The sequence below is a fragment of the Gossypium raimondii genome, chromosome 11, assembly GCF_025698545.1.
Source record: "Gossypium raimondii isolate GPD5lz chromosome 11, ASM2569854v1, whole genome shotgun sequence".
NCBI classification, from domain to species: domain Eukaryota; kingdom Viridiplantae; phylum Streptophyta; class Magnoliopsida; order Malvales; family Malvaceae; genus Gossypium; species Gossypium raimondii.
In genome coordinates, this window is record NC_068575.1 from 9,160,502 (window position 1) to 9,231,172 (window position 70,671).

The following is a 70,671-nucleotide window of genomic DNA, read 5'->3' on the forward strand; positions in this document are numbered from 1 at the left end:
TCAACGTAGAAAAGTACAGAAATTTGAAACATATTATTATTATTATTTTGAAAGTACTCTTGCTGAGGTTCGTACCTAAAACACAATAATATTCAACATATTTATTTTACCATTTTAGCTACAACTTCATTTATTTTATATCAATTTTAATAAATATATTTATTACTTATTTTTCGATCTAAGATAATAAAAATGAATTTATGCTTATGCAAAGCTTTTGGTTCCTATACTAAAAAAATCAAGAAATATTTTATAATGTTACCTTAAAATAAATTTTAAGAATCAAATTCGAAATTAAAAGTTAAATATAAATCTTTTATTATTGCATTTGTGATTAAGTAAAAATATAAATGTGAAGATAAACATTTCAACATCAAAATGAGAACCAATTAAAGATGGTACATGGAAGAAAAATTAAGGTTGAGTAACTAAAAGCCAAAAATAAAGATTTTAAAGCATATTCTACAGCTTAAAATGTTCCCTATTGAACACTCTAAACCAATTAATTATCTATGAACCATATTTACTTGAACAGACAACAAGGTAGCTTTCAACAACTGTGGCATGATAAGATTCTTGAAAAGATTGACAGCATAATATATGAAGGGATAAGGGGAAAAGGAAAAGGGCAAGAAACTTGAAAAACAGGAGTAGGTAAGATAGAAATGGATATGCTTCAGTAATAACAATTATCTTTGATTTGTTAAATTTAAAATGTTAATGTTTTCTTATTGAAGGGATTAAATAACATCATCACCCTTTTTTATTATTTTTTGGTTTTAGAAGCGACAAAATATGAGCCAAAAGAAAACAAAATATCTCTCATGCAAAGCTGTAACATGGTTTTCACATCACTTTCTTCCAAATATGGCCTGAAAAGTGTGGGTTTTTTTTTTTTTGAGTTCTTGTAAAATGGTTAATAGGGTTTTTTTTATTTGGTTCCAATAATTGTATATTTTTTTCTGAACACAGTTTCCACTAATGAATCCCAACGAGAAATTGTGAAAGAAAATGTTTTGTTTCTACTGCTGGTGCCATAATTAAAACCTTGGACTCTAATGCTGGTGACAGTGGAATAAATTATCTAGAACTGAAATTGGGGGGGTGTTGGCAGTAATGGTAATACCATATCCTTTAGGCTGGTTGGCACTTTGCATAAGAAAAACAAAATAATAATAAACAAATTGAAAGAAAATGATGGGAGGGAGAGAGAAAGAAAAGAGCAATAATTACTGAAAGAAAAAGGTGGTGAGGGTGAATTCATGGCATCAAGTTTTGGATCTTGTGATGCCTTTTTATTATATATCAGAGTTTTTTCAACTTGCATACATGATGGGGTTAAAATATAGACTAGGGAAAGAAGTCGTAAACACAAACCCAGAGGAGAACGGGATTAAAAAAACCAATAGGAAAAAGGGAGAGAGAGAGAAGGTGGTGACTTTACATATACCTTTGTTATTTATAGTCCACTTTCAAGGGCAAGATTCTTGGGCTCCTAACACTATAATATCATCCATTTATTTCAGGCTCAGCTTTCCATTCATTTTTTAAAGGGAAGAAGAATATGATCTAGTTCCTATAAGATCTGCAAGTGGGAAAATATAACTTAAAAGCAAGCTCCAATGGATTTGGTTCAGTTGCAAAGGCAGTTTGTTGACTACAAAACCTCACTCTATCATGAGGTTAGCTTTTATTTTATTTTACTTTATTTTATTTTGCTTTCAGCTTTTTTGGTTTTTGATGTTAGATTTTTGAGTGATTAGTTTTATTGTTTAATGAGTAGGGTTTTCTGGATGAACAATTCACCCAACTTCAAGAACTTCAAGATGAAAACAACCCAGATTTTGTGGTTGAAGTGGTGTCTCTTTTCTTTGAAGATTCTGAAAGACTTCTCAATGAACTGGCTAGAGCTCTGTGAGGGTTTAACCATTTTTAAACAATTCCTTTTGTTGTAAACTGAACTATCCATGTCTCTCCATACATTTTCTTAATGTGGTTTGGTTTTTGCTTTGTGATCTTAATATAGAGAGCAGCAGAACATAGATTACAAAAGGATTGATGCTCATGTTCACCAGTTGAAAGGTAGTAGCTCCAGGTATTTTTCTCTAAATTTTTAACCTCAGTGACTTTTTTTAGCTTCACATGAGATCATGGGAAAACTTATGCATCGCTTGTTCAGTAAACATGTTTTTTTTTCAATGGTTAACTTTGTACCAACATATGGCAAAGTTTGTCACTGAAAAAAATCAGTTCCAAACTGCAAATTCACTTTCACAGAGTTTATACTGATACTCAACTGTAACATTTGTAATGTTGCAATAAAAATCTGTACTTTTGAAATTTGTATTTTATGGTCATCAATTTTTCATGTCCCACATGAAGGAAGTCCATTAATTGTATAGCTTTCTCCTATCTCTTGTTGTTGTTCATATTTATGTTTAATTTTTCATGGTAAAATGTTGTCAAATTAACAGCATTGGCGCTCAGAGAGTTCAGAAAGTCTGCATAGCCTTCCGCAACTACTGCGAGGAGCAGAACGTCGAAGGGTGAGTCCATTTTATGCCTTAAATCATTACATTTTATTGCATTTGCAGCTAAAAGTTATGAGAAGTTTGAAATTTTTATGTGTTACATAGGTGTCTTAAATGTCTGCAACAAGTGAGGCATGAGTATTCGCTTGTGAAAACCAAGCTTGAATCTTTGTTCCAGGTAAGGTTGCCTTGTAGAAGAGAGATTTTCTTTCTTTCCAAATAGGTTTTACCCTGAATTCTTTGTTAACTTCAAGGATTGATTTTTCCATTTCATGGACTGCAGCTTGAACAGCAGATCTTGACTGCTGGAGGCTCATTTCCGATGTAATAGTTTGGCTTCAAAAAGAGACCTAAAAATCATTTGCAGAGAAAAAACAAGGGACCAAAAATGATATTTTGGCAATGTAGAAAAAGTTATTTTCTTTTATCTTCGTTGGTTTTCAATTATTGCAGTTTTAGTAGGGTAACTAAGCTACTGAAGGGGGTCTATCTACTTTCGAGCTTAAGCTTGTATCATATCTTCAGTGTATGAGCAATGACAAAGAATGTGAATAAAACCCTTCCAGCTCTTTCCTTTACACTGCTTTTTCTTTCCTGATTTTGGATCATTCAATTTCATACTCCATTAATTATGTATCTGTTTAAAAACAACATATGGAGAAATGAAACAAAATCTTATCAGGAATCTTCCATCCTCTGGAGCAAAGGACTACAGATGTTTAATGAGATCTGGAAAGGGCAATTTACCAAACTAGATTGCAGTCATTTTCCATTAAAAGGAACTACATTTACAACAGAAACCGTGCCTCAGAAAATCTGGACTTCTTTTGTTTCATTTTGGCATGTCTCTGAAGTGACCTCTTTAATGTCTGTACTAATATATCAGAAACTACTCAGCTTTATCCTCCCTAAACCTTAAAAACATGGTTCAGACATGTCTAGGACAGTCAGTTTAGCAAAAGAAGTGAACTTTCATCTTTATCATCTGCATTTTAGACAAAAACGAGGCCATACCAGCAATTTGGTAAAAGAACTAAAAGGGTTGGCTTGTTAATTAATGAATCAATTAGATTAATCCAACAACTACTCTTAGTTGTGAATAACAATTTGCAACCAAACTCAAGGAGTTGAGATTCCTCATGATTTTGTTGAAACAACTATTCTTATCAACAATACGTGTTAAACTGTTGAATAACTGGCTAAAATGAATGCACATGCAACAATTTTTGGTTGAATGAGTTCAACCACTATATGCATGTAGATGGAGATATTCAAAAGACAAAAACAAATGCTTTGGCAAAATAAACATTATCACCGACCATTCACAGGTACAGACAGGATCCCATATTTGACGTTCTTTAATTAATGATTTATAAAGTAGTTGTTACTGTTGCATTTTAGGCATTGAAAATGAAGTAGAAACCCCACGTTTTGTTGGGGTGATTTTCTCTCTTATAAAGTCTCAAAATGTTTTTATAATCACCATTTCAGTACTGGCCTGTCTTCTATCACATTCATCGAACATGATTATTTTATGTGGTCAAAACTATTTTTTTTCACATGAGTGGATGTCCCCCCTTAATTAGTTTGGTGGTAATCTTGCAAGTAAAGCCAAAACATATGCTGTAATGACAGAGCATCAAATAAATTCCTTTCATCTTTTCATAGTATTTTATAAGAATCGATATCATTATCACCCACCCAAGTCACCGACCATCTTCTTCAACGTTTTTCATGGTTTCAGATCCATATGTAATATATCACTGTACCAGTAAGAGGCTCTAGAATGTTACCTGCACTATGAGCATGTATGCTCGAATTTTTCATGTATCTAAAGGATCATGCCCATACATAAAAGATAGTTTAGGTTAAACAAATAATCCAGATAACATAAAAAGAAATTATAGAAAAAAAGTGAGGAATGGCCAATTTCTCATTAATGCAAAAGTAATAATTTCACAACCCCCACCCTGACCCTGTAAAGAAAAGAAGAAAACCTTCCAGCTGGGGGATTCCACTTTATGTTGCATAAGGCTAATATTTTAAGTAATAGAAAGGACAGAGGAATCCAAGTGCAGGGCTTATGTATGCATTGTTCATGCACTGCCATGGTGTCATATACAACCACGCAGACATTGGAACTTCAAAGACATGACTCTGTATAATTTATGTTGAAGAACCAGGGAGCATAAAATGTTTCTTATGCAACCTAAAGGTTAGAACGTGTCTAAATCATCACACCAGATCATGATGTTAAGTGCAAAGAGCTGAAATGTGGACCAATTGTCTGACCTAATAATATTAAATGTTGATACAAGGAGTTTTTTTATCTGTGTCCAGTGTGATGTGTTGTTCACTTCGAAGGTAAAGACCATCATCACGGTTCTGTCCTTCGAGACAAGTGCCTTGATAGGGGAAGGGTACCACTATATGCTGCAATGTTATTTTGTTTGCTTAATAATAATACTAACAGGAGCTATGCTTGGTCAGATATTCATTGCTCTAATTATTCTATGATCACTAAATAATCTGTCTTTGAAGGATAATGCAAAGGTTTATGGAGGCAGCATTGGCAAAAGCACTTCCCAAAAATCCAACTTCCACAACATTCTCTTGATTGTCCCAAATATATAGAGACAATAACTTCTATAGATTCTGAATGATTAGCAAATGATTAATTGCAATCTGATGATCTCACTACTAAAAAGGGGTATGCTATTTACATACTCATAATGGAGCATGCATCTTTGTTTAATGTACATATAATATTTGTAGGTAAGAACATGACAATGAAATATATTTACATTGAACTGCAGGGTGGATCTGATGATGAATTGATGGAGCTAGTAGCTCAAGCACAGGGAAAAAAGTAATAAATAGCAGCAATGAAAGAGAAAATTCTTGTAACTTTTCCTATACTTCGTCTGCTGCTAAGCTCATACGCACTATGTAGAAGAAACTGCTTCAGAAAGATGTCAAAACTGTTGAAAGCAATGGCTAAATTTACAACAAACATTTACAACTTCTGATTATGGCCGATATTTATACTTTCTGGTCGTGACGTCCACAGTCTTTCCTGCTCATGAAAGCTTGCAAGCACAGCAGATTGTCTGTGATCACCTAAGACCCTAGTGAAATGGTCATAGTATGCCTGTGAATTAATATTTTCCAAAACCTTCACTTGTTTCCCTTGTTCTTCATCAATGGTTATCTCTCCTATCACTGCAATGTCTCCATCTGCCAAGACCTTAAGAGGCTTGGACGTAAATGTCTGGTTCAGATGTGGATTTCCAGTCAAGGTTACTGCACCAAGGATCTCTCCTAAAAATATATCCTGCAAAGACACAAAGTAGTTTCAATCTGATCTAAGTTCTTCGGCATCCATAAGTTGCATTGAAAGTATTCAAGGATTTTAGCCTCTCTTCAAAAATATATATATCATATCTGAAACTCATAAAACCTCATCATAAATATGCTTGAAGGTTTTCTTAAATTACCATGTGATGATATCTATAATGTTGCTGTTGTAATTGCCAAAGTCTCGAAAGTAAACGTCGGGCAAATACAAGTTCAGGAGTCTGAGTTGTGGCATTCATCCTGCTAAGAATGGTGCTGAAGGAACTAACTCTTCTTTGCATCTGCAGTGGAACAAGTGTGATGCCCAGAGATGAAGTGAAAACTTCCTTTGCAGCTAATGGATCAAGAAACATGTTAAGTTCTGCATATTTATTCAAGGGAACAGTGAAAAGATTTCCTTTGCTATTGTCATAGACATTGCCTATGTGTCCTCCAACAATGTATACTCCCTGCATCAGAAAATATATGTTATCAATGTCACCATTTTGTCCAGGTTTCAAGGCATTTTTATTTGCAGGGAGACTGAAATCTCTGATATCATATCATTACCTGAATCACCGAGCTTGCATTCTCCGACCCAAGGATCTGAGCTAAATTTGTCAAAGGTCCATTAGTCAATATTGTGATCTTGGATCCTGGATCCAAATTTTCCACTACAGATTTCCAAACATCTTGAGCTGATGGCTGCCTGAGTTCGGGATTCTCAATATCTCTAGGAGCTCCATACTTGACAAAGTTTGCTGCCGTATATCTGAAAAGTCATTAGAGGGCCAGTAAGCCACATATTTTAACTTGTTCTGCTCATGGTTTTTTAATTGTTATTATCATAGTATTATTTGGAATTTTATCAGTTTTTATCCAGGGATAATCCTTACACAACTGGAAATGAAGGGGTCAAAGGATTTAAAATGAGAATTTTCAAGTTTGAACATTCAACAGATTGCACATATAAGAATGCAAATCTGAAGGCTGGGATTTACCTTCTTGGACTTCGAGGTAAATCACGAGCTAGTCCATATAGCGTGTCGGAGTCCAAGTAACCACCACTACCATGAGGGATCGCTTTGGAAAACTTGCAGTCTCCAATAGCAGTGAAAGATGGATTGGCTTGACCAACTGCGAATGCATCACCAAGACCTACCGGAATGTCATCACGGCCCATCATATGTAATATATCATACACAACATCAATCGTTGCAGGAGTTGCCCAGCCTGTTGAGCTGATAAGTATTCCCTAGTTGAACATAGAAATATCAAGCATGAGGAACTTCAGCGAATCCATAAAATTGGGATAGTTATGTGTCCTGTTCCATGTAAAAGGCCTGAATATTGGTAATACTTAAATGAAACTTATAGAACATTGCCATATTTGTTCACTTTAAAGTTGCAGATGCTTAACTCATGAGATCAGCAGTCTGTATTGAAGTTAGACTTAGTAAACCCAGTCCAGCTTAAAGTACCTTGAGATTAATTAATTCCACAGGTAACTTGAGGAGATATAAAAGAGCTAGAAAGTCCCCGGCGCTCATATCCATGTCGAAAACAATTGGATTTCCCCTCATCTTCTTTCCGAAATCTGGTTTATAAAGAGCCTCCTTGTGGTTTGGATATTGGCTTCTGATATCAAACCTTCCACTTCTCTCAGGGCTATTTATGACCTACAATGAACAGAAGGGATGAAACTACAGTTTGGTTCCAAAAAATTACCACAGCATTTCCTGGTTACTTGTCTGTGAATTAATTAATTAAACAACAAAAATTGGTGTTATTGAGAAACTATTAATAAGAGCTTACATTGAGAAAACTTCTATAAAATTCTCTTCCAAGTGAGCTTCCCTTATCATGACTGGCTTTAGCTTTCACTGCAACAAGAACACGCACGGCATCCTCTCCAGTATCTTCTTTCGTGTAACCATCCTGTTAGCATTGTATAGTTCTGTCAGACAATCAATATCATGGTTGAAAGAAGCTATGTTTTCTAAAAGATATACGATGAGTTCCTTACAGTGAGAGAACCTATAGATAAAAACTTACATGTATAATTAACGGTACATATAAGCCCTAAACTTTTTCAAATCAGCTATACTGTGTACTGATAATACCTGACATTTCCCTTTTCCTTTCTGAAGGCAAAAGGGATCTTGCATTCCCATTTGAACATGGCCACTATGAACCCCATTCTTGTGTACATTAAACTTTGGGATTGAATATCCTGTAATCAGTGGATTTGAGCCATCTAATGCTCCATAAGGTTTATTTGAGGTAACGACCGTTATGTTCATATATTGCATCTCTGCAAACTTATTTTCTCCATTATGATTGTGAGAGTTACGCATTGTAGATAATGCTACACCAACCAGAAAAGAGTCCCACATACAATATTGCTGCCAACATTTCATCAGTCACTTAGTTGGATGTCTGCAAAAGGGAAGAATGAATCACAAGGATTCAAGGGACATTACCTCATAAAATATACCACCCAACCAGGTATAGCGAATAATCTTCAAAGCTTGGAAGCAATATTTTGCCTCGTACGTATCCTGTCTCCTTTCAAACTCCATGAAGAAACTCTTACTTACAGGAATGCTATTTGTTGCATCTAGAGGAATAAGTGTAAATGGGATACCAGAATGCAAAACCTGCTCAAAAGAAAAAGATTCAAATACCGAATAGAGTAATGAATTCATGAATATCAAATGAAAACAACCAAAAGAATACCTTGTAAGCAGCAAAAGGATCTGAAAATATATTGAACTCAGCATATGGATTGCTATCTTGTGGATACAGATTACCAATATCAGCACATTCGATTGAATTACCAGAACCATCTTTCTTCAAACAGTTCGATCTAACCGAACCTCCCATTGCATAAATGTGCTTAACATTTTTCTTCAAGTGAGGATTGGTCATAAGAAAGATGGCAAAGTTTGTATGTGCTCCCATGAGAAACACGGTTGTAGGACCTGAAGATATTGTATCTATCATCACTTGTTGTGCTGTGGGTTGCTTAAGTGGAGTATACCTCCTGCCACCCTATGTCATGTAGGGAGAAAAAAAGCTGTCACTAGGACTTGAAACACATTGAGAAACAAGTTTAATGAACTCAACACATTTGACAACATTTGAACTTGTCTCTGCAGAAACTAAAACTTTGTTTCATGTCCAACAATTTTTGAAAAATGGGGTAAAACATTTTTAAACTTGTTCGAGTGTCTTTTAGAAATAAGCCTTTAGACAAGAACTAGAAATGGGACCTGTGGAAGGAAAGCTTTCCTAATGCCATAGTTAGAATTGACATCAAGACGCCCTCTATGTGCCACAGGGATTGCTTGCCTATATCTACATTCCCCAGCTGTTGACATTCCCTGCCACACAAAAAAATGTTAAAAGTATCTTCCTTTTTCTTCATTTAATCATCACTCATAATTATACCTATGATAATGGGGTTCCATTATATTTATATATACATCCTATATAGCTTGTTGATGAGACATGGAATGGTTTTATTGGTTAATCAAAAAGGTTGAAAGATGATCCTGGACCTGGTCAATAATGGGTTGATATCCACCAACATTAGGAAGGATAGTGCCATTGGGCAAAATACCACCTTCACCTCCAACTCCCACAGGAATATCATCACGTCCCATCATGAATAGAATATCGTATATATGATTAATGGCATGCCCTGCTTCACTCCATCCATTTGCATTCACTGTAATTGCCTGCCAAATGATAACCCCCATTGGAAATGGTTATATTTTACAATAAAGTAATTGTTTGTTTAAGGAAATGGCAACTTCACCAAATGTTGACTTGGTTTTTAGCCACTCAGTTATATTTATATATTAGCATTTCCATCAAATCTTAAAAGTATATAATGGACTATTAGTGTTAGATAAGCATGCAGCCACTTTTAGACTTTTTATCTTTAATGATAAACAAGGATTAATCATATAGTCAATTGCTTTAAAGATGACTGATGTTGCTATTCAAAGAGAGAGGGAACTGTTGTGAATAAACAATAGCAACCATGTACTGCAGTTTGATGTTGATCATTCTAAAGAGAGTTTGCAGGATATGAAGGTATTATCCTCTTTGGGTACCGATCGGCTCTAAAGGGTATTACCTGCAAGTCGAATCGCGTCGTGTCCTGCTTCAAAAGATAAAAGAGAGCAAAAACGTCGTCGGTATCAACATCTGTATCGACCAGAATCCGATGAGGCTGACGAACACCAGCAGGATCCACCAAGATAATCAAAGCTCCCAGACTTCCAATCATGGCTACTGCCAATATCACTCTGATAAAGATACATCTTGTATTAATATCCCCATGCAAACTTTGAAAGAGAAACAAAAACTATATCATAGACTATATATCTTTCCTAGTAAAAAAACAATCAGAAAGCAAACACGCTCATTCCCATGACTATATGCTCAAAATGAACAAAATATAAGTGAGAAGAAGAAGAAGAAGAATAAGAACCTTTGACTTTTAGAGAGAAACCTATGAACTCCATTGTTCCATACAAACTCTAACATAGTTTACACACTATATGACTCCAAACATAACCTTTTGGATGTATGTACATATATATATATATATATATATAGTGGAAAAGGCATAAAAATGAAAAAGAAAAATGAAGACTGGTTTTGTTTATGCTAATATTTGAGTGGGGAAATGATGGATTCCTGATGAACCAAAATGAAAGAGAATGGCGTAAGCCATAAAAGTATAAATATATATATGGAAACTTTAATAGGTTTCTATATTTGCATGCATACATTCCATTTGAGTTGTTTTGAAATTGAATTTTGCATTGTATTTGCATATCTAGCTACCATATAGAACAACTAGTTCCCATATTTGTACCTCCATAAAAATTAATTTTGATCCTGTGATCAATTTAATAAGTAAAATTGGAAGGTAAATTATGGTGAACATCTTTAAATTAACTAAACTTTGAGTAAAAAACCTATAACTAATTTGATATTTACTATATATATTTTCATCTTTATAAGTGAAAAGAACGATAAAATTTTTATATCAGAATTTTTTAATTATCTGTTTTTTTCATACAATGTCTAGAATTATTCATAATTTTTCTTTAACCCATAAATAGGAGAATAATAAATTTCAGTACACTCAAACCTACACATTCGTACATTAACAACAATATATATTTAGTTCAATTATAAATTTTGTGAAACATAATTCACAATATATATTTTAAAAATTAAAAATTGTCTATCGATTAAGGCAAAATAGTAGTTGTACAAGCCCAAATATGCCCGGGCCCAAGAAAATAAATAGACCCAAACATGCCCAGCCCACTAAACCTAGCCCAAAATTCTCAAAGAGCAGAAAACCCTAAGCAGTGGCAGCAAACTGGCGCCGCAACTGCTGCCCTTTTGCGCACCTCCGAAAACGTCGCTCCGCACGCCTTTAGCCATGCCTGCAGCAACAAACGGAAACAAGCAACAACGAAATAATAGGAATAACAGAAAATATTTTATTATTTTGTATTTTATTTTTTATTTTCGGTTATATAAACCAATTGTAAAGAAAAGAAAAGGGGGGGGGATGGATGTTGGATTGAAAAGAATACTGAAAAACAAAGAATCAAAAAGAGAAAACAATTTTTGAAGGTGAAAATTTGCTCCGTTTTTTTCCTTTTTTTTTACTTTTTTTTACTCTTTTATTTTCCTACTTGTTTCTTAAAATAAACAATAAACGAAAAGAAAAGAGAGAGAGTATACTTACCTGCGAGGAAGGAACCCTGCTTGTTACCCGAATCGGAGTCGGAGAGGGGCCTCAGATCCGCTGTGGAGGTTGTGGTGGCTTTGCAGGGGGGTTGGGTTAAAGAAAAAACCCTAGCAGATGTTCCCCCCTGCTGTAATGTTTTAGAAAATATGAAATGAAACATTTTTTTTTCTTCAGAAATTTTTTTAAAAAGAAAGACAAAACGGCGCCGTTTAGGGGGCTATGATCCGCGCGGTGACCCGACCCGAAGGGGAGGATCCGCGAGTTCTGGCCAAATGGGATATTTTCGCTATTAGTCCCTCTTTTTTGCAACGCGTTTTAATTAAGCCCATTTTATTTTGGCCCGAATATTGCTATTTTTGTTCATTTCAGCCCTCATTACTGCTCACCGTTTTGGGGAAGCGGATAATTTCCATTTTGGCCCCAAAGTAATGCGCGTGTGGCAGACTGGTCCTCCGTCGTGTTTTTATTTCATTTATTGATTATTTTTTTTCTTTTTTTTTGTAATTCGTTTTTTAAATTTTCTTTATTTTATCATATTATTATATTATTTATTTTCATTTATTGTGTCTATATTTATACACATATAGTATTTTTTTCAAAAAAACTTTTATAAATACATGCATATATTTTTTGTACGTACAAACATTTTTTATATAGATATACTTTTATATTTTAGTTTTTTCTTTTCTTTTCTACTTTTGTAAATATATCTTCACGTACGTTTCCACATATTTTATATTATTCTTCATGTTTTCTTACAAATATATTTATATATATATATATATATATAAACATACACGTACATATTTTACATTTTCTTTTCATACCTTTTTGTATACATGTGTATATATATATATGCATTGGCATTTTATAGCATACATACATCTTTTATATTTCACAGTCCACACACATATGCCTGCATTTTTCTATAGTACATATATATATATATATATATAGATATATATATATATATATATATATATATATGTTCTTAGAATTATTATAGGTTTTGTTGTTGTTCTATCGGCGTATTTCACGTTTTCATATATGTATACTTGTATATGCCTGTTTTAATATATGCATATATATGTTTTCAAATTTTATTTATGTTTCATACTTATATTTTGATAATACATATATATATGCATATTTTAAATTGAAGTGCATATTGTACATTTTTAAATATACTTTTGGAAAATATATTTTGGTTTATCAAAATCATCATATTTTATAAATTTTTGAGATATTTGGCATTCATGATTCTTGAGAAAGATCGTGTCCTAACTTACTGGATCGCGATTATTTTTCGAAGAATTTAGAAAGCCAAGCATTTGTTTTGCAATAAATTCACAAATTTCAAATGAAGCTTATTCTCGGGGATTCAAAATGTTAGGTCCTAACTTACTGGTCCTGATATTTTTTGACTTCTCGAAATAAGAATTTTCAAGAACAAAAGGCAATATTCGGGTATTTTGAAGATTTAAAAACATTATGCCCTAACTCACTGGGTGTGGTGTTTTATTTGTTTGAAATAAGAATTGTCTTATTATTTTAATCCATTCATGAAATAAAAAGTTTTCTTTTAAAATCCTTTCAAATTTTCGACCTCAAGACATTAAATAATCAATTTGGTACCGATTTTGGGCGTTTCGAGGGTGCTAACCCTTCCTCGTGCGTAATTGACTCCCGAACCTGTTTTCTCAAATTTCGTAGACCAAAATTGTTTTTAAGGTGAGCCGATCACACCCCAATCAAGGATCGGTGGCGACTCCAATTTTTATTTTTTAAAAAGTCGACAACTAAATTTTTGTTTTCAAAAAACAGTTTCGACAGTAGTTCTTCCTAAAAGTTAAATACTCAACACGTTCGATAAAATTATTACTTTTGGTGGTAATTTTGCATTAACAATTTAGTAATTAAAAAGTTGGTAAATAAAAAGTAGATTATGGCATATGGGACCAAATGTGATTTTGGTTGAGATAGTTAAGTTGAGAAGATAAATTTTAGAGTTTAAATGTTATATTATGTGTATATATTTTTTGTGAAAAATTATTATACACAGGCTTGTGAAGTTTGTTAAATTTCACAAGCGAATTAAATGTGTGAAAAGTATATTTTAAGATATAATAAAATATAAAAATTAAATATATAAATAAATGTGACATATTTATCCGATTGTAAGATCTTAAAAATTGTATCGACGATGTATCAAATAATTACTTTTTTAAAATTGTATATAAAAATACTCCCATTTGTTATTTTATAAAAATATCAGGCTTTTGATAATTTTACAATTAAATTAAGATTTAATTGAAAGTGACATCAATTCAATCAAAACTTTAAATAATAGTATAATATTTAAAAATTCCTTTAAAATATATTTAAAATGAAAATAAAAGTGAAAATTAAAGACACCGAAGGTTAATAATAAATAGGGTAATCTAAAAAATAGTCACTTTTGTTTGGCTCAGTTACATTTTAGTCACTTATGTTTGAAAAGTTACGTTTTAATCACTTATGTTTTTATTTTGTTACGATGGGATAAAATAGATTTTAATTAATTAAAATTTTAATCCTAAACCTTAAGTGAAAAATCTGTTCATCTCCTCTTTTTAATTTTTCTTCCGTCTCTTTTTTTTTAGTTTTTTTTTCATATGACTGGAAAAAGTATTATTAAGATCAAAATAGTTGAAATCAAATTGACTGCTTCATAAAGATGGATTCAATGGAGGATTCAGGTATGTCTTTTTTGCATTCCTCTGTCTTTTTTATTCAATACTGAAAAACAAAAGGTTGGATTTGTTATTGTTTAATGAAAACCCTAAATTAAAATTCTTGATATTTTCTTCGACTTTTTGAAATTGTTTGTGAACATGTATTTTATTTTGTGTTTTTTCTAATCTGAATCAACTTGTATGTTCACAATCTCTTTGTGGGTATTCCATATTATTCTTTCTTACTGCTGATTTTGAGTTGAATTACCTTGCAATCTTTTCTTCTTCTTTTTTTTTGTTAGTAGCTTTTGTTTTCTCTAAATTATATTTCTATGTTATTAGTTTTATCTGCTTAGTACTTGAATTATCTTCTTTCATTCGTCTTGAAGTTGGTGATATATGAAAATACTTGGGTTGAATGTTGTTTTGGTGTTTAACTTATCTTTTTCATTTATTTACCCGCATGTTTTTGCTTAATTAGTTGAATTGCAGTCTGTGGCATTGATGGTCTTGTAACTGGAATCACTTTTTCTGCTGATTCTGTGAAGAAAAAGATCATTCTAAAACTAAAAGACCGAAATGCTCCTCATGTAAGATGTTTGTCTTTTGTTTGTCTCATTTCCCCTCACTCATCCATTGTTAACTATATTCAAGGTTTATTCAACTTCATTGTTATGTGTTTTATATGTGCTAGTGCTGCTAGTTTTTGAATTGCACCCCTTTTTCAAATTATTGAATGCAAATTATGATTCTTGTTTTAAATTTCCTAAGTCTCAAAGGGTGAATCGGAACAGCAAGGTGCATCATCTTCTGTAGCAAATTCACCTAGTTCAACTGCTGCGAGACAATGTCAACAACAGGAGGCTGGTGGAAAGTTAATAAGAAGCATACTTTCGAGTAATGAAACGGGCCAAAATCAGTCTTCAACAGCTGTCCAGGCTCAGCAGAAAACTGAAACTATGAGTCTAAACAATGTCAAGAGACCTTTGCGACCTACGAATTCACGATTGGGTTTGAATGGTCATGTCTCTAATGATATTGCTGCTTTCGAATGTGATTTTGATACAAAAAGTGTTTCAAATGAAAAGTTCATAAAAAAGGCACTGCATGGTTCAGGTTCTGGAAGTGAGAAGCATGAAAAACGTACAAGAAATAAGGATAGACCTGATCATGGAGTATGGTCCCCTCTTCATTGTTCTGATGTTCCAAAAGCTAGTGAGGAGCTCTTGACTCCCTCTGTGTTACAATCTGCACAGGCCTCTCGTAATCCCAACGAAGGTATTAATGCTTCTGCACATAAATATCTGGTACTTGGAAGTATCTATAGGTTTGGGATATAGTTGTTATGACTGAATTTGCAAGAAATAAGGAAGTTAATGTATATCACTTCTGTATATGATCTTTTGGTTAACCCGAGGAGAAATGAAAAGTAGTATACCTAGTGGAAGCAGTGGACATAATATTCCATTAGAAAATGGTTAGTGTATTTGTAATGGATTAATTCAGTCAATGCATTGCCTGGAGAAAATGTAAATTACAAGGATGCAAGTGTATAACAACTTTTCTCTTTATTGCAAGAAAAGATATAATTACAGAAAGGTAGTTGTACATACAAAAATGACATATGACAATTTAAGAGCCGCACAATGAACAAATAGTTGTTTTCTATGAGACAAATAGAAATAAAAGTTACAGAATATGGTCCTTTTCTTTTCTCTTATTTATTGAAATTAAGCTAAGGTATCTGAACAATTTCTATTAAAATTTTGTGAAGTGACTGAAGCTATCAGAAACGGAAAGACAATTTTATAAATTATGAATCAAAACTATCTACAAATGGCCTTGATCCCACCAAATTCAATATGTTTTTTTGGTGAACTTGAATCAAGATCTGCATTCTTAAGCAGTGTCAGGCTTGGGAGAGACCTTCTGGCCCTTTGATGGCAGTACTTCTGATTCTTGTTGAACAGGAACACAAGGTCTCCAAATTGTTTCCATGCCTACATCCATGAGTGCAATGCCCTTTGCTTACAAATGAGCTCTCATCTGATCACTTTTCAAGAAGTCTTTGTTTCTCCTCACTTCAAATCTTTCGTTAATTAGACGAATCACATCATCTTCCACCAACCCGGCTCTTGTTAATGCTTTGTCCTTTAATTGCAGCAAAACCTGTTTAAGTAAGAAATTCATCATCTTTAGTGTTCAAAATTTTACAAAAGGCATGAATCTTAACATCGTGTAATAAGTAAATCCCGACACCTCATTATAAGAGCAAGGTGGCTGCAATCCAAGTACATCCAAAACTTTCGTAACTTCTTTCTCAATCTCTTTAAGGGATTGAATTACCAATAATCTTTGCTGCTTTTGCTGCTTCTTCTGTCAAATTACAAGAGAAAATATATTGTTATTGGCCTTGGCATAGACATATGTGTGTGTGTGTGTATATATATAAGAGTTACTAGCATTCTGAAAGATAAACAAATACCTTTAGCATGGTCAACAAATTGTTTACCAACTTCAACGCTTCTAGAAAGGCTCCAACAAGATAAGTGAAGTGCTCAAATCATCGACATTTTCACGGAACTCATTATGAGCTTGCTAATGCATTCCTTGGTGTCCGGAGTAGTCCGAAATGGTTTGCCATCATTGGGAATTTCTTCTTGTAGTTGCAATAGAGCATTTTGGCAATCTTTCAAAGTCTCAGTACAACAAAATGTAAGGATACTTTTCCAAATGACTTGAATCTAAACTAACTCTGTACAGTTGCCTATGTAAATTAAAAAAACTCAAAGATCTCGGTTCAACTCGTAAAATAATTCGGTCACACTTTTGAGTAATTTTAACTTTGAAGGAGAAGCAAATCTAATCAATTATAGAAGAAATATTAAGTGGTAAAAAGGAAGCCAATATTAAATAAAGCTAAACTCCAAGAAATGGAATGAGGCATGCTCTCATCCATGACACCTTACAAGTATACAAGCCCTACACAATTCGGACAAACAAATTTTAAGCCTAAAAGGCCGATCAACGTCTGTAATCAATTCTAACCAAAGATATGCCTAGTGCAAAGTAAAAGCGGTGAAATAAGCTTTAAACCCGATATATGTAAAAATAGCATCCGATGCACCTTCCAACTGAACAACGGAGTAATTGAGAGGAGAACGATAGTGTGCATTTATCAAGAAGGACCGCAAAGCCAGTGGATGATATCTCTGAGTAATCTAGAAAAAAACACATAAACACAAAAAAATAAAGCTCATATGAGAAAATTTCTGCAACTAGAACCAGAGGGAAGGAAATCACATAAATAATAAGCCCCAACTTTACGTGGCGAATTGTGAAAAAGTTACCCAAAGATTTTGACATCTTCTCATTGTTATTAGTAACATGCCCATTGTGCAACCAATCATAGGTAGAAAAATTTGTTAAGGTTTTTCCAGTCATATGAAAAAAAAACTAAAAAAAAGAAAAGACGGAAGAAAAATTAAAAAGAGGAGATTGAACAGATTTTTCAGTTAAGGTTTAGGTTAAAAATTTTTAATTAATTAAATTTATTTAATTAAAATCTATTTTCATCCCATTTAAAAATTCAAGTTGGCACTTAAAATCTAGTTAGACTGTCACATAGGATCAGTGTTAGAGTGATAACGGAACTTAACGGTATAGTGATCACTTCGTAACAAAATAAAAACATAAGTGACTAAAACGTAACATTTAAAACATAAGTGACTAAAGTGTAACATAAGGTAAATAAAAATGACTATTTTTGTAGATTAACCTAATAAATAAACACTTGTAAATGTTTAAATACAGTGTATTTTTGTACCAAAAAAATACAATGTATTTAAATTAATTCAGTGAATGGATTTGGACAATGAATTTAAAGATTGCCAATAAAAAGCAACCATGTTCACACAAATTCATGATTGGAGAGGCTATATATAGTGAGCACCCAATGCAACTAATAGCCACACCACACAACTAAAATCCAAAATCCCTAACACTTCATGGTTTTCTTTTCCCAAATTCCCAACAGATCTTGCACTTGGGTCCCGCCATTTTAAATTCTCAAACCTTAGCCTTGTTCTTTCAAAAATCCCTCCTTTATTATCACCATATCTCTTTTCTCCACCTTAAAAACTCAAGCTTTTCAATTTCCACATACACATCCAGTACTGCCAAAAATGGCCAGAAAGAAGCCGGCCAAAAAGAAACCGACTCGTAATAAATCCCAAGACTTCCAACAACAAAACCCATCTCAAGAAATTCAAGACTCTGCCAAAGATTCGTCCTTTACAGAATCTTCCAACGAAATGAACCCCCAATCTCCCATGGAAGATCCTAATGAGCAGCTTCAGAGTCTTCAGACTCTTAACTCATTACTTGTCAAGGAGACCTTTGAAAAGAGACAACAGGTTGAGTTATTGGTTCAATACTATAAAGGCCTCGAGGCTGAGTTGAGTAAGAGGAAGGAACTTGAGGGTGTGCAGAGTGACAAAAATATGGGGTTGGAATGGCAAAATGGGGTTCTTTCGGTTTATATGGAGACTCAAATGAAGGAAATGGGTGTTGAGAAGGAAAGGGAGATTGGGGAATTGAACAGTAAGGTGAATGGACTAATAAGCAGTCTTGAAAATGAAAGAGAAAGGTTGAGTTTGGTTTCTAAAGAGAGAGATTTGGCAAGGAATGATTTTGAGTTGCAGGTTAATGAGGGTCGTTTGATGAAAGCGAACCTAGTGGACATGGAGAAAAATGAGAGGGGATTTCTGGAAGAGATTGGGAAACTGAGAGTTGAATGTGATAAGTTGCTTGGGGACAAGGAGGAATTGGAGAAGGTGAAGAGTTCAGTGGTGAAAGATAAAGACTTGTTGGAGAAGAACATTAAGGATATGGTCATGGAAGTTGAGGATTTAAGAATAAAGATTGAAAATCTTGAGAAGGAGAAGAAAGAGATAGAGATGGAGAAAATTTACCAAAGAGCGAAGATTGATGAGTTGGAAAAGAAAATGCGAAATATGGATAAGGTTATATTGAATTTCAATAAGGAAGAGGGGGTGTTGCGGTCCAAAGTTTTCTTGTTGGAAAAGAATTATGCTGAAGCAATGGATAGAGAGGCTGAACTGGCAAAAGAGATTGATGCATTGGTGGAAGAAAAGAGAGCAATAGAACAGAATCTTGAAAGGGTAATGGAGGAGAAGGATCTTGCCACAAAATCTTTGGAGACTACAGTGGCGGAGTCTGCGGATAAGCAGAGAAGAATTGACAAGTTATTGGAGGAAAGGGATGCAGCTACAAGAGTATTGGAAATGAATAAGAAGGAACTAAAGGATATGCGGGAGAAGATTGAAGACTTTCTTGGAGACAAAAGTGAGATTGAGAAGGTCAAATTTAGTGGTGAGATTAATAAATCTGAGCTACATAAAGAAGTGAGTGATCTGTGGGATGTTGTGAATAGGCTGCTAGAGGCATGTGAGGCTTATGAAAACAAGAAAAAAGAATTGATATCTGAAGTTAGCTGTATTAGAGTTTCATTTGATGAATTGACTCTTGAGAAGGACAATGCATTGAAAGTATTGGATGAGGAGAAGCAAAATGGTGTTAACTTGAGATTGAAAGTTTCAGAAATGGAGAAGATACTTGAGGAAACTACGGAAGAACTGACACAGAAGAAGGTTGAATGGCAGAACCTAATCAAGGAAAAGGAGGAGATGGTAAATCACTGCAGATCAATGGCTGAAGATAAAGATGGGCTGCAGAAGGAACTTCTGGAGGCAAAGAGAACTCTCAATGATTTGAGGGCTAAAATGGAATCAACCAGTATTAAGTATCAGCAACTGTTGACTTTGTTGAAGAACACTGCTTCACGGTTATGTCAATCTAAAGGTGAAACTGATCGAAAGAAGAAGGAAGAAGCTGCTATTGCTGAAAGGAAACATGAAGAGGACATTGAACCATATTCAACAGAACTGGAGGCAATCAAACAAGCATTTGAGAACAAAGAGACAGTAGCTCAAGATTTGAAGCTGAAAGTTGAGGTAATGGAGAAATCAGTAGTGGAAGCACAAAAGAAAAAGAGTTTCTGGACTTTGGTCTCCTCCGCAACAACTCTTTTGGCTGCAGTAACCTTTGCATATGCTGCAAGACGATTTTGAGTGATTTGGTCAGTTGATTAACTTTGTTTTCAGCACAATGTGACAAGTCAACATGTATTGTTTTGCTTAGTGATAAATAATATGTTTTTTTTTAAGTAACCTCAGGGAATGAGCATGATTTCTATATGTTAATGCCTCGTATTTTTGGATTATCCTGGTCTGCTGTCAGCTTGATCTTTACCATGTTGCTTATACTCTATATGTCATCAAATCAATAAATTGAAGCAAAAGTTTCTTGTTTCTGAAAATAGAGCCTTGATTTGAATATGGTAGTTGTTTGAAGTACTAGGCATCAGCTGACTACGTATGCTTCCTCATGAGACTATTTCAATACAGGTAAATTACATGGTGTACACATACATGCATCAGTGCAACATTTATAAGCAAACAACAAAACATACATTTACCGATATTTGTGCATCACTTCTATGGTAGTTAGACTTAGATTTTGGTAGTTGAACCTTTTCTATGTTCATTGTACCTCGTTCTACATATCCAATCATTAGGTGCATGTGAAACTATCGTAATGGACAAACCAAATGGTAAGACAGGTGAACTAAATCATCTGAATACATTGGTTGCATCTGAGTTAAATGAAATTAAGCATCAAATTTAATGATATGAGATCTCACAGTTAGGTGGGTTCTTTTTGGGCCATTGTTGTACTTAACCCAAAACATCTATTTCCCCCAGGAAATTGAGCCAGTTCATGAACTAGTTTCTATGTTCTTAGGAGAAGACCACTTGATTGTGCTTAAATATGGTACAAGACATTTCAACAATTTGATTTAGATAGTAGACAACAATGTTACGCTTCATTTATGCTCATCCCAATCTCCTTTTGTGTCTTAAAAAGTGATGCAGACTCACAGGACTGATTATAGCCACTAAGAACAAGTCATGTAGTATGTGGTACAGTTTATAGACCACATTAAGAGATTAAAAGAAGGTAGGCAATGGCAAAAACTTGATATCACAGAGGAACTGGTATTAGAAGATACCAGATCTTAAAAGATGCCATCTATACCTAATAAGGAGCGAAAACAATGCAGCTACCCTGCCAGGATCACTGTCACAATGTCATCTGATCTTTGTTTCAAAGGCCATCATAAAGACATAATTATGTAATAATTTGACTGGACATCAATCTTTTTCTTTAGTACTGTTTTAAGATTCAAGACCATATTACCATAAATCTCTCAAAGTAAATGGTTAGGGAGTTGGGATGGAAGATCATTACTCTTAAGATTTGACATTTTTATATCCTGATACATGGTATCATCCAGGTTGGAAAAAGGGATTGTCTTTAGAAAGGTGAGGTGAAAAACTTTTGTATGTTGGGGGGTGAGTTTTAAATTCTTCTGATAGATTGTTCCAGAGTTGGAAATTTATGACCTGAAATTTTCACATGCTGTAGATGCAATCCTAGTCAGAGCACATGACTAGAAACAAAACAAAACAATTCCATGTGTTATTATTGTTTGTAATTGTTGGGGCAAAAAACAAAAAAGGAAAATAGATTAAGATTGAGAAGAAATATGCAGAAGATAATAATAAATAGTGGACAAAATAAAACCAAAATCAATTCTTGTTTCTAGCTAAGTAATTTACCCATATTTTTAATTGGTTCATAAAAGTCAATTAAACAAGGCTTGATGTGTTTATTAAAAAGGCTTAGCTGTTTTTAAAATTATGTTAATATTCTTTAGCAGTATGAAAGCAAATCCTAACAGCTTACAAAAAGTGAGTGCTTCTCAAAGTGGTCCCCTTTAATGCATCCAAGTAGCAACCACCATTGTATATGTGTTTGATTGCCCATTCCAAACAAGCCAATTTCTTTATTTTTTGCAGCTTTCAAGCTCCATGTATATGTCTTTCCATTACCAACATTCAAGAAATGACAAGAATGCATCAAATCAATCCCAATCTCAACCCATGGGCTGCTTTAGAATTTGCTTCCAATCATTTATCAAAATGTCTGGATACCCTTTTGTCCTGGTTGGATTTAATGGATGAAAATGGCAGCACGTTTTGATTTCCTCTTTCAGTAGTCTCACAAAATTATCTTCTGGGGGGGGGGGGTTTCCTTCAACTTTGGCTGATATTGTTTTTTTAGGTGTTCTTGCCAGTCAATCATCCGTCATTCAACAATATGTTAGGATTAATCAAGCAGATAGAGCCAGCAAACATAAGTTCTCAAAGCTTTGAAGCAAAAAGAAATCTCTAATCCAAAATTTCTCAATCTTATGAAAACATAGTGGTATTTACACTTTCCAAAGTACCAAACAAGGAAAGATCTAACAGTAGGCAAAAACAAAGATGAAAGACAAAATGGCCGAAACCAATTCAAGCAACATCCGTTTATATACTAAAACATATATGTATAGACATACAGGGTCACAACATGACGGAACCTTTCTAATTCATGTTCTAAAATTAGCATATATAACATTAAGCAGGCACCGATCCCTTGATCATGTACCAAATATTATCCATATATTGTCCTCATCTTCTCCTTTGGGGCAAGACGCTGGAATTTGTATTTCTTAAACTTATTGGTCTGCCAAATATAGTCAAAAGGCTCTAATTGCCATAAGCTTTTTCACCAAATGCAGACCAGAACACTTATCGATCCAGCTACATGCTGAAATTCCTCTTCTTCACTATATAGGCAAGCTTGGTAGTCTATAAATCAGGAAAAAGCAAAGCCGAATAACACCATGATTAGTACGAGATCATAAACCGCAAACTTCTTAATTGCCACAAGTGGAATGTCAAGCTCCTGTCATTCACTGCTGCCAGTAGGTAAAGTTAATTCTATTAACAGTCAGAACTCACAAATTTACTTATCTCATCATAACGATGTGGAAGTGATTGTTATTTGGCAACAAGTAGAAACCGATCGTCGCCTGTTCCATGTACAAGAGTTTAACCTCTTGGCCAGCCTTTTTGAGCCCTTCGACGTAAGCCAATTGCCAATCCTGAATAAGATCAAAGCCTGCAACCACAACAAGACTCTTTGGAAATTTGATTCCTTCAAGACTTCTACCGTTGGGACCAAATGGATTACATGCAGGATGGTCTCTGTCTTCACCTTCAGGAAGAAAAGCTCTCCAATACCAATCCCAGTCTCGTAGAGCGACAAAGTACTTCCCATCTAAACGTTTTTCAGATTCAGTTCTTTCTTGTCCACCAAACATTGGATTGAGCAATATATTTCCCAATACATCGATTCCTGATTCAACAGCTCAAACAGCAACGTGGTGTGCAATGTTACCACCAGAACTATCCCCAGCCAATTATATATGAACCTTTGAATCTTTCCGACTTTGAAGCCATGATCTAGAGTTAATCCATTTAAGAGCAGTCCACCCATCATCATAAGCACAGGGATATCTATTTTCAGGAGCACGTCAATAATTCACAGAGACCACAACAGCCTTGCAAATACCTACCAATAGCCGGCATAGATTGTCATGTATCACGCTATTCGCCAAATAATGTGCAAAGCTTCCACCATGAAAGAAAATTATAACAGGGACAACCTCCTCTGTAACAGGCTTCTCAAGTTCAGTAATATTAGGCTGAGGCTCTTCAGCACTTGTGGGTCTATAAATCCGACTCAAGAGACCCATACCACGATCAATGAGGACATCAAATGAGAAAACCCGACCAACTGGATTCAAATTAGCAGGGACTCTGCGGTCAAGAAACTCTGCCAAGTGACGATTGAATGTGCCGTCCGGTCGACAAAGAATAGGCCAACTTAAAGTTGGAGATAAGGACCCTTGTATTTAGCGGAACCACCATCTATATTAAGAGACAAAGATAAACAAGAATTAAAAAAATAGCATCTTCTAAAGAAACAAAATCACTAGATTATATATACATCAAGAAGCAACTAAAACCCCATCAGATCAAATCTAAAACAAAGAAGAATTTTTACCACCAAATTTATATTGACTGTCTAAAGTCATCAAAATAAATAAACAGAGAACTCTGGAGACCACAGAAATTAACTATACTCACTTTGTCACAAAAATAGTAAGAACATGTGCTATAATGCTGATTTTCACAAACTAAGTATTATCCACTAAAGCAAGGTGCACAAATACATAACTAAAATCAGAAAATTCCAACTTTTTTGGAGAAACATAAAAGCCCAAACCTAAATCACAAAAGGAAAATGAAAAAAAAAAAACGAATACAATATAATACATAAACTCATATATGACGTTGAAGCTTAAAAATCAAACTAAACTGCTCCATACCCCAAAAACAGCAAAAGAATCAACTTTCCACAACCCATAACCCTAGATATTCAAATATGGAAAAAAGTTCAATAAATAAGTTTGATAAGACCATCAGCTCTAACAAAAAATAAGCTAAAACTCAGCTTAATTAACCAAAACAACCCCGAAAATATATGAAGAATTCATTATAGAACTCAACTTTGACAACCCAATTCTAGAAAGAATATACACAATGAGTAAATGGAAAAAAAGGAGAAAATATTGTACCTTGCACTCGTTGAGGTTGATTTCATTACTTCCAGCCATTTCTCTTTCTCTAAACACTCAAAAACAAAACCCAAAAGCTTAAAACAGATCCTTGTGAAGAACAAACCAAAAACTCACAATTCATATCCCAAACCCAAATAAATAAAAAGTTAAAAAAAAAAAAACAACAACAAAGATGTTAATCTGATCTTATTCTCTCTTTTTTTCCACTTCAAAAGATCCCTCCTTTTGTTTTTCCTGCCGTTAGAGCTTATTATCAAGAGAGAGGATAAACAGCTTAAAAATCTCTTCAAAAGGAAACAGAGAGAGTAAACGACAAAAGATGAACCATGCAATTGAACAGAGAGAGAAGGGGGTTATATATGTGTCGTGTGGAGTGGGTGAAGGATAGGAAAGGTGGCGCAGATTAGAAGACAGGAAAGATAAATGCTAAAATATACATAAGGTGAAATGTGGAAATGAGAGACGACAAACTGAGAGGCCAATAAGATAACTGTGATGTGGGTCCCATTGATGTGGATCAATTTCATGTTTTTTAAAATATATAAATCTTATTTTATTTATTTTAAAAATGGCAGTCAAAATTTATTGGGTAAATTGTACAAATGGTCACCCAATTATGCTTGTCTTCTTGTTTTGAATACCTAATTTTAAGAACTTTCAATTTAGACACTAAACTTTGAATTCATTCTTATTTTGGTCATCCATAGTTAAATTGATAATTGAATGACTTTTAGTAAATGGTATAATAAGACATTTAGTCTTCAATACTTACACATTCTATCAGTTTAATCTTGATACTAAATAATTTAACAACTTTAACTTTTCACATTTATAAATTCTATCAATTCGGTCCTTAAACACATTTTCATCATAAATTGAAACTATAGAAATGAAAAATATAATTGGAAAATGTTTGCAAGGTTAGGAATTGATTTTTTTTCAGTTGAGAAATTAGTAGTCTCTTTCTTGTTGAAACAAAACGAAAAAATATTTTTTTATCAAATTTTTTGAGAACCTCTCAAAGAAGATTGAGTACAAAAAGAGCATTGTGTTTATTTTTTCATTAAAAAATAGTACTTTTTCATTGCTCTTGTTTTTTATCTCCAATTTAAAGAAAGTGATGGCGGGGTGGTGTTTGAAATTAGAATGGTTTCTCATATTGAATAAAAGTGCTGTATCATCGGTGCAGTTACGGCCTAGGAGGCTTATTAATTTTTATTTTTGTTTCATTCTCCTTTTATTCATACACTTTTTTGGTTGCACTGTTTTGATTTTGAAATGGAATTACAAGTAATAATCTACAAACAAATCAGTTGAAATAATAATAATTTCCCAATGTGCTTCAAATTGAAGGAGTATCAATTTTGTCAGCCGGAAAAAACAACGAAAAAGAAATTCAATTCCTCACCCAAAAACAATGAGACCTTACCCCATTGAAACTTTTGTTGTTTTTATAATTTCTATTTATGATAAAAATGACTAAATTGATAGAATTTGTAAATGTGAAGGGTTAAATTTATTAAATTATTTAGAATTAAGATCAAATTGATAAAATATAGATGTATTGAGTATAAAATATGTTGTCATGCCAATTACAAAAAGATTTTTTTATCAATTTAACGGCGAGTAATCAAAACAATGGTGAATTTAAACATTAGTGCCTGAATTAATTTTTCTTAAAATTGAATGACCAAAACTGTAACACAAATATAATTAAATGACTATTTGTATAGATTGCACAAATTTATTTTAAGCATTTAGGAATAACTTTTGAAAAAAGTATATATATATATATATATATTTATGATTTCGCAATAGCAAAATTATTATATTTAATTGTTTATCCAACAATGTGTACGTCTTAAAATTATTTTAAATCATTAAAAATTATAGTAATAAAGTATTATTTGTGATAAAAAGAACATGATTGCATTTTCTTTTAAATAATATCATATAATTTCTTTATAAATAGCTGTATCAAGAATGTGAATTTTATATTATTAGACTTTAACGGTTTAAAAGTTGTTAATTTTTTCTAAAAAGAATATTTTTATTTTATATTTATTTGGATAATTAAAATTTTAAAATGCATTAAAAGTTCCTCAATTTTTTAAGAAAAATAATTAAACTCCTGCTTTTTTTGCACTCAATTGGGTACTTGAACTTTCAAAATACATTAAAAAAACCCTTTAATCATTATCTGTCCCTAACTTTTTTCAATTAAAGTCACCATGTGTCGGAACCATAATGTGACATGTGGTAAAAAATTATAAAAAACAAATAAAAGTTATAAAAGTTATTAAATTTTAATAAAAAAATATAAAAATGTTTAAAGTTTATTAAAAATTAGAATAAAAAATTGTAAAATAGTATAAAATTTTTAACGATCTCCAGCTTTTTCTCAGTTAAAGCTATCACGTGTCGCAACACAGCGTGAAATGTGGTGAAAATGATAAAAGTTAAAAGTTACAAAAAATTATAAAATGCTTCTTTTGTTACAATAATTTTTATATTTTTTAATGAAATTTATATTTCTTTATATTTTTATAATTTTCTTACGACTTTACAAAATTTTATATTTTTTATATTTATATTTATTATAATTTATATTTTATCATTTTTGCCACTTTTCATACCGTGATTGTGACACATAGTAACTTTTATTAAAAAAGTTAAGACAATTAATTTTAACAATCAACTATTAAAATTTTTATTATAGTCCTATTTTCAAAATAGGAGCTTTAACAAATCCCTACTCCATTATTCAGGTACAAATCTAATAATTTCTATAATTTTTCAAATTTATAATATTTTTTGCTTTTTATGTATAATTATTTATATCATATATAAAGAAATACTTTTTTTTTGTAATTTTTAGTATATTTTTTTAAGAAAGAAACAAAAATGGGAACGGAGGGGACAAAAGCTACCGTGCGTGCGACCGATGACAGGTCACGTGAGGACAAACGGAGTCCGTCAGAACTCTTTCTCTGGGGGTGATGCTCTAAATGACACTTTACCCTGTTTTTGACCTCAAAACCACGGAAATGCCACCCATGGGGGTAGGTCATTTGATACCGTTTCGTTTTCTAGCTTTTTAAGGCCCAAAAACTATGATGATTGGAAGCACAAATAACAAGATTTGGACTTGCGGGAAATCAAGTTTATCAACAACATTGGGCTACTTTAGCTGTCCGACGCCGTTTAACCTCACCCCGCGAAAGAAAGTGTAAAAAGAAAGGAAATATTTTCCCGCGAAAACCCCGAGATTCTGGTGCCACGTTGACGATCCTCGCCAGCCTTCCATCAATCAATCAAATTCGCTACCAAGCTTTTGCTATATAACCCCACTGCTGCCACTTCATTCTCAAGCAGTCCTTTAAAATTTGAAACTCCCGACTTTTACGTTTCCAATTCTGAAAAGAAAAAGTTGGTTAGGGATTTTGAGGATGAGTTCCACCGGAGGATCAGCGAAAGGAGGGAGAGGGAAGCCCAAGTCATCGAAGGCGGTGTCGAGGTCGCACAAGGCTGGGCTTCAGTTTCCCGTGGGGAGGATCGCCAGGTTCTTGAAAGCTGGCAAGTATGCCGAACGTGTCGGTGCTGGAGCTCCCGTCTACCTCTCTGCCGTGCTTGAGTACCTCGCTGCTGAGGTGAGTTCTTATCTTTAGAGGGATTATGGTTTTTTTGACATTCGTTGGGCTGTTACCTTAAATTGATTTTGGGTGATTAATTTTTAGGGAAAAAAAACAGTTAGCGGCTTTTCCTGGCTAGCTTTTGAGATCTTGTTTAACAAACCATATATTTTAGGTCTTCATTTGGTTGCTCTGATGTTTTTCAGTAATTTGGGAAAAGTTGGTAATTAGGTTTTATTTTATTTGCCTTGGTTCCTACCTTATTGGATCAAGTTCTTATTTTTATTTAATTTCTAGTCTTACTGTTTCTCAATTTCTTAATTCTTTTTAATTATCAAGGTACTAGAACTTGCTGGAAACGCAGCGAGAGACAACAAGAAGAATCGAATAGTTCCAAGGCACATACAGTTAGCAGTGAGGAATGATGAGGAGTTGAGCAAGCTTTTGGGTTCAGTTACAATTGCAAATGGGGGTGTTTTGCCTAACATTCATCAAACCCTTCTTCCCAAGAAAATGGGAAAGGGTAAGGGTGACATTGGCTCTGCTTCTCAGGAGTTTTAGGCCTTAGTTTTGATTTTTTTTTTTGTTTTTTGTTTTTTAATGCTTGTATAATATAAGCAGGTTTTCTTGATCTCCTTTTCTTATATTTTGAGCAAATGTAGTTGCTTATTGATGTTAATATAAATGTACTTTTTTTAAAGAAGTTCTTTCTCATTGATTTGAGGCTTCGTTTGTTGGAAAATTTTTGTGACTGCATGAGTTGTTTAGTGCATCAGAAACCCAGATTTTTAAGCAAGAATGAAACGATATTGGATTTTGCAGAAGCTTGTTGGAACCTGGTCTAGATGTGTAGGCAGAACTAGCTAACGTGTTGAATTTGAGGGTTCTAATCATAGCCAAACTTGCTCGCTATTTGTACATTTGAGAGCAAAAAGGCATAATCGTTTTTCACCAAAACTCCATACTATTGTGTGGAATGGTAGATTGAGGGAAGTTTTACATCAGGTTGAGGATGCTGTCGTTGGGCTCAATGTCGATACGTTGGCCAATCAATCTTCCCAATACCGTTGCCTCTTCCAGTTATGAATTTTCATCTGGCTTCATTTTGATGAATGATGATGCAAGACTACTCAATTCAACCCATCTTTTTTCTTTGCGTGTGGAATAACACTGATATCTCTCCGTGCCATGTCGTTTGGTTGAACATTGAATTACGGTGACCGGTCACTTATTATCTCCTCGGTTGATTCAGCGTCGTTGGAAGGTGTTTAAGATTGGGTCTTGGTCATTTAGGCAGAGGAAAAAAAGTTAAATTTACTAAAAAGTACATTATCCTTTTTTGTGTGGCTGAGAAAAAATGTAGCTTAAATTGAAAGAGACAGGCACTTTATGTAAGAGAACTAAAGAATTTAGGAATGAGTTGTTCTTATTTAAAGTTATGGGCACTTCTGTTTGTTTTTTGAATTTGAGTTCATGTCCAAGGCTTAGGTTGTCTACGTTCAGGATTTTAAGTTCATCAGAAATTGGAGTGTCGAGAAGACAAGTATTGGAACAAGTTGATAAGGAGCTGAGCAAGGGAGATGAGAGGGCTGCTCTCTCTCTTGTCAAGGACTTGCAAGGAAAGCCTGGTGGCCTTCGATGTTTTGCTGCTGCTCGCCAGGTTTTTTATTCTTTATGAATTGTGTTAGTTTTTGATTACTTTGTGTTCATTGATTTTGTTTTGAAAATGAGAAGAGGTAAATCAGAAACCACGAAACACATATGGGTATTGGATATCATCTTTCAAATATATGAAAAAACTTGGGAAAAATTGAGCATACACATAACTGGCATTCACCCTTCAAGCTTAGATAACACAGATAGATATTACAAAAATGCTGCATGTTTTTTTTTTCTTTTGCTGTGGATCCCATTAATAATTGGTCAGTGGATGCTTAGTTTCCCATGTTTGATATGTAAAAAATCTCCGAGATTACTGCTGGTATTTCAAATGCATAAAGACTGTTGCAAAGAAAGGGGGCTTCTGCCTTTCAAGTTTAGCTGATATAGGTTTCTCTTTAATCTCAAATGGAAGGAACATAGGATTTTTCTCTGGAGTTTAACACTGTTACTTGGGATTGGATACACAGCCAAAGTTGTCTGTCTTGTGATGATTTACATCATATAACGTATAAGATTTGCGGTTGGTTTGAGGTGTAAATTTGCTTGCAGGTTCCCCAAAGACTCTACACCTTGGACGAATTGAGATTGAATGGAATAGAAACTGCATCTCTTCTATCACCAGTTGATTCAACTCTGGGTTCAATAGAAAGGAACCTGCAACTTGCTGCTATCTTAGGAGGGGTTGCAGCTTGGAATGCTTTTAGTTTTAACCCACAGCAAATCCTGTTTATTTCTTTGGGATTCTTGTTTCTCTGGACACTAGACTTGGTAATTTTTTCGTTCTGATAATCTAACTCATTTTATTCATGAACCGTCCCCTTTATATCAAATTAGAAGTTTATTCTCATGAATGTGTTCAATTGGCTGACGAGATTTCTTGTTCATACTTCATTGCTTTAAACATCGATCTATTGGTTGATCTGGAATAGCCACTGTTTTGTATAGGTTTCATTCAATGGAGGAATTGGCAGCTTGGTCCTTGACACAATTGGTCACACTATCAGTCAAAAGTACCACAACAGGGTTATTCAAGTAGTACCTCTCTTCTGTTTTCATGTATTTGACTTCAGTTCATGATGACCATGTCTAAATCACTTCATAGATATGTGTTAACTATTATTAGTCTTTCATACTGCGGAAAGACTGAAACTGATATCCACATAAACCAATTACTTATTGTATACCGACTTCGGTGCAGCATGAAGCTGGTCATTTCTTGATCGCGTACCTGGTGGGCATCCTTCCTAGAGGATATACATTAACTAGTTTGGAAGCTTTAAAGAAAGAAGGATCACTCAATATTCAAGCAGGAACAGCCTTTGTGGATTTTGAGTTTCTCGAAGAAGTTGGTTTTTCCCCCTCAATTTGTTGTTTACTTGTGTAGCTTTCTTTTATATCTGCTATATTCCACTCAGCCACTGCTGCTGCTCCCCATTCTATCTTCAATTTGGGTGGCCATAAGTGTTACCTTGTCCAATCCTAGATGGTGACCCTTAATGGCTTAATCCTAGTTTATGGAAAATGGAACGACATACTTCAGTTAATTGTACCATAACCTTCATAAGTTAGTTTGCTAGATATCATTGCTGCTAGTTTATGCATACTAGCCAGAACAGAATATAATCATATATGCTACATGAACTCGAGCATGTAAAGCAATCTTTTGAGTTAACTCTCTTTTCCAATGTTTTTATTTCATGCAGGTCAATGCAGGGAAAGTATCAGCTACGGTCCGTAATCTACTTAAATTTTCTTTATTTTCCTGTTCTTAGACATAGATTTTAGACGACTTCATTGACAAGAATTCTTATGGTGAGAATGTTTCTGAACCAGACACTGAACAGATTCTCATGCATAGCCCTAGCAGGTGTGGCAACCGAATATCTGTTATTCGGATACGCTGAGGGAGGCCTTGCTGATATAAACAAGGTACACAATTCATCTACCTAACTTCCATCCTAAGCTGTAGGAGTTTGAGTTCTGAGTTGAACTTTGAGATTTTGGATCAGTTGGATGGATTGCTCAAAGGCTTGGGATTCTCACAAAAGAAAGCAGATTCCCAAGTTAGGTGGGCTGTACTTAACACCATACTACTATTGCGTCGCCATGAAGCAGCTCGATCTAAACTTGCAGAGGCGATGTCCCTGGGAAAAACTGTGGGATCTTGCATTGACATTATAGAGGATAACGTCAATGATGCTGACATATAGTTGCCTGTAGCTTTACTGGCTAACCTTTTTTTGTTCAGTTTTGTCATTTCTTTTTTCACTTGTTTTATATACACAGAAATGAGTCTGTTGGTCATAAGTTTCAAGTTCTAATGACTGAAGTTCAAGGATGCCATGATAACCTTCAGTTGGTGCTTACAATGTTCAGAATAGAAAATATTTACCGGTAATTAAATTACAGGGACGATGCCCATTGGAGAAAATTTCTTCATATTCTAATTCTTTTTATTTGTCACAGTCAAGTTCGTGTAGTAATAAACGGTAAGCTTTTATGCCCTGAATTGTGGAAAATGATTTAATTTTTTGCACATGTTTGATAATCTAAAACAAAAACAGTTTGATAGATTTTTTACAAAAAGTGTGGAAAATGATAAGTAGATAAGAGCTACTTATTACTTAATGGAGAACATTTTGCTTAATTCAATTTATTTATTTATTTTAATATTATATTATTCTACAAAAATTTTACCTTTAAAGTTTGATTTTGTTTAGAATATTGTGAAATATTTAAAATTAAAGGATAAAAAGTAGAAAATATATTTCTTGTCATTTAAAATCTATATTTATCAAACTATCTAATTCTATTCAAAGCAAAATATCAAATAGATTTTAGAATTTAAATTCAGTATTTAAATTTTCAATACTTCAATTTTAACACCTATTTTTTCAACACTTAATTTTTCAGTTTATCAAGCAACACTTAAATTACAAATTATAAAATATAGCACTCAAAAACTACTTAAATTATCTCCAACATAACAATTCAATTTTTTTTCATCTAAAGAAAAGCAATTTAACTAAATAAAAAGGATTTGGGGCAAAAGTGACAAAAGAGGCAACTATTAGGAGTTTAAAATGTTCATTATACCAAAATGAAAATGCTATCATTTCAATGATTAAAAGGTATTATGTATTCAAATAATTAATTGATTATAATTTTCAATAATAATGCTGACATATAATAATACATGCAGATATAATAATTTAATTGATATATATATATATATATATATATAAAAAAGATTTATTCACCAACTAAAATACTTAATAATAAATAATAATGAGTAAAATTGCTCAATTATAGAAAGAAATAATTTCATAATGAATATCAAAGAATAGACAAAATACATACATAAACCATTAAATTAATCATAAATATAATTTTGATAAGTCAAAGTTCTAATAATATATAAACTTTTTACAGAGAAAAGCATATATAAATTAATTAACTATTGTTATATATTTATTATATGACCCAATACTATCCTTAAATTCAAGATTATTCAATTTGTTGATTATATGCTTAATCATTACAATTCGACCATAATTGATGAGCTTGTTGACCTTCTATGCCTATTTTAAGGTTTTTTTTTTGGCAAAATTCTCCAACATTTTAAATATCATAACTGATAAGATATTTATTCGTATATTTTTCCTCCTACTTACTGGTGTTTGCATCTTTGATTTCTTTAAGAGTTTTCACTTTCCTTCCTTTTAATTATGAACTCTTATTCTTTTCATTTATTCTCGAGTCAATCTTTGACGGTCTACTTTATTAATTTAAGGGTTATTATAACTAATTGAATTAACCCTCAAATAATTTAAGCTTACATTAATTAAAGAAGCCTATAATTTACCAATGTCTAATATTGATATATTAAACTTTACTTTATCTCCATTTATTGTTTTATTTACACTTATTATTTTGATAGTTGTCTCCATATGGATGTTCAATGTGTGCTCCTTTATTGATGCATATGTGTTTACACTTGATAAATACAGATTTTAAATTACAAAAAAAAGTAGACTGACAAATTGGATTCCAGCTTACCAACGCAAATTTCTTCCCCTCATTAGAAGAACCCCTAAATAAAACTCCTAGCAATTCACTCAATTTCCTCACATATTCTAATAGGAATCATCATAGATTGCATGAAGTAGCTGGGGATCGAGAGCAAAACAGATTGGGTTAGTGTTACTCTACCAGCTAATGAAAGTTGCCTAGCATCCCAACGTCGCAACTTATTTCGAACTTTGTCAACAGCAAACCTTAATGAACTGTTGGTTACCCTTTCGTGAAAAAGAGGCACTTCCAAGTAGGTTCCAAGATTTGCCAGTCTAAAACCAAGGATTCCTCCATGCCTTTCCTTAGTTTGCTCATCAACTGAAGTAGAGAAAAGATTTGACTTTCCTGCATTAATTTTGTGACAAGAAAAACCACAAAACTCCTCCAAAATATCCTTAATTCTCCTAGCCTACCCAAAACTAACTAAGTTATCAGCGAAAAAGAGATGATACAACATTGGACCTGATCGAGAGAGACGGATAAGGCTCTATGCTCCTGAATTGACTGTTGTTTTGATACTATGTCCAAGCCATTCCATACACAGGACAAAAAGGTATGGGGACAAGGGACACCCCTGATGAATACCTCTAGCAGGACGAAACTTTTCTGTTGGGATCCCATTCTATAAGACCTGCATAGAAAAACCGATGATCACAGACATGATAACATTACAAAGGAAATCAGGTACACCTGCAGCTTTCAGTGAGGCGTCAATAAACTCCCAATTGACCTTGTCATAAGCCTTCTCAAGATCAATTTTAATTTCCATACACTTCCTTCGTTTCAGCTTGCATCTCATGGAGTGAATCACTTCTTGTGCTACAATGACATTATCCTTGATGTTCCTTTTGGCTATGAACCCTGCTTGCGCTAGAGCTATGATTTTAGGGAAAATAACTTCGAAATGATTTGCGATCACTTTCATCACTAATTTGTAAAGAACTGTGCATAAGATGATTGGCTTGAAATGAGCAAAATTCTCAGGGCTATTGACCTTTGGAATAAGGATAATTAGAGTATTATTCAAGTCTGAATCAATATCTTGTCTATCAAAAACCTTTTGAATCCACTCACACACATCATCCCTAACTATATTCCACTGGCTTTGAAAGAAAAACGCGTGAAACCCATCACTTCCAGGTGCTTTTAATGGAGCCATATCAAATAAAGCTTTCTTGATTTCATCCTTTAAAATCTCCTTTCCCAGAAAGAGAATATCATTAGACTCAAGCTTTGGAAAATTATTAGGTGGTAGATCTCTCATTCTAGTAGGGTGCTTCCCATTTTTGGAAGAAGGCAATTGCCTCCTATTGTAAACCAATTTCATCAAAGATCCATTCACCCTCCTCGTTTTTAAGAGCCAAAATCCTATTGTGCTTCCGTCTCTGTAATGTGCGTATGTGAAAAAAGGTGGTGTTACGGTCCCCTAAACTCAACCAATCACATCTAGCTTTTTGCTTCCACAATAATTCCTCACGATGAAGAACTCCTTCCAGATCATCTCTTACTTTCATTTCTAACCTAACTAAACTGCCAGAATGTGTGCTTTCCATATTGTTTTGAATACGTGAGAGCTTCCTCAAAAGCTATTTTTTACAAACACCAATATGACCATAAACGAACTTACCATATTCCCATCAATTCTCCAATTATCTCTAACAAAGTCAGTAAACCCTAGATGGCTAACCCAACCTGCCAAGAATCTAAAAGGTCTACTTTTAAACAAGCTTTTCATTGATTCTAAGGACAAAAGAAAAGGTTTGTGATCCGATTTCAGTCTTGAAAGATGAGTAACGATGCAATTAGGAAAAATGTTAACCAACGCATCATTAAATCCATACTAGAAGGAGCCTTGCTCAAATCTTGTTCAACTTGAGAATTAATTAAATCCACCATTGAATTTTTCATATCAGATAGAGGCACTCGAGATAAACCAGTAACCTTGAAATGATCACCACGCTCTCGAATAACTCTATTGAGCTTCTCCCTATTCTGGCCATGTTTAGATTTATTACTAGTACCACGTCCTTTAGAGCCCTGTTTAATATGTATCGCCATTTTCCTTGAAAATGACAGTAGTGTGCTTTCCGGTTCTTCTGCGAAAAGGGTCAGAATAAGGAAATGGGATGACTTAGATTTATCAGGGCTATCCAAGAATTTCAATCTTTGAATTGAGGGTTCGTTTATAGTGTAAGACTTATCTGATCTTTTCAATTGTTAGAATTTTTTTTTTTGAATCACTCATAAATTTTTCTAGGACAGGATTAAAGATCTCATCAAAAACTTATTGCAGCTTGCCAAACAAAGGCTAAGAAAAAAAAGAGAACAAGTATTACTGGCATAAAATCTACTATTAGATTCAAAAAAGCATAGGCCTCAGACAATTTGGTGAATAAAAAACTACTCGAAAAAAGGGCAAGATGGGCTAATGAACATTTCCTTTTTAGGCATATCATCAAATATGGGGTTAATACACGACATAGAGCCTGTAGGTACCTCACTAGAGGAGGTAAAAAATTATTAATAAAACCCCCAGTGCCTGACACCTCAAATTGAAACTAGAATCAGCAAAGTGGCCCATACTTTCGCATCTCTGTTGCGTAACAGTAGTCAAACTAATTCCTTTAACATCGCTAGAATTTTCCTTAAAGCTTTCTACATTACTTAGCCTAGATATGTTTGGCCCAGCTTCATTAATAGGATTTTTTTCCAGCTGCCTTTTCCACCTTTCCAATACCCAAATCCATATAATTTCATATAATTGTACCAATTCATATAATTTCATTACAATTTCATATACTATCATCAAACTACTAGTTCTTACCATAAAAATTTTAACCATATACCATAATAACTTATCAAATTTAGTTTGTTTTCATTTCCTAATTTCAAGATTCAATTTTAACGTTTTGTCTAATGGAACCCTAGTAAAATGGACTTGGACACGCGGGTGAACTATACCACACCAAAGTACCGAAGTGTAAAGCTCATAGACATCAAGTGTATATGCATATTTAAATACATCCCTCTACCACACATCAATCTCATAAATAGTGAATATTTGATGATCCTCAACAAATACTAGATCCTAAAATAATATATCATAATCTCCACATTGTCAACTAACTTGTACACAATGGCACATATGACTCTACTGACATGCCATTGTATCCTAGCTTTTTACTAAGTACACTGGGCATCAATTATCATATTTGCATACACATAAACTGTGACTGTCACTTATTAATTTCTGAATTCTGTCGATAGAATTTAAACATGAATCAGACATACATTTAATAATACATTTTAAGATCTTTTTTCATTCTTCTAATTTCAATCAATAGATATAACACCAAACACTTATCTCAATTCATCTCAACTCACTTACATTTTCTAGCCAAGTATGCCAATTTCCATTCAAAATCTTAAATTGAAGCATAAATAAAAATGGAAATAAACACAAGCATATCTATTAAACAAACTGGAATAGGATCAATAGGTTCACCCTTTTCTTGGTTTTAGTTCTCTGCAACGAGGTGGAATAGGCCATGAACTTGGTCTTGTTGTTTCTCCTATTCGTACCATTGCTGCCACAACTGAATTAGGTAACAACAATGATTTGGGAATTAAAACCGCAAAGGTGGGGAAACAAAAGTCTTTTGTGAAGGGTTCTAATCAAATACAACATATTTTAATATATTTTTAATTTATTATATATTATATTTTTAAATTTATTTTTATATAAGATAATATAAAAAATTAATATAAATAAATTAGGTTGAATTTAATATTTTAATCTGAATATAAAATTTTAAATCTATTTTTCAACCCAACCGACCCTAACTTACAAAATTTCCTAAATCGGCTCGGCCCAAATGATCAGTTAGTCAAACTGTATGCGCTTAATTTCCACTGAAAATACCCGCAACCGTCCACATCCATTCTCTGCTTCTTTAGAAGAATTGAGATTGGAAAGCAGTGGCAACATGAAAGAGGTATGCATTGGTATTTTAAGCTGAAAGTTTTGGAGCTCTTAAATTCTCCTCCGCCGACTGTTCTTCCACCTTATTTCTTTCGATCACTTTTTAATCTTCAAAATATTGTTGTGAGTGATGCTTCCATTAATGAAATATTTCCATAACCTTAAACGTTTAAAGCTTCTTTATACTTTATTGTTTGCCTTCCAAAACCCTTTTGCTTCGTTTTAACCTTTTTTGTTTTTCCTTATTATGTTGGGCCTGTAGTAATTGGGTTTACCATAATGAATTCAAATGTACAGTTTTAAAAAATCCCAATCGGTATTTATAATATTATTTTTATTATTACATGATTATTAAGTGAATTTTTAAATTTTAAATATTATTATATAATTCTATAGAAGAATTTTAACTGTGGTAGCAATTAGATCTACATTTTTAATTTCAAAGTAAATAAATTAAATTTCTAAAATAAAAGTAGAAATGTTAAATTTCGAATATTCTAAATGTATAAAGAATGAAAATATATTTTAGTTTTTAGTTTTTTACGCTATAAATTAATTTAAATACACCATATTAACCAAAATTGAGTTGAAACACATTACAATTTTGAGCAAAACAAAATATAAACTATTTTGTAGAACCGAAACAATAGGAAATCAATTATGATGTGGAGACCCACACGACCAGCCTCCTCAATTATTGAACAAGCTGAAAACAAAAATAAGGTTGAAACTTCAAAATATATTTATGCTATCCTTAATAAAATTATTACTACTTCTACTCAAATTTCCCTAAATTGCCCACCAATAAAAAACATTATATGTTATTTAAAAAATTTATTTAATAATAGTATTGGTCAACTGATAATAAACTTGTATTATAATATTATTCAACATGTATTTAATTATTTAATTTATAAATTTTTTATTTAAAAAATTAAAAGTATAAAAAGATTATTTTTTAGTTTTATTTAATTTTTACATTAGTTTTATTTAATTAATCATATCTAATTAGAACTAAAATAATATTAAGAAGAATTTGCTTAGGGTTCAAAAGTGTATAAAATAGGATAAACTATACCAATTGTTCTTAAATTTTGATTAAAATTACATTTCAATCGTTCAACTTTCGAAAGTTATATAATTACCATTAAAGGTATCGAAATATTATATTTTGTCACTCATCCGTTAACTTCTGTCAAGTGGGTGATGTGGTACATTAATCTAAAGGTTAATAATCAATTTAGCCCATGAACTATAATTAAAATATCAATTTGATCATTTTAAATTTTTTCTTCAGAATAATTTTAAAAAATTTAAAGAGTAGCTACTTAGATAGTCATCCAAGTTTTAGCGCGTTCCTATTTGGTCATCGATTTTTTTTGTTAATTTAGTCACCCGTTAGATTAATTGTCATTTTTAGTCACTCCATTAAAATGCCTTTGTCACTAAACAAAATGTTGACATGGTCGTCTTTTGATTGTTATAAAAACAAAATTAACACTTAACACTTTACACATTTTGTCTATTTGTTCCTAATTCTAAAAATTCAACAAATTTAACCCTCAATATTTGCTTATTTTGGCAATTTAGTCCAAATTCAAAAAAATTATAGTTTTAAAAACTTGAAAATATATAATATTTATTATAAAATGACATAAATTACTAAAATATAGATAAAATTACATAAAGGATTAAATATGAATTTGGTTGAGGGATTCAAATAAATATTTCTTTAATTTTACCCATTTTTTAGGGATTCAACAAAATTTAACCCTCAATTTTTCTTGAATTTTTTGAATAAATTTTTCTTTTTTTTTTCCTTTAAACCTCACCCAACTAAACGAATCTTTTGAATTACTTTTTTGAATCAATCGCTACCAAGTTCTACTAGAACCATGATCAAATAGTTGGTTGAGGGATTCAAATAAAAAAAAAATCCTTTAATTATAGAAACATCTTTGGCTCCATTTCAACAGCAAAATGCAGGGCTTTGAGGGATTCAGATGCTTAAGACTAAGTGATGCTTCATTAACCGATTTTTCCTCATTAAAAGAAAATGCAAAACAGAGTTTAGGTATGTTTGTTAAAAAAAAAAAGACTTTCGATGTGGGTTTAGCGGCGAGTGCTCGATGATGAAGTGGTGATATAGTTTGGGTCTAGTAAAGTTGGGTATCGATTTGATATGGTATTTGAGATTGTGAAGTTTGGGCGAGAGTATAAGAACAATGAAAAACTTGAAGATGAACGGGGAAGGAGATGAGGGGATGATTGTTGTTTTACAAAGTTTGATCTCTTTTGTTTGCTTGACCAAAAAAATCTAGTAAGAGGATAAAAAATTGAACCTTTTTTCTTGTAATTTTTTTAATTGTAATGTTGTGCGGTTGCATAAATAAAAAGTAGGAGCATTTTGTGGATTTTTTTAATGATTATGAATTATAACAAAGAAAACTTTACTTAATTTGATTGTTTTTTTTGAATGTTTTATATTTTGAATATGTTATTTATAAATTTTAGAACTTAGATTAAATTGAAAATGTGCAAATATTAAGTGTTAAATTTCTTAAATTTTAGAATTAGAATCATATAGCAATTATTCCTTTATGCAATTTTATATATATTTTAAATATTTTATATTTTTATGTCCTTTTAAAATAAATTATATATATTTCAAATTCTTAAAATTTTGAATTTGGACTAAATTGAAAAATACGCAAATATTGAGGGTTAAACTTATTAATTTTTCTAAAATTAGGACCAACTTAGCATAATGTGTAAAGTGTTAATGGTTAAATTTATGGTTATATTAATCAAAAGACTAACACGTTAGCATTTCATTCAATGACCAAAACATTTTAATGGTGGAGTGATTAAAATGATAATTAATCTAATGGAAGTAACTAAATTAACAACAACAATAACAAAAATCGGTGACCAAAATAGGAGCGCAACAAAACTTGGGTGATTATCTAAATAGATTACCCTTTAAAAAGTTAGAATTATTGTTAAATGTTTTTAGAATTATCAAATTAATATTTTAATTATAATTCACAGTTTAAATTGATTATTAACCTTTTAAGTTATTGCGTCAGGTCACTCACCCTCTTTATAGAAGTTAATAGATAAGTTGATAAAAATATAATATTTTGATAAATAATTATGTAATTTTTAAAAGTTAAATCACTGAAATGTAATTTTAATGGAAGCTGAGTGACAATCGCTTAATTTCCACTGAAAATACCCGCAACCGTCCACATCCATTCTCTGCTTTCTTTTGCTGGTTCGTTGATTTCTAATCTAAAGTCTAACAGAGTCGAAGACAACAGTCCATATCCAATTCCACGCCTTTCTGAATTTCTATTTCTTATCTGCTAATGGCTTCTTCACATCATTTCTGATTTCTTCTTGCTTGCTTCTTTCCTTTTAGTATTTTCTTTCTTGCCTCTTTTTTTACTCTCTCTGACAGTCATCTGTATCCCCAAAGCAAAAAAATAAAATAAAAATGGAACCAATTGGTACTGGTGCTACTGCCAATGTCTGTTCCGAGGCTGCCAAAGGTATTTTCCACCAAGTTAAACGTCATATTAGATATGTAATCTTCTACCAGAAAATTGTTGACAAGTTCGAGCAGAAACACTGGACGTTGATTGCAAAAAGAACAAGTGTGCAGCAAGATGTTGATGTTGCAGAAAGGAACGGGGAGAAGATTAAAGCCGATGTCCTGGATTGGCGCCACAGAGTGGAGAAGGTTGTCACTGAAAAGGAGAAGAAAGTGAAGGATCTTGAAGTCAAAGCAAAGACCAAGTGCTTCTTTGGCTTGTGTCCCAACATCAAGTCTCGCTACCAGCTTAGCAGGAAAGCAGAAGAAGCTGCTGCTACTTTTGATGAGCTTATCAAAGATTGCCAATTTGAGCGCGTGGGGTACCCTGATGTTCCTGAACCCGTAGTCCATACAGACTTTGAGGCCTTTAAATCAAGAGAGGAGGTTTTCAATGATATCATGGAGTCACTGAAAGATGCAACAACAAGCATGATTGGAGTGTACGGGATGGCTGGTGTGGGCAAAACATCGCTGGTCAACGAAGTTGAGAGACAACTCCATGAGGTTGAGGTTAAGTTATTCGATTCAGTAGTCAGGGCAACTGTATCTCGAATTCCTGTAATTAAGGAAATCCAAGACCAAATAGCATACTCATTGGGTTTGAAGCTTGAAGAAAACAGTCTGGTTGTAAGAGCCCGTAGATTATGTGAAAGGTTAAGGAAGGAGAAAAATGTTCTTATTATTTTGGATGATCTTTGGAAGAAACTGGATCTAGAGGAAGTCGGAATTCCATTTGGAAGTCGACACAAAGGATGCAAAATACTGTTGACCTCAAGAGATCAAAATGTTCTAAGCAATGGGATGGATGCTACAAAGACCTTTGCAATTGGTGATTTAGAAAACGAAGAAGCTTGGAAGTTCTTTAGGAAGATGGCCGGGGACAGTTTTGAAAGTGATGAGGAGCTGCGATCTACAGCAATTAAGGTAGCCGAGAAATGTGCAAGATTACCACTCGCCCTTGCAACTGTTGCGAGGGCGTTGCGAAATAAACCTTTAATTTTTTGGAGTGATGCTTTACGACAATTACAGAGGTCTTACTTAGAAAAGAGCTCGGATGATATATCTACTGAGGTACATTCGGCTATTGAGTTGAGTATCAATCATTTATCGAGTGAAGACCTCAAGCAGATTTTCCTGCTTTGCAGTTTACTGCGTCGTGACACTAGGATTGAAGACTTGTTGAGATATGCTTGTGGTTTGGGTCTAATTAAAGGAGTCAACACCATGAAAGCAGCACGAGATAGGCTGTTAAAAATGATGAGTACCCTCAAAGAATCTTGTTTGTTGCTTGATAGTAAAAGTACCAATGAGGAGTACTTTGATGTGCACGATCTTACTTATATTGTGGCCAAATCAATCGCTTCAAAGGACAATCAAGTGCTTGCTTTAACAGAGGAGGATAATGATGAGGATGAGGATGAGGATGTTGTAGCAGATTGGCTAAATAGAGAGTCAATGAAAGAGTGCAACAAGATTCTTTTGCAGCATCCTAGAATCAACAAGCTTCCTGACCAGTTGAATTGTCCGCAGCTTTTTCTTTTCCTTTTGTTTAGCAAGGATCTCTCCTTGACGTTGCCAGATAACGTCTTCAAGGAAGCAAAAAATCTTAAAGTCTTAGATTTGACTGGCGTGCATTTTTCTTCTTTACCTTCATCAATTGGTCTCCTAACTAGCCTCAGTACATTGTGCCTAGATCACTGCAAGTTGGGAGATAACCTAACCATTATTGGAGTGCTCAAGAACTTAAATGTGCTTAGCGTTTTGCAATCTGATATCAAAATTGTACCCAAGGAAATTGGGCAATTGTTGAAGCTAAAGTTGTTAGATGTAAGTGGTTGTACTAAACTCGAAAAAATTTCAGCTGACGTCTTGCCACGTTTGTCAAAATTAGAAGAATTATATATGGGTGGCACTTCTATTCAATGGGGACAACCCAATGCTAGTCTTGCTGAACTGAACACACTGTCTCATTTGTCCACTTTAGAAGTTCAAATTCCGGACGCCAAGTCTGCCCCAGAGGGCTTCTTTCAAAAGTTGCAAAAGTTGGAAAGATACAAAATTTGCATAGGAAAGGAATGGGAGCGGTTTGGCAACTATCAGTATTCAAGAACCTTAAAACTCAGGCTCAACACAAGCATTGATGATTTGAATCATGGAATTAAGAAGTTGGTAGAGAGAACTCAAGATTTAGAATTGGATGAACTCAAAGGTGGGAAGATTGCACTGAAGGAGTTAACAGATGAGGAAAGCCTATCACATTTGCAGAATCTGCATATCCAAAATGGTTTGGATATTGAATCTGTCATTAATGATAAAAATGAATTTCCTCGATTGCAGTCCTTGACATTGCAGGGTCTTCCTCAACTCGTTAGCTTTTGCTCTCAAGACAAAATCGATGCTCCCTCATTGACTCAACTTGAATTGCCACTTTTCGGAGAAAAGGTATCTATAACTCTATATCTTTCTAGTTGTTTAGTTATGTGAGATTGTTTGTTTTTTTCCTTTTGCTGTCCTTATAATGGGTTCTTCAGTCCCTAATACTCTCAACATATTTTATTTTTACTAGAATTTTTCTACTATATGACACTTTTTATTGGTTGGCAAACTTTATTTTTGGTTTTTGAGTTATTAGCTTGTCTGTATTGTGTATTCAATAAGTATGTTTTAAAAAAATTTATTCTCATAAATAAAATTTTAGTTTTTAGAAAAAATATGACATGTTTTGCAATTGGAAGCATATCACCATTAAAAATCATTCATACATTAAAATTTCAAACATGTAATTTTTATTGTATTTGGTAATTGCAAAAATAGAATTATAAGGTAAATATTCCTTTAACTATATATATACACATTTTTTTACAATATTTGTTTGAAAGTAGAATTAACTATGTGCATGGTTGTAGATTTCGTTCCCTTCCTTGGAGAAATTGCACTTGTCATCGCTTAATGTTACAAGGGTATGGCAGAATCAGTTGTCGAATGTAGCTTTTTGCACTCATGAGAAGTTAACCACATTAAAAATCGAGGGTTGTGGAAACATAAAATACCTATTATCATTTTCTATGGCTAAATATCTAGTTCATCTCAAATACTTTGAGATAACTGCGTGCAACTGCTTAAGAGAGATAATTCTTTTGGAGGATATAGAAGAAGAAACTCAGGCTACGATGACTTTATCATTATTTCCTCAGTTAAAGTCCTTAGAGCTAAAGGATCTTCAGCATTTGAGTGGATTTTGTTCCAACTCCCAAAATAAAGTTATTGAATTTCCATTCATGAAGTCAATGACGATATACAACTGTCCAAAATTGGAGGGTTTCATTTGTAGATATACAAGGGAAGGGAACCGAAGAATCTCTAGTCAAGGTGATCTGTTTGACAATAAGGTGGGTTAATTCTTAATTTTTAGGTTTACTCATTTTCTCCTTGTTGGCTTTGGCTTTAATGGTATAGTGGATAGAAAATTGAAATTTTTAAGGAGTAAAAAATAGAAAGATAGAAAACATTTATTTTTCTTTCCTATAGTGTGGTTGATAAAAAATACGAAAAAAATTAAAAGAAAAAATAAATTTCTTTTTAATCATTTCTTGGTACAGTTGAAAATGAGAGGAATGAAAATGAAATTTTTGAAAAATGCATATTTTTAGACTAACAAACAAGCATCTCTCTTATTTCAATTTAGAATATTTGTTTTTATGCATTAGAATGAAAAATGGGCATTTCTCTTATTTTCTTTTCTCTCAATTTTTTTTACCAATCACGCTCAACATTTATTTATTTTCCACAAACCCGCACAATAAATGAAACAAACAGCCAGCTTCTAATTTCATTATATTGGCATGAGTGCAGGTTGCATTTCCCAGTTTGGAGGAAATGAGAATTTGCTACTTGAGAAAGATGAAGATGATATGGCGAAACCCACTTCCACCAAATTCATTTCCCAAACTACAACAATTGAGAGTTGAAGGATGTGATAAGTTGTTAACCATTTTTCCATCTAATATGCTCACAACATTTCAAAGGCTGCACCGTCTAACTGTAAATACTTGTGGTTCCTTACAACAAGTATTTGAAATCATGCATGAAGAAAAAGAAAGTGCTTTACTTGCAACCGCTCAACTAAGAGAATTGCATATTGGAGGATTACCAAAGTTGAAATATATTTGGAAAAATGATCCCAAAGGAATTTTTTCATTTAAAAAAATCTGTGCAATATCTGTTTTGGGCTGTCGAAGTTTGAAGAATGTATTTCCAGCCTCAGTAGCCAAAGACCTACCACAACTCGGTTATCTTGCAATATCTGATTGTGGAGTGGAGGAGATTGTTTCCAAATTAGAGGAAGGATCAGATTCGGAAATAGCCGTCAATTTCAAGTTTGATCAACCATACGCCCTTATGCTTTGGAGGCTACCAGAATTGAAATGCTTCTACGCAGGTAAATATACTGCTAAGTGGCCAATGTTAAACAAGTTGGAAGTAAGTGAGTGTGGGAAAATGAAGATATTAGGTACACAACTTGATTCCCCAATCCATCCACCGCTTTTCTTGGTTGAAAAGGTATGAATCCTCTCACTCCCACTCTATATATTAAATTGTTTTAAAAAGTAACTTTCTTTTTACTCTAATGAACAAACAAAAGAAACCCTCTTAAATTCTTAATCCCGACCCTAAACCCTAAACCCTAAATCATAAATCCAACCATGAACTCTAAAATCTACAATCTTAGTTTAAACTCTAAACCATTAATCTTAGTTTACTATTATTGTCGGTTATTTTTTTATTTAATTAATTAACACAGAAACTTATGATAACTAAGGTTGAAATATTATTTAGAAAAGTTAATTTACTGATGAAGAGAGTATGATATTAATTAAGAATTTTTTGAAAATATATGATGTTTCATTTATGTAACAGATGCTATTCTTCCTGTGTGCACTTTTCTTCTCACGACCATTAGTAATTCTTAATTCGAAGATGAACATATTGACTCCAAAATTGTTTTCTGATTGGTTTTCAGGTCATCCCTAAACTACAACATTTGACATTAGATAGTGATTACATTGCAATGATAAGTGATAGTCAATTTTCAAGCAGCCTTTTTCATGGAATAAAAGCTTTTCAAGTGCATGGCCACGGTGGTAAATCAATTGATTTCCGAATTTCTTTCCTTGAGAGATTCTACACTCTTGAAAACCTTACTATCTCTTATTATGAAATAAAAGAGCTATTTTGTACTGAAGGAGATACCGGTAATGAGGAGATGTATGCTGGGACTTTGTCAACAATTAGAAACTTAAAATTGGTAGCTCTTAATAATCTAAAAGATTATTTATGGAAGCAAGACGTACAAGTGGACCACATTCTACCCAAACTTGAGACTCTTGAAGTTCACAATTGTTACAATTTGATCAGCTTAGGATCATCCTCAGCATCATTTCAAAATCTCACCACATTGGATGTGTGGAATTGCGAAGCAATGAAATACTTAGATACATGTTTAGCTGTCCAAGGTATGGTCCAACTCAAGAAGTTGATGGTAAGAGACTGCATTTCAATGACAGAAATAGTTGCAACTGAGGGAGATGAAGCAACTTGTGACATTATTTTCAGCAGGTTGAAAAGTTTGGAACTTGTGAATCTACCACGACTTAAGAGCTTTTGTTCAGGCAACCACACATTTGGATTCCCATGTTTAGAGGAATTAATAGTGAGTGGTTGCCCTGAATTGGAGATATTTTGTAAGGGAGTTTTAACTAATCCACCATTATTGCAAAAAGTAGAATATGGAAATGATAACGGACATTGGTATAGTGACCTTAATAACACTATCCAACAAATGTACTCAATAAAGGTATTATTGTATATTCCTTTAGTTTAGCTTTGGTTATTCTGGCTTATTCCATAATATCATTCTTTGTTTCATATGGTTTGGGTTGGGTTCGTTATTGTATATTCCTTTAATCCTTGTTTCGTTGTTGGATTTTGTAGGCTGGGTTCCAAGCTATCGGGTATTTAGTCCTCTCAGAATTTTCCAAGTCAATTGAAATATGGAAGGAGAACATTCATGGAAGTTTAGATTTCAAGAAACTTAAGGTTTTAGAAGTTTATAAGTGTAATAGCATGACATACATATTTAGCGTTTCCATGGCTTTAGATCTTGCGCAACTAGAAGACATAAAAGTGAAACAATGCCCTATAATGGAGCAGATTATCAAAAAAGGAGCAGAGGAAACTGAAATGGCTACACTCTTGTTACCCATGCTTAAGAAGATAAGACTTGAGTCATGTTCAAGGTTGACAAGTTTTTGTATGGGAAGCATTACCCTGCAATGTCCATCTTTGTATGAAATTGCAGTAGATGATTGCCCAAAGATGTATGCACTGGCGTCTAAAAGGGAGCAAGAGGATATAGAGGTAGTTGGCAGAGAAAAGATACCCTTTTTCAATCATAAGGTTAGTCTCTTCTCTTTTGTTTAGTGTTTTAACTTTTTAATTTATTTGGGTGAAAATTAAGTTAATTAATAGAATAAGAAACTATAGTACATAATTTCTACAGATAGAAACTAAAAATGTCTTATGTTAAAGACTGTTCTAATTGAATGTTATAACTAATATTGTAAGGGTATGTTCTTTTTTTTCAAATGAAATTGTAAGGGTATGGTATGACAATGCAAAAATGTAATAAACAGTAATAAAGCATAGATGGGAATGGAGACTAGAGATTGTTTATGCAGTTCAGTTAAACAACATATGTCTTCGGCTTTGATCAAAGAATTAAATCACTATACAAACTCTCAGTACAACACTTGGTAACAACTCAATCTGCCCAAGCTCACCTAGGATAATTACAGCCTTAATGTCATACAGTTTGTTTGCACTCACCTTCCACTCCAATCCTTCCTACAAAGGCTAGAAAACACACTCCCAGAGTTTGAAAATTTTGAAAAATCAGACTCTACTCAAAGGTTCCTGATATCAAATAGAATAGCACTACAGTCAGTTTTAAACTCTGAAGGATCCAACTTCTTTTAAAGACGTGTAGACTAGACTGCCTCATCTCAAAATTTGATGAATATCTAAATCCCGTAATCACTTCTTTATCCTCAATTAAAGATCATGATTATCGCAACTTAAGGAAAGTCTACAAGTCTGACTCTTGAGAATATCTAGTTTACTTTTACAAGATTATCCCATATTTGATGCTCAATCTCAAGATAAATACCAAATAATTCATGCAATGAGGATTGTGTCTACAGGTTTTGTGTGCCAACTTGCAGTACTTGGAACTGTCATCAACTAACATCAAAATATTATGGCCTGATAAACCAGACAGGGCTACATCCTCTAATGTTCTCAACTTACAAATCTTAATTGTGAAGGGTTGCCACAATTTGGAATATCTATTCCCATCCCTTTTAGCAAAAAAATTTGAGCGGCTCCATCAACTTAGCCTTTTTGATTGCAAAAACATGGAAGAAATAATATTTACAGATGGATTAGCAGCAGGAGAAGGGATACCTCAGATTTACTTATTCACTAAGCTACAAATACTGGAGTTCATTAGGCTTCCAAAACTAAGGACATTCTGCCATCAAGAAAACTCAGAGACCAATACTCTCTTCAACCAAAAGGTGGTATTCTTCTTTTGTTTTTTTGTAGTAATATTACTTTTCATATCTATGTAGAATTTTAACTTGTTTTCCTCATTAACAACTTAAATTAATTCCCACAGGTTGCGTTTCCTAGCTTGAATGATTTGAGAATTGTAGGCATGGGAAAGTGTAGAAAGATATGGCATGATAAACTCACTATGGGTTCATTTCATGAATTAACCTTCCTTGTGGTGGAACACTGTGACAAACTTTCGAATGTTTTACCATTTGATATGGTGGAAAGACTTGAAAAACTTGAAACTCTGCAAATATTGGAATGTGAGTCGGTTGAAGAAATAATTGGACTTGCTGACGATCATGGACTCAACTCAAATGAATCGATTGAGCTCAAATCAACCACCAAGTTTGTGTTTCCTCGAATAAGACAGCTGATACTTCGTAAGCTACCCAAATTGATTGGTTTCTACTCCAAGGTGCATACTACAGATTGGCCATTGTTAAAACTATTGGAGGTGTGTGAATGCAGCAAGGTGGAGACATTCGCTGGGGAGTATATCAACTTTAGAGAAACACAAGGAGAGAACCAACCCGTTATCTCTGTTCAACAACCCCTATTTTGGGTCACTAAGGTAAGATCTCATAAAAGAAATTAAATAAAAGGTCAATCTAAACAGATTTGCATATTTTATCATTCACTTTAGAAGATTTGCTTTTATTTAACATATATATGTTTCTTAATTTCTCAGGAAACATTCCCCAATTTAGAAGAATTGTTTTTGGTTTGGAATGGCTATATGAAGGTATGGCTTGGACATGGACCAGATCCGAAACAATATTGTCCCAAACTAAGAAAGTTACATTGTCCCAAAACATGAGTTACTATCGCGGATTGTTTCATTTAGTCATTACCAAATCTTGAATACCTTTCTTTTGGCAAAGGGCTACCTTCAGTGAATTATTTCCATGTAAAGGAATAAGAGATAAAAGCAAACATGTAGGAATACTTGCTTGCTTGAAGGAATTAAGGTTGTATTATTTTCCTGAGTTGACACATCTCTAGAAGAACAAACCATCACTTGCAGAAGTTTTCTACAAGTGTTGGGATGCGGCAAATTAAAGAATTTAGGGCCATATATTGTATCATTCAAACATTTGACTACTCGAAAGTATCAAAATGCCATGGATTCAGAAATTTAGTAACATTCACAATAGCTAAAAGCATGGTGTAGCTGACAAGAATGAGTGTTACTGATTGCCAAATGTTAGAAGAAATCATAGCTTTTCTACACTGATGAAGTCATGGATGGCATCGTTTTCTCCCAACTCAAGTCTTTAGAACTTGGTAGTCTTTCAGGCTCTGCTCAGAGGATTATACCTCGGTAATATTTCCTTCCTTGGAAGAAATATTCATGAGACTTGTGTCCGAAGATAAGGGCATTCTCCACTTTGACATCGGAAGCCACTTGTCAACAATTTTGAGGTGAGATTCCAAAGTCATTTTTGCTTTTATTGAAGTTGTGAATAGAATTAGATAAGTAGTGTTCCCTAGTTAAGTATATATGTTTGATATTCTTACGAGTAAATTACTTTTGTCACAATTGAATTAATGAGTCATACTTGAGAATGAACATTGTGAAGGGTTGAGAAAATGATTAAAGAGGACGAAGGTCAAATCTTATGATCACTAGTGGTATGACTCAGAGATTCCCTTTTCAACTCTTTCCATTGAAAGGTAATATCCCATTTTTGTTTTCTTGTATCATTGCTTTCTTTCATGTCTTTTTTTTTTTTGGGTTCAATTTTCTTAAATATTTGATTCCCTATTCTTGTTGTTGTCTAGCAAACTAACCTTACTTAAATATATTTTAATAAGATAAAATTAATTGATCAATCATTCTTAAAAAATAATAATTAGTCATTCACTTATATCTTTTAAAAAATTAATTACTAAAATCACGTCTATTCATTTTGGAGTTAGCTTTATATTTAGAGATATAAATGTTTTCATGTATTTCCCAAATTTCTCGACTTTTCTTCGTATTTCTTTATTTATCCATTTTTTAGTTATTAAATCATCAATGCTTATGATTTAATTTTTACAACTTTAATCTAATGGTTCATATTTTTTTATTTCTTAATTGTTTAATTACAGTTAAGTCATTTTTTCACTTAATGGCAAATTATACTTGAGGTCCTGCAACTTTTTTCAATTACAATTTAATTAATACCCTAAGTTTTTAATTCTAAATATTTATATATTTTCAATTTCATTTTACATAAAATAGTTAATTACTTTCCCACCAATTTTCTTTTATACGCTATTCACATTTTATTCCTCACACTTTTGCCAGAATTCAATTGAATCCTTTCTAAAATTTCTATTTATACTTTTCATTCTTGTGTCCAATTTTACTCCACTTACACTATTCAAGTAATAATTCTTACCCTCTTTTGAAAATTTACTTATTTATATTCTCATAATAATATTATTTATACCACCAAAATTTTTGGGTGTTACAAAACCTCTCGAATAGTTGAATGATAAATAATTTCATACTCATAAAATATAGTAATAGATGATTAATAATATAATAATTAATAGTATAACTTTAAATAGCATACCTTCCTAAATTAAATGTAAATATAAAATGTTCCTACCATTTTGCCAAATAATTTTATATCAAAGGTAAAATATACCATTTTGACAAAAAACAAAACAGTAGTTTTAAATAACAATTAATTATAATGTTGAATTAAAATATTAACTAAAAAAGGAAAGTAAAACATTGGGATCATTTTGATAGAATATGCCCTTTTTCATCTAAATTAATACCGTCAATTTATAAATTATTTGATCTTTGTTTTCAAAATATATACATTACTTTTTAATCAATATTACAGATCCTAGACATATAATCATACCGTATATAAGATTTTTAAATAAATATGTTTAAAAATTTAATATTAATTTTATTAAAAGTAATAACATAACAATTTTTAAATATATATTTTAAAAAATTAAAAATTTTAAAATGGCTTAACAAGCATATTTTAAAACAATTTTATTTTATTTTATTTTGTAATTTTTATAAAACTTTACATAAATACTTTAAAACTGCTTAAAATAGATTAAAAACAAGTTACAATTTATTAATTAAACATGTATATATTAAATATATTTTCTATTGTACTATATTTAAATAAACATTTAATTTAAAACTTCATTTAGGTAAAAATTTGAAATTTATTTTACGAATTTTTAAAACTTCATTTAAAAATTTTAGAATTATTAAATATATTTTAAATTAAACAAACAATGCATGAGATAAAGAAAAAAACTAGTATATATATCTATACTATTTATTAAGTGCTTTACTAAGTTGGTGTCACCCTCAACCGGTTATGTTCCGATGATATAGATTACTTCAGTCTTGTATTGATGATCAAAGGTAATACAAATCGTCTATCCGGTCTAGAAGTCCATATTTGATTAATAGGGGTTATAATTTGTATAATATGTTATTTTATATGTTAAAGTGATATTAGGCAATGAATAATTCATATTAAATTGATAAATTGAATGTAAGTTTATATGTGATAAATGATAGCATGTGAAAGATCATGCGGAATTAGTATTATGAGCCTTGAGGACCGCCAATGTTATGTAACAAATCAATAGATTCGATTGAGAAATGAAACAAGAATGCATATGCGAAATGCCTTATGTATCATGAAATTGAAATATAAATAGTGATATGAGAATGTCTTATGGTTATAAAAGATATTGAGTTGATATTGATAATAATATTTTAATTTAAGTATAGATTTTAAATATCAAAATATAAAGTCTTGAAGGCAAAATGATAGGTTAGCATTCAGAATTTAAATTGAATTGTAACACTCTATACCCAGCCCAATTTGTCGGACCCAGATATAGAATGTCACAATACTTAAATACTTAACAAAAAGTTTACAACTGGAAAGAAAATCATACCGAACATACTTCTTATTTATTTATTTTCTTTTTTAAGTTAGAAAAGTTTTGGAGGAAACGTTTTTTAATTACAACAAACTTTTAAAAGTAGTATAAGGCATTACAACTTAAATCATTGGTAAAACAAATTTATTCATGGCGTAGAGTACTATTTGTCACGTTCCCAAGAGTGCCCCTCTGTATGCATAATATCGATCTTCGAACTACCATCCTGGCGCATTCTTGGCTTGGTCCCTCCAGACACACTGGTTAAATTCCAAGAACTTGCGTTACAAAAAGACGCTTGTAAGTCCAACGAAACTTAGTGAGTCTCAACCAATATTACCTTTAACGTTGTTGTTGGATTCCTCTACTTGAAGATTCTAGACTTCCTTTCAGACTTTGATGGATGCTTTTCTGATTCCTAGCAGATATATGCCCATTTCTACACTTAACCACCTTATACACATTCCGCTTGATGTGCAGATCACAAACTTCACACCATAATGCAGATCTTATTTCACAATCACTTTTTTAGATAGAAGTTAGATACAATTCTTGGAATGGTATACATGCAAATACTACTTTGGGCGGATTCTAATACTAGCTTTGACGATTGACAGAGTTCCAGTCACATCGTATTTTTGAGTCGATCCAGACAACAAACTTATTCAGATGAATACAATGTTTTAGATCATCCAATAGAATTCAAGATGACTTCGACACATAACGTGAGGATTCTCAGGTTTGGCGGACACTTACATTACCCAGAATTACAAATATGCAAAGCTCTCTGTCCTGACGGGTTAATATGACAGATTTATCAGTCGAGTACACTACCGAGAACTCTTTCAGAAAATGCCTCAAAAACATACCTAGATCTCGCTACAAAAGCGGACTAACAACTCGCCATAAAGGCAGACTAACAACTCGCCACTTAAACATTACAAATTTCACTATACAGGCTTTCCAGACGACTTACTACCAAAGCTTTCCAGATAACTTAGCCACTAAGGCTTCCCAAATAATACGCCACATTGGCTTTTTAGGTAACTCTCCACAAAGGTTTGCCAGATAAATTCGCCATTAAGGCTTCCTAAATAATACACCACATAGGCTTTTTAGGTAACTTGCCACAAAGGCTTTCTAGATAAATTCACCACTAAGGCTTCCCAAATAATACACCACATAGGCTTTTCAGGTAACTTGCCACAAATGCTTTCCAGATAAATTCGCCACTAAGGATTTTCAAATAATACGCCATATAGGATTTTCAGGTAACTCGCCATAAAGGCTTTCCAAATAATATGCCAGATTTTCAGGTAACTCGCCATAAAGGCTTCCTAGAAAAATTTGCCACTAAGGCTTTATTTAGTTTGCCACCAAGGCACCACACAAATTGTTGTGTTTGGCGATATGGATTTTCCTAAACTCAATATCATTTGAGGTTTGCCCATCATTACCCCCGAGACACGCAGAAACCCTAGTAGACAAATACGACTCATCCGTCATTTCCAGAATACGTCATGGCCATGGTCTTTCCACATATCTGCTATATTGGCCTTTTCTCGTGTTTACTGTCCTAGCAGAGTCATCAAAGAACCACTATGGGGTCTATTATCACATCACATATTTTTCCTGACACTCCTCCTGAACCCCCTTATCACCAACCATACTTTGTCACGCGTCACTCAACTAACATAATAAACACATTTATATAGATTTCACTTATACCCGTAACAGAATCATACTTCTCATGCATGCTTACCACACATCAGTATATTCATGTAGCACATTGTAAACTTCAGTACATACATACAGATGCTTCACACACACAACAACAACAACAACAACAAAAACAACAACAACAACAACAACAACAACAACAACAACAACAACAACAATTCATCAAGAAGATATACACAACTTTATGGACATCAACCATACAAAGAATCATCATAAAATGATGCGCAGGAGTCGGGTCTAAAGGCTCACCAGAGATCTACCTTGATCTCAACTTGAAGCTTCTATTTTAATTATCCTTCCCAATCCAGCAACAATAACTTCTTAAAAGATCACAAAATTTCCAATAGAATCCCCATTTACAAATAGTTTACTAATATTTCAACTACATGTGACCCCCATGCGAGGCCTTCCATTCACACCCTACGTTTTTACACATTTTAACATCATTAATTTTTAACAATCGTAACATACAGAGCTATAAGACTTACCAAAAGGTTGAATCATCCATTGATTAAATGAGATCTTAGTTCTATCTTAACAAAGAAGAAGAAAAGAATGTTTAGGTTAGAAGGACCAAAACATCGAGTAGAAAGAAAAACCATCTGGAATTCCCCATCTTCGCTGTATATATACCCCCGATCCCCTTTTTTTGTGGATTTGACAAGTGACGATGCTTACTGAAATTGAAACAAACAACTAGCTTCTAATTTCATTATATTGGCATAAGTGCAGGTTGCATTTCCCAAACCACAACAATTGAGAGTTGAAGGATGTGATAAGTTGTTAACCATTTTTTCATCTAATATGCTCACAACATTTCAAAGGCTGCACCGTCTAACCTTAAACACTTGTTGTTCCTTACAACAAGTGTTTGAAATCATGCATGAAGAAAAAGAAACCACTTTACTTGTAACCGCTCAACTAAGAGAATTGCATATTGGAGGATTACTAAAGTTGAAATATATTTGAAAAAAATGACCCCAAAGGAATTTTTCTATGCATTATCTGTTTTGGACTGTCGAAATTTGAAAAATGTATTTCCAACCTCATTAGCCAAAGACCTACCACAACTTGATTATCTTCAATAATGAAAGAATTAAACATTCCCTTTGAGAAATCGAATGCTACATAGAGGAAGTATGAAACCAAAGTACTAAAAATTTTATTATTTGGAGATCAAATTATAAGGTTTTTTCTGCTACATAGGGGAAGTGTGAAAAGAAGGGGAGTTGAAAAAGAAGTTAGGGGTGGTTGATAGGGAAGATTAAATTATTTCTAATTGAGTTATTTGTGGTGTTTGTAGATGGGAGATCCGTTGGTGAATGATAATCAATAGAAAAAATTTCTTAAGGTAAATAAATCAATATTTAACTTTTTTTCCTTTTTTGAGTTGGTATTTGTTGTTAATGGTGTCAAAAATAATGCGAAGATGAAGTTCCGTAATGAAATTTGATTCATCTTTTTCAAAAATGGTAATCAAGATTTGTTTTCTTTGGGTATTCTATAGGTCAGTTATTGTTTTTCCACCATCGTATGCACCTCTACATATTTGAACCCTTGTCTTTGAAGTGGATAATGAAGAAAGGACGTTCCCTACTTTGACATCAGAAGCTGCTTGTTAAGAGTCGTAAGGTGAGATTCCAAAAATCTTCTGAGTAGAAATAAGCATAATTCCTTTCTATTAATGTTGTGAATATAATTAGATGAGTAGTGTTAGAGTTTATATTAAACTTTTATAACTAGTATATATGTATGATATTCTCATGAGCAAATGGATAAGTTTTTTTTCCTCAATTACTACTTTTGAATGGATAAGTTTTTTTTCCTCAATTACTACTTTTGTTACAATTGAATTAGTGAGTCATACTTGTATTTAATTGAGAATAAATATTGTGAAGGGTTGAGAAAATGATTTAAGAGGACAAAGGCCAAATCTTATAATCACTAGTGGCATTGACATTATTCTCTTAAGATAGAAAAAAACAACTCATAGATTCCCTTTCCAATGCTTTCCATTGAAAGGTAATATCCCATTTTGTTTTCTTGTATCATTGTTTTCTTTCATGTTTTTTTTTGTTCAATTTTTTTAAATATTTGATTCCTTATTCTTGTTGTACTACTTGTTTTTCTTTAGCATACTAACTTTACTTGTTTTTTTGAAAGAGAAATTCATTAATTCATTCAATGAATGAGACCATGCAATTTAGGGGAAAAAATAACAAACACCCGTTGTACGCACTGAAGGACAAGCTCCATCAACACAACAAAAGCTTCAGCTTCAGCATCAATAGAACATTATGGCACTTTGACAATTGGCTCTATCTCAACTCAAGCACAACATACCAGGAGTGATTGCAAGCACTTAATACAATAAGGAAATCAACCCCGGATGGTCCAAAATGGCGGGCATAAATCGACAAAAGAACCGAACATCCACCAAACTAGAGGGGATGACGACAAAACCAACCCTAAAATTACTTGCAAAATCAAGACTACATGCATAAGTAAGACTAAAAAATGTACTACAAGAGTAGACAAAAACTTCTAAAAGTGAAGACTTATTAAACAATGGAAAAGCAAACAAAAAAACATATAAAACTTAAAACAACACAAGTCTAAACTGACTCATGAGATAATTTATTATTCAGAAACTTTCAAAACAGAAACAAATTAATATTCAACGAAGAGCTACCTACTTTCTAAAAGAAATTTTCGGTGGTCGGTGTTGTTTCAACGATGATGGGCAACATAATCTGTCAATCACAACTTGTGAAGACAACAAAGATACCCACAAAATAGATCTGCAAATTGAAAATAGAGAAGACACATGGAGTGAATGAGAAGAACAAAGAAAAAAGGAGTTGATGGGTAAGAAAAAAAGGCAGACAGTAGCTAGCCCGGAGGCTAACACCACCGCTGACAAAAATAAAAACTAAAAAAGTGTAAATTTTTACTTTACAATGATCTTTTCAGATCACAAACTAACCTTACTTAAATATATTTTAATAAGATAAAATTAATTGATCAATCATTCTTAAAAAAAATTAATTAGTCGTTCACTTATATCTTTAAATATATTCTAATGAAATAATAGAAAGATATTTTAATCAATTACTTCTATTCATTTTGGAGTTACCTTTTTTTTGATGAATTTCCCAATTTTCTCGGCTTTTCTTCGTATTTCTTTATTTATCCATTTTTTTTACTTAGGGTCTGTTTGATTGACGGAATTGATTTTCCGGAAAATCATTTCCAACTTTTCCAGCGTTTGATTGGCGGAAAACATTTTCCATTTGGAAAATGAACTCCAAAACAAGGGAAAATGGGTTACATTTTAGGGAAAATGTCTTACCCTTTCAATTTCTGTAAGACATTTTCCGTGCTCTCCTCTCTATCGCCTCCTTCATTCCTTCCTTCATTTCCGGTAGAAAACTGCTTCTGTTTATCGATTTTCCAGTAACTTGTTTTTTTAATTATTCAATACTTGTTTTTTTAACACAATTACAAATAATTTATTTGATATTAGTTTTTTTCAATTTATAACGATTAATATTGTAGCTTAATAATTGAGTATTATTATAAATAAATCATTACAATATATGTAAAAATAATTTAAAATATAAAATTTATTAATATATATTAATATATGTAAAAACAACTTTTCCGAAAAATATTTTCGAAAATCATCAAACAAGAGAAAATATTTTACAGATTCAATCAAACACCGAAAATATTTTCCAAGAAATCATTTTACGAAAAGTAAAACATTTTCCGAATTCATTTTACGGAAAACATTTTACTGGCAATCAAACAGACCCTTAGTTATTAAATCATTAATGGTTATGATTTAATTTTTAAAACTTTAATCTAATTACAGTTAAGTCATTTTTCCACTTAATGGCAAATTATACTTAAGTTCCTTTAACTTTTTTTCAATTAAAATTTAATTAATATCTTAAGTTTTTAATAAAGGTGTTCATGGGCTGGGTCGAGCTAGATTCAGGCCCAACCAAAATATTTGGCCCATTTGCTAGGCTAGGGCTCGACCCAAAAAATGGGTCTAAAATTTTACCCAAGCTTGGCCCAAATAAAAATGCTAAAACCTGTGCCCGGCCCGGCCCGGCCCGCCCGTATTAAATTTTTATATAGTTTTAAAATATATATCATACATAAATTAACAAAATTAACAATAAAACAAGTGTTATACAATATTCAAACAATAACAATATAACAGTAAAATGGTAGCAAAATAGGGAGAAAAAAATAAGAAAAGAACATTAATAGAACAAAAAAATAGCATATTTTTTGTCCTTTTCTGGATTCGGGCCAGGCCCAGGCCAAAAATGCCTTACCCAAGGCTCGACCCATTTTTTAAACGGGCCTTATTTTTTTGCCAAAATTTATTTTTTCTGGCCTATATTTTTGCCCAAACCCTCCCACTTTTTGGGCGGGCCTTCAGGCCGGGTGGCCCGACCCATGAACATGTCTAGTTTTTAATAAAGGTGTCTATAGGCTAGGTTAGGCCCAACCAAAATTTTTGGCCCAGTTTCTAGGCTCGAGCATTACCCGAAAAATGGGCCTAAAATTTTATCCAAGCCTGGCCCGGATAAAAATGCTAAAACCTGAGCTCGACCCGCTCGTATTTGATAAGCTATAAAAGTAACATATTTTAATCTCATTTTAATGCGTTTTTGGATAATTAATTATGCAAATTAGTGAATTTGATGCTCCTAATCCTTTAAATTCATGTTTCTATACTTAGGAAAGCATTTGGGAGCGGAATGAGCGAAAACGAGCCAAAATCAGACAAGAAGAGTTATTTTCATGATCCACACGGCCTGGGCATTTCCACACGGCCTGGGCACACGCCCATGTGAGCCACACGGGCTGGCCACACGCCCATGTGCCTGCCTGTGTCGATTTTGCACCCTACTTCCCAAATACGCTAAAAAACCTAATTTTTAGGCTTTCTAAGCATTCTAAAGTTTATAAATACCAATTAGAAGACGACATAAGGGGGCAATCAAAGAAGATCGAAGAAAGCACTCCAAGAACACCATCGAAATCAACTCATAAGCGGATCTCCATCAAGGTCGAAGATCTCCTTTTAATTTCTTTCGAAGTTTTATTGAGTTTCTTATGTCTTGTGGTTATTCTGACTTTGAGATGTTTTCATTCAGGATTATGAACTAAATTCTCTAAATACCTTGGGAGGATGAAACCTATGATGAATCCTTTTATTTAATATATGTTTTTACACGATAAATACTTGATTCTTGTTCTCAATTATGTATGCTTATTTCTTGTTTTAATATTTCTGAGATATTAATTCATGTTTAATGTGCTTATTTCAGTGGAGCAAAAGTCTCTGTTTAAGAGTAGATCTAGCATAATTGAGTGGAGTTGCATGCAATCCTAGAAATAGGACGACATAAATCTACCGGATTAGAGTTAAATCTAATAAGAGAATCTATAGATCGAGTTAATGCGACAATAGGGGTTTTAATTAGAAAGAGATTTCAATTAATCAACCTAGAGTCAGTTGTTTTTACTCTCGAAAGAATATTGACATAATTTAGGGATTTCTACGGATCAAGTCACAAGTGAATAAATCGTTTAATTCAAATTCATAATAATAGGTGAAGTCTAGGTGGATTCTTTCCTGGGCATTGTCTATCTCATTGGTTATCTTTGACTATTTTCTTTTTTCATTCTCTATTGCGTTATTAGATAAATTAGTTTAGTAATTTTAGATTAAAATACATCACCACAATTTGTAGGCTAGATAACAAGAAGATGGTAATTACTAGTACTTTTAGTCCTCGTGGATACGATATTCCCTACTCATCATAGCTATACTATTATTCGATAGGTGCGCTTGCCTTTCGTATTTATAGTTAGTTTAGTGACCATTAGTATTAAATTTTTATATTATTTTTATATTATTTTAAAATATATATAATATATAAAAATACTAAAAATATTAAAATAAAAATTTCCCAACAAATTAAAAATAAATTAAAAAAATATGTATACTTAAATAACACTAAAATAGGTGTAACTTAACAAGCAAATGTCTCTAACATAGCAACAAAATTAATAATAAAACAAGAGTTATACAATATCCAAATAGTAACAACATAATTGTGCAATGATAGCAAAATAATGAAAAACAACAACAAGAAAACATCAAAAAAAATAAAAAATAGCAATAAAACAATAAAAATAGTAGTTTTTTTGCACATTCGGGCCGAGCTTGGGTAAAAAAAACCTTATTCAAGGCTCGGCCTATTTTTTAAACAGGCATTATTTTTTTGCCGAAACCCATTTTTTAAGCCTATGTTTTTACCCAAACCCTCCCACATTTCGAATGGCTCGGTCCATGGACAGGTTTGGTTTTTAATTCTAAATATCAATATATTTTCAATTTCGTTTTCACATAAAATAGTTAATTACTTTTCTACCATTTTTTTATAAGCTATTCACATTTTATTCCTCACACTTTTGCAAATATTCAATTGAATCCTTTCTCAAAAACTTCTATTTATACTCTTCATTCTAGTGTCCAATTTTACTCTACTTAAATTATTACCCTTTGTTTGAAAATTTAACTATTTATATTCTCATAATAATGTCATTTATGCCATCAAGATTTTGGGTGTTACAAAATCTCTCAAATAGTTGAATGATGAATAATTTCATATTTATAATATATTCATAATATATAGTAAACTTTAAATAAAATATAAATAATTATAAAATAGTAATATATGATGAATGATATAATAAATTATTGGTAAATCTATAGTATTATTTAACTTGGGAAAAAAGTAACAAACATTAAGGTAAAATATACCATTTTGACAAAAAAAAACAGTAATTTTAAATAACAATTAATTTTAATGTTTAATTAAAATATCTTTTAACTAAAAAAATAAAATATTGCTATCGTTTTGGTAGAATATATCCTTTTTCAGCCAAATTAATGTCGTCAATTTATAAATTATTTGATGTTTGTTTTCAAAAGATACACATTACTTTTAACTAATATTACAGATTCTGGACATATAATCATATCGTGTATAAGATTTTTAAATCAATATGTTTAAAATTTTAGTTAAATTATATTAAAAGTATTAACATAACAATTTGTTTAAAAATAATTTTTTAAAAATGGTTTAACAAACATATTTTAAAACAATTTTGTAGAGTTGTGTCTCGTATTTTTAGCTTTTCTTTTCCTAGTTAAACTCTGTTTTTAGTTTTCCACTTAAACTCGATCGGTGTAGGTTATTTTAATATTATTTGACCTACAAATTTAACCTATAAATATGCTCTTTTCTACACTAGAAAAATAACTCATTACACATTTAGGTATTAATTTTACAAGCTTTTTGTGTTTATGTTTTGAGGGTTCTTACTTTAGATTTTGGGGTTTAGTTTTATCTTCATCTTTTATACTATTTATTTTTTCCGTTTTAGTGAAATTATCTATACCCGTGGTTTTTTATCCTCTTCAAAGGGGTTTTTCCATGTAAAATATTTGTGTTTGATCTTTTCAATTTCTTTGTTATTTTACTTGTTTGTTGCTTAACCGAGTTTATCTCTAACAAAATGGTATCAGAGTTAGTTCAATTTCTACATTCAACCCATTTAAAGATGGTAGTAATAAGGTTTAATATTGATAAGTTCGATGGCATCACAAATTTTAATCTGTGGCAAGTTTGGATGACGATGATTCTAACTCAGAGCGATCTTAAGAAGTTCCTTACAGAGAAAAAGCCTGCAGACTTAGATAAATCAGAATGAAATAGGTTAGATAAAAAAATTCTATCGATGATTCAATTATGTCTAACAAATAATGTGTTGCAAGAGGTTTTGATGGAGAAAATGACATTCACCTTATGGAAAAGGTTAGAAGCCCTCTATGTGAAAAAATCTTTGACTAACATATTAGTGTTGAAACAACGTCTATACACATTCCGCATGGACGAAAGTGAGCAACTTAGAGGTCACATTAGTTAATTTATTACTCATTTGAATGATTTAAAAAATTTCGAGGTTCAGATTGACAATGAAGATTAGACTACACTATTATTGTGCTCTTTATCCCCATCATAGAAGTCTTTTAGGGATACCCTAATTTATAACAAAGATAATCTCTCATTCAAGGATGTGAAGGGTCATCTGTTGAGCAAAGGAAATCTTGAAAATGATTTTGGTTTAGATAGCAAGTCAAATAGGCAAGCCTAGGTTTTGGTAGCATCAAGGAAGCGAGTAAGAGATGTCACTATTGTAAGAAGTTAGGTCACATCAAGGTAGATTGTTACAAAATGCGAAATAAAAGGGCTACTGAGAGCAATAAGGAAAATTTAGCTGGTGCTAATTTGGCTAATGACAAGGGTGATGATTTCTTGTTGGTATCAACAAGTGAAAGCTCCGAGCTTACGTTCGAGTGGATCTTGGATTTAAGGTGTTCTTTCCACATGTGTCCCAACATTGATTGGTTTTCCGCATACAGTTTAGTTGAATGTGGAGTTGTGTGCATAGGGAATGGTTCATCTAGTAAGGTAACCGATATTGGTACTGTTCAGATCAGGATGCACAACGGGACAATTAAGACACTGTCAAATGTTAGGCATGTGTTTTAATTAAATAAAAATCTCATCTCCTTGGGAATTTTGGGCTCAAAGTGTTGTAGAATTAAGATTGAGTCAAACAACATTAATGTATCTCGTGGGGCTATCGTTTTAATTAAAGGTAAAAAGATTGATAGTCTTTATGTTCTAGAAAGATCAACGGTGACTGGTGGAACAAGATGTCCCTCGTCTGTTAAGGAGTCGAAGTCGACTCATTTGAAGCGGAGACAACTTGGTCATTAGAGGGAAAAATGTATGACTGTTTCATATAAAAGAGGTTCTCTTTTGGATGCATGTTTTGAGAAGATAGGGCACTATGTTTGTTGAAATCAGACTCGGGTCTATTTTGATTTGGCAGTGCACAAGTCGAAGACTAGAAGTCTTCCAGCATCTAAGCACAACTTCTACTCAGTTAATATCTTGCATAGTTCGAGATAAGCCCATGACGGGTTTTGGCAATGAAGGCGTTGTGGAAATATGAGTCAAGGTGGAGATTTGTAAAGTTATACCTCATATTTTTCGGCTTCTCTTCTCCCAGTTAGACTCTATTTTTTAGTTTCCCACTTAAGCTTTGATTAATGTAGATTATTTTAATATTATTTGAACTACAAATTTATCCTATAAATAGACTCTTTTTCTACCCTAGAAAAATAACTCATTACACATTAAGGTATTAGCTTTTACAAGCTTTCAGAGAATCTTGTATTTATGTTTTGAGGGTTCTTATTTTGAGTTTGGGTTTTAGTTTTATCTCCATCTTTATATTATTTGTTTTTCCGTTTTAGTGAAATTATCTTTTCCCGTGGTTTTTTATCCTCTTTGGAGGGGTTTTTCCATGTAAAATATTTGTGTTCGATATTTTCAATTTCTTCGTTATTTTACTTGTTCGTTGCTTAACTAGGTTTATCCCGAACAAATTTTATTTCTTTGTTCAAAATTTATAAAATTTACATAAATACTTTAAAACTGCTTAAAATATGTTAAAAACATGTTACAATTTGTTAATTAAACATGTATGTATATTAAATATATTTTCTATGGTACTATATTTAAATAAACATTTAATTTAAAACTTCATTTAGGTAAAAATTTAAAATTGATTTAGGAAAATTTAAAATTTATTAAATATATTTTAAATTAAACACACAATGCACGAGATAAAAACTAGTATATATATCTATACTATTTATTATGTTTTTTTTACTAAATTGGTGCCACCTAAATAGGTTATGTATTGATGATATAGATTACTTGATCATGTACCAATAATGAAAGGTAATACAATCCATGTATTCGGTCTAGAAGTCCATGTTCGGTTAATAGGGTTATAATTTGTAGAATGTGTTATTGTATATGTTAAAGCGATATTAGTCAATACCTAATTCATATTAAATCAATAAATTGAATTTAAATGTATATGTGATAAATGATAGCAGATGAAACCTTATGCGGATTTAGTATTATGAGCCTTGAGGACCAATGATGTTATGTAACAAATCAACATATTCGATTGAGAAATGAAACAAGAATGCATATGTGAAATGCCTTATGTATCATGAAATTGAGATATAAATAGTGATATAAAATGTCATATGGTTATAAAAGATATTGGATTGTCATTGATAATATAATTTTAATTTAAGTATAGATATTAAATATCAAAATATAAAGTCTTGAAGGCAAAATGATAGGTTGGCATTTAGAACCTAAATTGAATGGGGAATCATGCGGTAAATGAAATGGTCATGAGACAAACAACTAACGATAGGAGTATGTTACAAATGTTTTTAATGATTAAATTATATACTTGAATTGTTTATACATTGCTTTCAAATTATGTTAGTATCATTGAATTTTTTTTGCTAAACATGCGGATTTATTTGCTTTTAATGTTATGGTAAAGATGGCATGTACCTACTACCTAAACTTGTTTTTGGAGTCAATTGTGGTGCCTTGGTATCTTCTTTGCTTCAAATTTGTAATGTAAGCATGTTCTATAGGCATATAAGCATTTGATGATAAGATTATGTGATTATGTTGAGATGCATTATCTTAAGTTAATGATTTTGCTATGTTTAATTGGTTGCATTCATGCCTTATATGTGAAATTGATATTTGAAATTGGAAATATTGTGATTATTGATAAGTGCTATAAGTAACATATTTTTCTTCATTATTAATGCGTTTTTAGGTGATTATTCAATGTTAATTGTGAATTTTATACTCCTAATCCTTTAAATTCATGTTTTGATATTTAATAAAGCACTTGGGAGCAAAATAAGTGAAAACCGGAAAATAGGAGCAAGCTACATGAGCCATACAGACTGACCCCTTCTACATGGTCGTGTGACCCACAGGAGTTGCCACACGACCATGTGGTAGACCATGTTGATTGCGCGAATTTACACTCTGAACAGTGAAAAAACACGATTTTTAGGTTTTTTAGGCATTCTAAGACATATATATGACAAAAATAAAAGGATAGGAGAGAGCCGTCATAGAATATTCAAGAAAACAACTCGAAAAACACCGTTGAAGCCAATTCTGAAGCAAATCTCCATCAATATTGAAGATTAACATTTGATTTCTTCGGAGATTATCATGAGTTTCTTTGTTTTTTTTTCGGTTATACTGTCTCTGAGATGTTTTTATTTTCAAGCATGAACTAATTTTCTAAATACTTAGGGGAGATAAACCCTATGATGAATTTTGTCTTTTGATTTTTATTCTACACAATAAATACTTAGATCTAGTTCTCAATTATGTATGTTTAATTCTTGGTTTGATATTTCTAGATTATTGATCCATGTTTGATGTGCTTAAATCAGAGGAATAGACTCTATTTAAGAGTAGATCTTGCGTAGCTGAGTGGAGTTGCATGCAATATTAGAAATAGGATGATATAAATCTACCGGATTAGAGTCTTCGTGGGAATGATATCTGTGCTCACCGTAGCTATACTATTAATTGATAGATGCACTTGCCTTAATCAAATTTTTAGTTAGTTCATGATGCATCAATTCATGATAATAACCATGTGTTTGAATGTGTTTAAATAGGCAAATATGAGGTTTAAAACATGAATTTGGTGTTCCATAATACTTCGAATTGAAATGGTATTGTTTTGAGTCCAACTAAGTGTGTTTTGGGGTCATTTTTAGGTCCTAGCAAACTTCTACTAGTGCAAGTGGTTAGATGGATCGGAAAAGTAAGTTAATAGCCAAAAAAGAATAGTAACAGGGACTTCTAAGTCCAAACTTCTATTGATACAAGTGTGGAAAAATAGGCTCCCTCCCCTATTTTGACTTGTTTTAACCGTTGGAGTCCCGATCTTGGTCCTTATCATCCCCGAACACCTAGAACTCAATTAAAAATGCTTCTAAAGTGTTTAAAATGACTTGAACTCGTTTTTAATTAATATGAATGGTTTGTATAATGTGATAAATGCTTGATACTTGTGTTATTTTTTAAAGAGAAGTTAATTCAAGTTGCTTTGGCAATGAATGTGATGCCATACATTTGGGCCCTACGATCGGGTTAGATATTGGCTGTCACATATACACTTTAGTTTTTAACATGATTTGGCCTCTTTATGTTATCATGTTATTAGTCTGAATAGTTAATATTGTTAACTATGTCAATCGAAACGTTTATGTCAATTTTTGTTAAAAACACTATTCAAGCTGAAAAAAATATTTTAACATGATGAATTTGAATGCACGTTTTTAAAAAAAAATCCTAATCAGGATTTATGACATTATTTTATTGTTACATGGCTACCAAGTGAATTCTTTTAATTTCTATATGTCATCGTATAATTTAATAGAAGAATTTTAATGGTGGTAGCAACTAGATCTACATTTTAAATTTAAAAATAGATAAACAAATTCCTAAAAATAAAAGTAGGAGGTTAAATTCTAAAAGTACGAAGTGTATAAAGAGTTCAAGTATATTTTAACTTTCAAATTTTTACTCTATAATTTAAATCAAATATATCGAAACAAATCAATATTAATCAAAATAAAATAAAACATATTAAAATTTTGACCCAAATAAAACATAAACTATTGTGTACCAGTGTAAATTGAAACAATATGATCTAAATTATCATGATACAAATGTTTAACCGTCACGTAATATTTCATGAGAACCACACGGCCAACCTCCTCAATTAATGACCAAGTGGCCAACCCTCCTGAATTATTGAACAAGGTATTAGGTATAGAAGAAGCTGAAAACAAATAAGGTTAAAACTTCAAAACATATTTATACCATCCTTAATACAAATATTATACTTCTTCTCAAATTTTCCTAAATCACCCACAATGTGTGGATGAAAAATAAATTTACATGTTAAAAACAAATTTTTTTTAAAATTTTTAATAATAAATATAAATAGAGTGATAACGAATTTATATTATAATATTATTAAACACGTGCTTCATCATTGAGTTAGTAAATTTTTATTTAAAATTATTTAATAGTACGAAAATAAAAAAATTCATAAGGATAATTGTTAATTTTATTTAATTAATCAACACTAATTAAAACTAAAATAATATTAAGAAGAAATTATTTAGGGTTCAAAAGTGTATAAAATAGGGTAAACTACACCAATTGTCCCTAACCTTTAATTAAAATTACATTTCAGTCACTCAATTTTCAAAAGTTACATAATTGCTATGAAAGTTATCAAAATGTTACATTTTGTTGCTTATCCGTTAACTTCATTAAGAGGGTAATGTAGCACATTAATTTAAAGGGTTGATAATCAATTTAGCAACTATAACTAAAATATATTTTAAATTTTTTCTTAATAATAATTTTAAAAATTTAAAGGGTGAACTACTTGGATAGTTATCCAAGTTTTAGCAAGTTCCTATTTTGGTTACTGATTTTTTTTTGTTAATTTAGTCAACCCGTTAGATTAATTGTCATTTTTTGTTACTCTACCATTAAAATGCCTTGGTCACTAAACAAAATGTTAACGTGACCGTCTTTTGGTTGGTATAAAAACAAATTTAGCCCTTAACACTTTACGCATGCTATCTATTTGTTCGTAATTCTAAAAATTCAACAAATTTAACCTTCAATATTTACATATTTTTTCAATTTAGTCAAAATTAAAAAAAATATAGTTTTAAAAATTGAAAAATATAAACTTTATTATAAAATGAAATAAAATATAAATTACTAAAATATATATAATTATATAAAGGCTTAAATATGAATTTGCTTGAGGATTCAAATAAATTTTTCTTGAATTCTAACAAAAATATTTTAGGATTCAACAAAACTTAACCCTTAATTTCTCTTGAATTTTTGAATAAATATTTATTTATTTTTTCTTTAAACCCCATCGAGCTAAACGAGTCCTTTTAATTTATTTTTTGAATCAATCATTACCAAATTCTATTAGTACTATGATCAAATAGTTGGTTGAGGGACTCAAATTAGAAAACTTTTACTTAAAGAAACATCTCTGGATTCATTTTGGTGGCAAAGTGTAGGGCTTTGAGGGATTCAAATACTTAAAGGCTAAATGATACTTCATTGATCGATTTTTTCCTCATTGAAAGAAAATGCAAAACAGAGTTTGGGTATGCCTGTAAAAAAAAAAAAAAAAAGAAATTGACTTTGGGTGTGGGTTTAATGGTGAGTGCTTGATGATGAAGTGGTGATGTAGTTTGGGTCTAATAAAGTTGGGTATCAATTTGGTATGATATTTGAGATTGTGAGATTTGGGCAGGAGTATAAGAACAATGAGAAGCTTGAAGATGAACAGGAAAGGAGATGAGGGGACAATGTTGTTTTACAAGATGAGGGGACAATGTTGTTTTACACAGTTTATCTCTTTTCTTTGGTTGACCAAGAAAATCTAATAACAAGAAAAAAAAAATTGCACATTTGTTTTTGCAATTTTTTTAATTGCATATATAAAAAGTAGGAGCATTTGGTGGGTTTTTTAAAATGATTTTGAATTATAACTAAGAAAACTTTACCTATTTCGGTTGTAGGATTGATTAATTTTTTTGAATGTTTTATATTTTGAATATTTTATTTATAAATTTTAGAATTTGGATTAAATTGACTAAACGTGTAAACATTAAAGATTAAATTTGTTGACTTTTTAGAATTAGGACCAAATAGCAACTAAGCCTTTTGTAATTATATATATTTTAAATATTTTATATTTTTATGTCTTTTATAATAAATTATATATATTTCAAGTTCTTAAAATTCTAAAATTTTTATTTATTTGAATTTAGACTAAATTGACAAAATATGCAAACATTGAGTGTTAAAATTGTTGAATTTTTCTAGAATTAGGATCAACTTGATAGAATGTGTAAAGTGTTAATGGCTAAATTTATTATTATACTAATAAAAAGACTACCATGTTGGCATTTTGTTCAATAACCAAGGCAATGGAGTGATTAAAAATGACAATTAATCTAATGGAAGTAACTAAATTAACAAAACAAAAATCAGTGACCAAAATAGGAAGACATCAAACCTTGGGTGACTATACGAGCAGTTTACCCTTTGAAATTTGTAGAATTATTAAGAAAAATTTTAAATGTATCAAATTAATATTTAGTTATAGTTCAGGGGCTAAATTGGTTATTAACCCTTTGAATTAATGTGCTACGTCACTCACCCTCAGTAGTTAACGCCAATGAAAATACCCGCAATCGTCCACAT

General features: G+C 32.3%; 7 protein-coding genes and 1 pseudogene across 12 annotated transcripts; 5 read left to right on the forward strand and 3 right to left on the reverse strand.

The window, feature by feature from the left end:
• Nucleotides 1-1,298: 1,298 nt before the first annotated feature.
• On the forward strand, nucleotides 1,299-3,109 carry LOC105804793 (histidine-containing phosphotransfer protein 1). 2 transcript variants are annotated; one of them, XM_012637545.2, is made up of 7 exons: nucleotides 1,299-1,431; nucleotides 1,527-1,682; nucleotides 1,784-1,914; nucleotides 2,027-2,095; nucleotides 2,475-2,546; nucleotides 2,637-2,709; nucleotides 2,815-3,109. In XM_012637545.2, the coding sequence occupies exons 2-7, from the start codon at nucleotides 1,623-1,625 to the stop codon at nucleotides 2,857-2,859; spliced, it is 450 nt and encodes a 149-aa protein (XP_012492999.1). In that variant the 5' UTR covers nucleotides 1,299-1,431; nucleotides 1,527-1,622; the 3' UTR covers nucleotides 2,860-3,109. The 2 variants fall into 2 exon arrangements, with proteins under 2 accessions (XP_012492999.1, XP_012492998.1); XM_012637544.2 differs by having other exon boundaries at nucleotides 1,352-1,682.
• A 2,116-nt stretch (nucleotides 3,110-5,225) lies between these two features.
• On the reverse strand, nucleotides 5,226-11,807 carry LOC105804785 (nucleoside hydrolase 3). 3 transcript variants are annotated; one of them, XM_052624026.1, is made up of 14 exons: nucleotides 11,653-11,807; nucleotides 11,309-11,344; nucleotides 10,015-10,186; nucleotides 9,431-9,610; nucleotides 9,143-9,253; nucleotides 8,607-8,921; nucleotides 8,351-8,527; nucleotides 7,991-8,272; nucleotides 7,683-7,805; nucleotides 7,349-7,546; nucleotides 6,869-7,122; nucleotides 6,438-6,639; nucleotides 6,029-6,337; nucleotides 5,226-5,865 (listed from the first exon to the last, which is right to left on the reverse strand). In XM_052624026.1, the coding sequence occupies exons 3-14, from the start codon at nucleotides 10,165-10,167 to the stop codon at nucleotides 5,548-5,550; spliced, it is 2,622 nt and encodes an 873-aa protein (XP_052479986.1). In that variant the 5' UTR covers nucleotides 10,168-10,186; nucleotides 11,309-11,344; nucleotides 11,653-11,807; the 3' UTR covers nucleotides 5,226-5,547. The 3 variants fall into 3 exon arrangements, with proteins under 3 accessions (XP_052479986.1, XP_012492990.1, XP_052479987.1); XM_012637536.2 differs by lacking the exons at nucleotides 11,309-11,344; nucleotides 11,653-11,807 and adding an exon at nucleotides 10,372-10,859; XM_052624027.1 differs by lacking the exons at nucleotides 7,991-8,272; nucleotides 11,309-11,344; nucleotides 11,653-11,807 and adding an exon at nucleotides 10,372-10,859.
• A 4,509-nt stretch (nucleotides 11,808-16,316) lies between these two features.
• LOC105804790 (cysteine--tRNA ligase 1, cytoplasmic) lies at nucleotides 16,317-17,813 on the reverse strand. Its single transcript, XM_052623562.1, has 5 exons — nucleotides 17,697-17,813; nucleotides 17,497-17,590; nucleotides 16,855-16,904; nucleotides 16,629-16,745; nucleotides 16,317-16,538 (listed from the first exon to the last, which is right to left on the reverse strand). The coding sequence occupies exons 1-5, from the start codon at nucleotides 17,811-17,813 to the stop codon at nucleotides 16,398-16,400; spliced, it is 519 nt and encodes a 172-aa protein (XP_052479522.1). The 3' UTR covers nucleotides 16,317-16,397.
• Nucleotides 17,814-18,553: 740 nt separating this feature from the next.
• Nucleotides 18,554-20,521, forward strand: LOC105804787 (uncharacterized). The gene has a single exon (XM_012637537.2). The coding sequence runs from the start codon at nucleotides 18,554-18,556 to the stop codon at nucleotides 20,519-20,521; it is 1,968 nt and encodes a 655-aa protein (XP_012492991.1).
• A 2,203-nt stretch (nucleotides 20,522-22,724) lies between these two features.
• Nucleotides 22,725-25,501, reverse strand: LOC105804788 (gibberellin receptor GID1C-like; annotated as a pseudogene).
• A 2,897-nt stretch (nucleotides 25,502-28,398) lies between these two features.
• LOC105804791 (histone H2AX) lies at nucleotides 28,399-29,418 on the forward strand. The gene is made up of 2 exons (XM_012637543.2): nucleotides 28,399-28,694; nucleotides 29,016-29,418. Exons 1-2 carry the CDS (start codon nucleotides 28,494-28,496, stop codon nucleotides 29,235-29,237), a joined length of 423 nt encoding a protein of 140 aa, XP_012492997.1. The 5' UTR covers nucleotides 28,399-28,493; the 3' UTR covers nucleotides 29,238-29,418.
• Nucleotides 29,419-30,083: 665 nt separating this feature from the next.
• On the forward strand, nucleotides 30,084-32,769 carry LOC105804789 (uncharacterized). The gene is made up of 7 exons (XM_012637538.2): nucleotides 30,084-30,336; nucleotides 30,888-31,106; nucleotides 31,284-31,370; nucleotides 31,537-31,683; nucleotides 32,042-32,068; nucleotides 32,172-32,267; nucleotides 32,348-32,769. Exons 1-7 carry the CDS (start codon nucleotides 30,115-30,117, stop codon nucleotides 32,546-32,548), a joined length of 999 nt encoding a protein of 332 aa, XP_012492992.1. The 5' UTR covers nucleotides 30,084-30,114; the 3' UTR covers nucleotides 32,549-32,769.
• An 8,866-nt stretch (nucleotides 32,770-41,635) lies between these two features.
• On the forward strand, nucleotides 41,636-51,370 carry LOC105804778 (uncharacterized). Of its 3 annotated transcripts, none has more exons than XR_008191068.1 (9): nucleotides 41,636-44,434; nucleotides 44,899-45,381; nucleotides 45,845-46,552; nucleotides 47,013-47,846; nucleotides 47,984-48,448; nucleotides 49,252-49,626; nucleotides 49,728-50,237; nucleotides 50,355-51,088; nucleotides 51,247-51,370. XR_008191068.1 is itself a non-coding variant. In XM_052624101.1 (9 exons), exons 1-9 carry the CDS (start codon nucleotides 41,894-41,896, stop codon nucleotides 50,371-50,373), a joined length of 5,847 nt encoding a protein of 1,948 aa, XP_052480061.1. In that variant the 5' UTR covers nucleotides 41,636-41,893; the 3' UTR covers nucleotides 50,374-51,370. The 3 variants fall into 3 exon arrangements, 2 of the variants coding, with proteins under 2 accessions (XP_052480061.1, XP_012492985.1); XM_052624101.1 differs by having other exon boundaries at nucleotides 49,728-50,046; nucleotides 50,135-50,237; nucleotides 50,355-51,370; XM_012637531.2 differs by having other exon boundaries at nucleotides 50,355-51,370.
• Nucleotides 51,371-70,671: the final 19,301 nt, after the last annotated feature.

Excerpts from the sequence above, each read along its gene's own strand:
- LOC105804793 (XM_012637545.2), top strand. The coding sequence starts at position 1,623 with ATGGATTTGGTTCAGTTGCAAAGGCAGTTTGTTGACTACAAAACCTCA. Across the intron at positions 2,096-2,474 it reads TTGAAAGGTAGTAGCTCCAG|CATTGGCGCTCAGAGAGTTC; the intron begins GTATTTTTCTCT and ends TCAAATTAACAG. Across the intron at positions 2,547-2,636 it reads GAGGAGCAGAACGTCGAAGG|GTGTCTTAAATGTCTGCAAC; the intron begins GTGAGTCCATTT and ends TGTGTTACATAG.
- LOC105804785 (XM_012637536.2), bottom strand. The coding sequence starts at position 10,427 with ATGTTAGAGTTTGTATGGAACAATGGAGTTCATAGGTTTCTCTCTAAA. Across the intron at positions 10,187-10,371 it reads TTTCTCTCTAAAAGTCAAAG|AGTGATATTGGCAGTAGCCA; the intron begins GTTCTTATTCTT and ends TATCTTTATCAG. Across the intron at positions 7,806-7,990 it reads AAGGAAAAGGGAAATGTCAG|GATGGTTACACGAAAGAAGA; the intron begins GTATTATCAGTA and ends CAATGCTAACAG.
- LOC105804790 (XM_052623562.1), bottom strand. The coding sequence starts at position 17,813 with ATGACTGGAAAAACCTTAACAAATTTTTCTACCTATGATTGGTTGCAC. Across the intron at positions 17,591-17,696 it reads ACTTTTTCACAATTCGCCAC|ATTACTCAGAGATATCATCC; the intron begins GTAAAGTTGGGG and ends GTTTTTTTCTAG. Across the intron at positions 16,746-16,854 it reads ATTTGTTGACCATGCTAAAG|AAGAAGCAGCAAAAGCAGCA; the intron begins GTATTTGTTTAT and ends GTAATTTGACAG.
- LOC105804787 (XM_012637537.2), top strand. The coding sequence starts at position 18,554 with ATGGCCAGAAAGAAGCCGGCCAAAAAGAAACCGACTCGTAATAAATCC.
- LOC105804791 (XM_012637543.2), top strand. The coding sequence starts at position 28,494 with ATGAGTTCCACCGGAGGATCAGCGAAAGGAGGGAGAGGGAAGCCCAAG. Across the intron at positions 28,695-29,015 it reads TTGAGTACCTCGCTGCTGAG|GTACTAGAACTTGCTGGAAA; the intron begins GTGAGTTCTTAT and ends TTAATTATCAAG.
- LOC105804789 (XM_012637538.2), top strand. The coding sequence starts at position 30,115 with ATGGGCACTTCTGTTTGTTTTTTGAATTTGAGTTCATGTCCAAGGCTT. Across the intron at positions 31,107-31,283 it reads TTCTCTGGACACTAGACTTG|GTTTCATTCAATGGAGGAAT; the intron begins GTAATTTTTTCG and ends TGTTTTGTATAG. Across the intron at positions 32,268-32,347 it reads GCCTTGCTGATATAAACAAG|TTGGATGGATTGCTCAAAGG; the intron begins GTACACAATTCA and ends ATTTTGGATCAG.
- LOC105804778 (XM_012637531.2), top strand. The coding sequence starts at position 41,894 with ATGGAACCAATTGGTACTGGTGCTACTGCCAATGTCTGTTCCGAGGCT. Across the intron at positions 45,382-45,844 it reads GTGATCTGTTTGACAATAAG|GTTGCATTTCCCAGTTTGGA; the intron begins GTGGGTTAATTC and ends GCATGAGTGCAG. Across the intron at positions 50,238-50,354 it reads CCCTATTTTGGGTCACTAAG|GAAACATTCCCCAATTTAGA; the intron begins GTAAGATCTCAT and ends TTAATTTCTCAG.